Source organism: Galeopterus variegatus, unplaced genomic scaffold (genome assembly GCF_000696425.1).
Source record: "Galeopterus variegatus unplaced genomic scaffold, G_variegatus-3.0.2 Scaffold3522, whole genome shotgun sequence".
Taxonomy (NCBI): domain Eukaryota; kingdom Metazoa; phylum Chordata; class Mammalia; order Dermoptera; family Cynocephalidae; genus Galeopterus; species Galeopterus variegatus.
Genome location: NW_007729633.1, coordinates 2,319 through 65,539, shown reverse-complemented (window position 1 = coordinate 65,539; position 63,221 = coordinate 2,319). Strand labels below are relative to the sequence as shown.

At 37.7% G+C, this 63,221-nt stretch overlaps 2 protein-coding genes across 4 annotated transcripts; both read right to left on the bottom strand.

Annotated features, from left to right (window-relative positions):
* Window positions 1–1,688: 1,688 nt before the first annotated feature.
* CLDN12 (claudin 12) lies at window positions 1,689–12,041 on the bottom strand. Of its 3 annotated transcripts, XM_008585334.1 has the most exons (5): window positions 11,962–12,041; window positions 10,474–10,562; window positions 5,876–5,982; window positions 5,704–5,786; window positions 1,689–5,002 (listed from the first exon to the last, which is right to left on the bottom strand). In XM_008585334.1, the coding sequence occupies exon 5, from the start codon at window positions 4,967–4,969 to the stop codon at window positions 4,235–4,237; it is 735 nt and encodes a 244-aa protein (XP_008583556.1). In that variant the 5' UTR covers window positions 4,970–5,002; window positions 5,704–5,786; window positions 5,876–5,982; window positions 10,474–10,562; window positions 11,962–12,041; the 3' UTR covers window positions 1,689–4,234. The 3 variants fall into 3 exon arrangements, with proteins under 3 accessions (XP_008583556.1, XP_008583555.1, XP_008583557.1); XM_008585333.1 differs by having other exon boundaries at window positions 5,704–5,982; XM_008585335.1 differs by lacking the exons at window positions 5,704–5,786; window positions 5,876–5,982.
* An 18,986-nt stretch (window positions 12,042–31,027) lies between these two features.
* Window positions 31,028–50,530, bottom strand: GTPBP10 (GTP-binding protein 10 (putative)). Its single transcript, XM_008585332.1, has 10 exons — window positions 50,486–50,530; window positions 48,235–48,428; window positions 46,964–47,055; window positions 45,995–46,139; window positions 40,806–40,879; window positions 39,519–39,571; window positions 36,974–37,081; window positions 36,316–36,393; window positions 33,205–33,328; window positions 31,028–31,350 (listed from the first exon to the last, which is right to left on the bottom strand). Exons 1-10 carry the CDS (start codon window positions 50,516–50,518, stop codon window positions 31,139–31,141), a joined length of 1,113 nt encoding a protein of 370 aa, XP_008583554.1. The 5' UTR covers window positions 50,519–50,530; the 3' UTR covers window positions 31,028–31,138.
* Window positions 50,531–63,221: the final 12,691 nt, after the last annotated feature.

The window sequence follows — 63,221 nt, the reverse complement described above, 5'->3', positions numbered from 1 at the left end:
GGGGGGGGGGGGGGGGCTCGTATTTGTCCTTGGTGTGATTCATGTCTCTGCCACTGTGAAAGCATTGCTAATCTCTCTTGGCAGTCAGAATGCATTTGCTTCTGACAAAGATTTCAGAGGCATGTGTGGAAACAAAAACAAATACATAAACATAGGAAGACCAGCTGCCAGTTTCTTGATATGTGACTAACAATGGCAGGATTTTAAGTACAAAATAAGAGTAAGACAACTTTCTTCTTTGCCATTTTTCTTTTTCAAACATCTTTAAAATGTTGTTTGCTTCATTTCCTTAACACTCTTACTTTCCTTCTCTGAAAAAATTGAGCTTTTGTTCATCATTCTTTCATTGCATCCCTTCTAAGGGCACAGTATTTCACTTCAGTGGAACCATAGATCATTCTCATTTGCCACAAGGTGTTAGGACTTCCTTAATTCCTGCTGTTCCCTGTCAGAGCTCTAGCTCCTTACTTCACTTCAGCATTTATGGCTTTCCCAGCCCTAGTGCCTGAAAGCTGTACAGGCTGAGGGGGAAGAGAAGCAACCTAAAGTGTGAAAGGGAGGGAGCCGTCCCTCCACCCAGGTCACATTTTCTTCTGTGAATCTCTTTTATTCCCCAACCAAGGAGCTCCTTGTCCTTAGGCGGCTCTCCTCTGGGAGTCTAAAGCCATCTAATTTGGCCAGATACTAGAAAAACAATCAGATTAAATTTACTGAAATGTCAGTACAACTCCACTTCCATCTCTCAACCCTTACCTCACAACCGCTGCCACAGGCTTTCATCTGGCTATTGGTTCTACTGCAGGCAGACGTGCTTGTCAACTCACTGCCCGACGAGCTTTAGAATCAGCGGCTTCCTCTCCCACCTGAGAAACTATCAGTTGTATTTTCTTCCTAAAGGGCTGACCCCAGATACAAATGATTATGTATTTGCTGTATAATCAAAAATGATTATATATTTGTTATATAAAAACAAACAAATGATACATTTTTTTATAGAAATAGTTTATTTGTCCCTGGTAACCATAACATAATTGCTATGTGTATCAGATCAATTTGACTGCAAATGTACCTAATGTCTATTTCAAACTCCATGTACAAGTATGATCAGTGTTCAATTTATTGCTTTGGTAACAAGAACAGCCACTCACACCTAGGGGCCCCCACCACCTACAGCAGCCTCCTGATGCTAAAACCCCCACATGGACCTTCCATACCACAAGATTATCTTCTGAGAGTGAGTGCAAGAAAAGGAGCATGAGAAGAGAGGCAAAAATTATTTTAAAATTTAAGTTGGTTATCTTGATTCATCTACTAGAGGTATCTCTTTGAACTGCTGAGAGTGAATCTTGGAGCAAGGCCACTAGACGTAATACAGTTAAAGTATCAATAATGCCTTCTCTTACTGAGAAGATGCAACCTTTTTCTATAAAGCAAAATCCTGGAGACATGAATATATATTCCATCTTTATAAAGAGGATTTTGGTGTACAAGGACCACCCCAGAATCATGACTACTAGACTAACAATCTTGACACTTCTGGAATAATAATTCCATGTTTTCCAACTCCTTTCTGGTTCCTATTCTATAGGACTTTAAATGGGACTGTGTGTTTTTCAATGTATATACACTTGAGAAACATTTCTCAAAAATATTTCACTTTAAAGCACTGAGGAAAGAAAAGCAGCAGCAACTTGTAAAAATACATCTTTTAATAAACATCAAGAAGTACAGTATACTTTTACTGAGGTTTTACATTGCAGTTTACAGCAAACATACTATCTATTATAGTGTATATGTACAAGTAAAGTAAACTCAGGTTTATTTTTTGCTCCCCTGGCTAGATAAATCTGGTGCATCATACCACATTTGTTCTTTTTTCCAAATTGGCTCTGTAAAAGGCCTTTAACATTAGCAGGCTCTTAACAACAACAACGAAGATGTACCCCACATCGCAATGATAACCTGATGAGTGCTGAAAAGTGACTAAAAAGAATTGTAAATACTTGCTTTCCTTTAATGGCTTTAAAAAATAGTTACTGATAGCAAATCTAAAACACTAAAGAAAAAGACAATAAGGAAACATCTGTTTCTTTTGCCTAGTGAATCCACAATAAATACTAATTTGAGGCTACAGATTATGAAGCCAAAAGACTCTTGTAGGAAAGCTTAATGTTTATACTTACAATCCCATGGACTAAAATCTGTCTAATATCTTTAATGACTGAGTCTACTTTTCTTTAACATTGTTTATACAATGACCAAAGGGATGGTGGAATTTCTGACCCTTCTGGACTAAAGTTTGTTGAAAGAGGAAACTGAAATTAATTAGCAAAGGGGAAAAATTAATATTAATCTCAAAATTTCACCTGCCACTGTCTTGGAATGATTGAGACTCAGCTACATCTGAGAAGAATGAAAAGGATCAGAACGGAAAGAAATCAGAAGCTATAATTAAAAAACCACAGCTCTGCATGCATTCTACTGATGGCATTTAAAAATTATACAACTCGATTTATCTGCTATATACATAAACTAGTGTTGGAATTAGAAAAAAAAAAGTACCACGTACATCTACAAAAATACCAGAATCATACTCAGATTTGCAAAAGAGGCATAATAATCTGTTCGCCATACAACTGTTTGTAAACCCTGTAATGGTTAATAAGACAAAATCCTTATGAACATAGTTCTAATATGTGGCAAATCACACAATTAAATAAGCAGCCCAAGTTCATAAGGGTAAAGACCCAATATACCTGAATTTCTAAGTGTTCATTTCAGTTAAACATGGTTTCATCTAATTGTTATCCCATCACAAGACAGATTTTTAAAAACTCCTCCCTCCTCAATATATTATCCTTTCAGAGCTGGAAAGGGAATGACTTAATTTCTCTACCACTTCTGCCCATTCTCATGAATTTGATATAGTGTTATTGGAACATCTAGGCTAAGGAAAGTGCCCTAAGGACCCAATGAATTGAAGTAAACTGAATTTCTAGGTCCAGGGTACTGCTGGCATTGTAAAATTAGTCTGTCTGCCAGAAAGTCATGTCTCTGGCTGAAATATATTCCTGCATCAATGATTCAGAAGTCAAGGCCAGCTGTCAATGATGACAGACTGCTCCCTAATTGTCAGTAAGTTTGATTCTCTCTGTCAGATTAAAATTTCTTAGTGGATGGGACCAGACCTCATACTTTTCATGCATCCTCTACAGCATCTACTAAAATGTTGGGCAGAGATACATGCTCAAGAAAATAATCAGTGATGGGGCCAGGAAATGAATCAAGGGTGAACGTGATCACGGTAAAGCCATATATCAATCAAAAGGCAGTCACCAGAGTGAATCTTTGATGTCACTGAAGGACACTCTTGTCCCCTAGCACTTACGTCTAAAAGACAACAAAACTTTATGGCCTTTTTATTTATTTCTCTTAGCTACTAAGAGATTGTTATGGGCATGAGTACCACTTGATGGATAACTGGAAAAAAGGTTTTTCTGCCTCAGAGAAAGCACCAACTTGTCACATGGCACATTTTAACTCTAATAATACAATTTATGAAACCATTAACTTTAAAAATTCTGTTAAATGTTATCCATAACTAATAGATATTTTAAACGTTATTCTTCTGACATTATTTAAAATGCATTTTATTTTTAAACACTGGCATGAGGTAGAAGATAAACTCAGAAAGGAAAGTAATCTTCACTATACTGAAGCCTATTCAATACAAGTAGCCCCAAGAGAGAAATAAGTTACAGCCTTAAGCTGGTAGATTATTGACTACTGTTAAAATATCACCCTTACCTGAAAGAAATTCCTTATATTTGAAATTGTTGATTTTCCAGTTCATGGTATTATAGAAAAAGAACAATATACACTCTGAAATATTCATAAAGATTATATAACAGCTTCTGTTAGTCAATCATTCTTTACCATAGTGCTCTAAATTGCCTTGATCACAACACAGGTCCTTTCTACTTAAATAATTGATCAGATATCAATATGAAAGTTAAAAATCCTTCCAGTATAAGAAGATAAAAGGAATAATTCACATGGAAAACAATGTACTTCTCATAAAAACTAGCAGCACTTCCTTCTACCAGGACATACAAATTTGGCTTCATCAACTGGTCAGGAACAGAGGACAATGTATATAGGTCCAAAAAAGCTCCTTGCACAAGGGGAATGTGAGGTTACAAGAACTTTTCCTTAACAAATAACTGTTTCCCCATTAGGTGGTATGTGAAACCACTGGAATGTCAATTTCAATGGCAGAGAGGCGGGAGCGCGCTGAATAGGGCTGTGAGTAAGTATGCATACCGGGAGGATGGGAGTACAGTGGTTGCCAGAAAGGAGAAGGCAAAGATTTGCACGCACAATACCAAATAAACAGTAGAAGGGAAGTCATAAACAGGCCCCCGGCACTAGCAATAGTGACATACACTGCATAGTCAAACGTAAAGACTGGCTCAAACTTCTTGTTCAGATGGATGTTATAAAAGATGACCCAGATGGATGGGGAGAGGCTCACAGTGCCTGCCAGGAAAAAGAGAAGGCCAGCCACCAGGTGGCAGCCGGCACTATTGACCAGACACTTGGCCAGTTTGATGTTGGGCACCGAGGACCTGAAGGCCGTGTTACACATTCCAATTAGGCAGAGCAGCAGGGCACCCATGGCGATCAGGATGCTGAGGGGCAGAGCAAACTGGAGGACACGCAGGTCCAGCTGGTCGACTGACGAGTACCAAGTAGTGTCGTACATCAGGCAGTCACTGCTCCCATCGTACCGGACACATTTCACCCACAGGCCTGTGTAGACGGTCAGGTTCTTCTCATTTCTGTTGAATGAGATCAGCCGTAATTTTCTCCAGTTAGGAAGAAGAGTCCCCGCAAAGAGGCCTGCTACGGAGGCGATTCCACACAAGAAGGAGAGGACTGTGGCTGCGTGGACATCCCGACAGCCCATGGCAGACAGGCTTGTGCAGTACAGTCAGTCAGACTAGGGGGTGACACACAAGAGGACATGTCATGAGGAATGATAGGAGGGCAGAGCAGGAAGGGTGGTGCCAATAGGCAAAACATTTAATGATGGAATGTCAATACAAAGAAACTCTCCTTGTTTCCTCTCTGTACAATATAACTTATATAAACACATGTGCCAGTGACCTCAGAGCACAGGAGCATGCACATATGCTCTATTATCACTGACTGGGTCATAAAGCAACTAAAATCTTTAGCCATTAGTATTTTTCTTCACGGCTATTCAGAGGAACAATCAAAATAATGCAAATTCTCCTAACATCACACCTAAAATTCTCTTGACTGTCAATAATCATTCGTTCAACACACGTGTATTGAACACTTTTGTGTGACAGGCACTTGTCAACCATCTGTGACCTATAAACACTATAAATTCTGCCTCAAAGCTTGCACAAATGTAAAATGAGACAAGCACGCAGCACAGATGAAGGCTGTTCATAAAAGACAAAGGTGCAGGGAAAGCAGCACTACAGGACAGCAGGTGGTTGAGAGGTGACTCTGAGACAGACTGCCTGGGTGCTAACCCCCACTTCCTCACCAGCAAGCTACAGAACCTCCCTGTGCCTCATTTTCCTCATCTGTGAAATGGAAAAAGTAACAGCGCCTTCCTCACAAAGTTGTTATAAGGACTCAGTAATATAATAAGTGCTTAAGACATACCTGGTGCACTGTTAAGTGCCACACAAGCGTCAGCTTAGCACTCCATGACCAGCTCAGTGCTGGAGCAGTTCAAAGACCATTTGCTGAAAGAATGTTAAATAACAAAAAGCAAAGTGATCTCGTGCCTAGGTACCAGGCACACTGGAAAATGATAAAACATAAATGGACTCACCTCCGATGAGTTAGTCAAGTGAAAGGATGAGAACAAAGGTCCCTGAAATTACTCTGCTCAACTACTTCCTGCTGATTCAAGATGATTCAAATGCTTTTCAGGGAAATCTATATAACAGGAGTTAGTTATTATACTATTACTGCTCATATAAGATGAATGCAAATATTTTTGAAGTAATGACAAGCTACCTCTATTAATGCTATTATAGGAAAAGAAAACAGTAGCCAGGCCTTTCTCTCGCCAAAAATTAAAAAGCTGTGTTCCTTTTCTGTATATGCCAAACTAAGAACAAACAAACAAAAAATAATAATTAAAAAAAAAAAAACCCATTATCTTATCCAGCTTTAATATCTTCAAGAGCTTGAGACTCACTCTCAAAGCACCATTTTCTCTGCCTTCTGTCACACCCCCTATGAGGCAACAGAACGGTCCACTTTAATAAGGTAGCACATTTACTTTTTTTGGTCAGAGCACAAAAAAGCACAAGATTGAGAATATTTTTATTTCCGGAGACGGTATGGAGGTAACTAGAGACTCCATCATCCTTTACAGAATCAAATATTATCTGTTAAGACAGTGGAGTAGCATTCCCAGGAGTTCAGGATCAGAAAGACCAAAACCAAAACAATAGGAAATGGGGTAGGATGTGATTCTCATATGTGTTCCAGTGGGAGGGTACAACGTTCTTTAGAAAAGAATATGTTATTTGTACATTTAATCCAATCATATGGACCAGTAAGAATTTTATTAGCAAAAAATATATGCCTATGTGTACAGGCATATATATTCACATGTGTGTGTCTATGCAATATAAATCAGAGTTTAAGCACAAATGAACATTTTTTAAAAGTCCTCAAGTTAAATATGGTTATTTCTAAATTTTTCCATTAATATTAGTTTACTACTTGTTTATTATGTTGTCTTCTGTCAGTATTATCATAAATAACAATTAAGAAAATTTTATGAGTGAAAAGACAAAACAAAGAAATTATAGTTCTAATTAATTTTTTTCATGTAAATTGGGAAAAAACTGTCATGCTTAATTTTAGCAACCAAATACCTTGGTCCAGCAATGGAAACTCTAGTGTGGATTTGAGAATGTTTACATTGGAAAAGGCTACTAACGATGCCAAGCTCCAGAATTCAGCCCCTTGTTGGTTTTTGCTCATTTGCCTGTCTCTCTCCCCTATATAGTGTGAGCAAACTGCACGGTGCCTGGCATGCAAGTCATTCTTAGATTATCTGAATAAATGAGTAGTGGGCTGTGTACCAAGATCACAGTAACTCACAAAGGTAGGCACCTGGTAATGTAAAATTGGACAAGAAAGCAGCTATTTGTAAGCAAGCATTCATTAGACAAGTATTTCTGTGATGCTGAGTATCCAGCATATGCAAAACACTCAGTTAGGCCCTGGAAGGACACGGAGACCACTGAGATCTGGACCTTGCTCCCAATGTGTTAACAGTCAGACTGAGGGAAAGAATATGCTGTTTTATGCAAATTCAAAATGCCGATGGTGAGTCAATTGTATGATTATCACATATCAAGTAATTATTGTTAGGTATTAAACAAAGTGAACTAATAAGGTACTTGTTCACAAAAATGCATCATCCAGAGTTAAAGAAAGATTGGACAATGGAGAAGGACTTGATCAACATTGTGAAGACACAAGAAAAAGTTCCCTCTGTTTCTTTCAAAACTTCAGAACTCCCTCAGGTAACCCACTCAAAGTCCTAACCCAATCACAATTCCTTCTTGCTTTCAGAGACAGGGAACTCTGGGGTAATTGGAATTTCAATGTAATTGATTTTTCTCTAATCAAGGGCCTTGATTCCTCCAATGCAAATGGAATGAGGAAAAACCAGAATGAATGACTTTATTATTAATAAATAAATTCCTATAATTCTTAGCCTACAGACTGTCAAACAACATTAATGAACAGAGGTGGGACAAAATTTACTTCATTATTGTGTTTAACTATATCTTGCATCAAATCATTACAAGGGTTATGTCATTCCTCTGAAATTGCTTTTGATAAAGCATTCTTAGCTCAGATCTCAGGGACTGACTGAAAGTCCTATTTATACAGAGTCAACAAAGACACCGTGACATTTTTTCGGAAGGGAAATACTATTAAACTCAATTCTTAAGTTTCAACCTTGGTGCTGGAATTAATGTCTTGTTCCTTACAGCTTAGTTTGGCAGCTTTACTTTTTATGCCGTTCTTAATTCCACATACCTATGATTTGGTAAGAAGTCATATATTCCACTAGAGGGATAAAGTAACTTTTTATAGGATAATTGGGGGAAGAAATATGTTTAGTGTTTTAAAAGTGAAAGGATGCTGGCCAGTTACCTCAGTGGGTTAGAGCACAGCCTTATAACACCAAGGTCACAGGTTTGGATCCCAGAACTGGCCAACTGCCATAAAAAAAAAAAAAAAAGTGAAAGATAATGCTGACTTCCAAATTAGGATTTGTTCATACTTGAGAGGGTAAAAAGACCTCTACTCTTATGCCATATCAATAATTTTGAATCCAGAATAATTTTTTTTCAAATGCAAATTTGATCGTGTCACTCCATTTCTTACCATTCAATACCTTCTTGTTTCCTGCATAACAAAGTTTCTAGTTTCAAATCCTCCCGACCGCTTGCCAACTGGTTCCTACTGAATTCTCAGCCTTCTCATGTGCCACTCTCCCACCTCACAAAATATAGTCTATGTAGCCATACTGCTTTTAACTTTCCAAATTTTCCACTTTCTAATTTGGTTAAGGGCTTTCCCTCATGCTATCCTTCCTCTTAGAACTTTCTTAATCCCATCCTATTCTTTGCTTTGCTAACATCTATTCATCTTTCTACTTCCAGGGAGGCCTGCCCTAAGCCTCCCCCTTCTTCCCCCATCATTAACCTTCCCCCTGCCCCAGGTTATATTTTTCTTTGGTAACACTGAACATGCTTATAGTTCCTTGTTCAGTATTCTTCCCCACTAGACTCTGAAATCCAGACCAGAGTCCCCTCTGTTTTGTTCACTGTGTCCAACACTGGCACATAGAAGTCACTCAATTCCTTGTTGAATGAATGAACAAACAAACAAAGAAATGGTCCATATGAGTCTGGTCAGGATACAGAGAGAAAGTTATAAATTTGCTCTAGTATAAGTTCCATTCATTTCCTTTGGAACAATTCATTCCTTCCTGTGTTCAGGCTACTTCTATACTGTGCCCTTGCTTTCCACGCCTTATTGGCCAAAAGTCTCTCCCATTTTTTTTTTTTAAACAAAGTTCATTTTCTTCCCCCAGAAACATGCAATAAGGAAAAATGAGACCATTCCTAGATACTTATATACAGACTGTGCTTCTAGAAACACATATCTAAGTTTGGCAACACTGGTTAACTTCAACACTGGTTAAGCAGACAATCAATTATGCTTGTGTTCATTCTTCTGTTTTCAACTTAATAGGTAGTTATACATTGGATATACCCATCTTTGTTAAGAGTGATTAATATATCAAACTGATGTTTGCTTGTCAAAACTAAATAATTTATTATGTTTGCATTTATATATTTCCTAATGCAATAGGGGGAAAAACCCATCTTTTTGCCATATGAAACCCCCTAATTAGTGACTGTGGAAAATATGAAAGGCTAAGAACACACTTGAACAAATGTGATGAGCATTCATGAATACTAGTTGGGTGACAGCTTTGAGCTGGGTCATATACTTTTATATAGATGTGTGGGCTTGTTGTTTTGATCTGTGACACAGCTTGGTATTGTTGTCTAGGAGACCAAAGACTTAAATACCAGTCATAACCTATCATTTACAAACTGGGCAAGTCACCTATGTCCTCTGAGCCTCAAATTTCTAATCTATAAAATGTTCTCCAAAATAGTTGCTAGATGATGAATAACAAAGCCCCTTGTAAAACAGAATATGGTAAAAATTCAAATTTGTAATGATTATTAGTAGGCTTATTTACTTTCTTCAACTAGGAAAATGCTTTTCTTCTGGACTCTCAGCAAACAACCACAGATAATTATAGTCATATACAATAATGAAAGAGCATTTTCTTTGGAGTAGTTTCTGACCAAATCAAACAAAGACTCTCTTTCAAAACAACCTCTTCACATTTGTCATTTGAGTATCTGTTCCATATTGACTTTCAGAGAAGCTGATGGATAAAATTTGATACACAATTAAATGTTATCCAAGTTATCATTTTGAATAAAAATATCTTCAAAAGGATATATTTACTGTTGTTTCAAAAAGAGTTCAAAGAAGGTTGGAGCAAAAATATGGCTAAGAGCTTTAGGAATTCTCAGACCCACTACTGTTTTTTTTTTCAGGGACAATTACAAGGAATAAGTGATCACATGTCTAATAGCAGCTAAATTAATTCTTGATGGTAACACCGGCAGTCCCTTCTACCTATAATTTGAGTTTTCTTAAAAACTGTAAGTCATCAATCATTGCACTCACAAAAGAGATCAATCCTATATTTTTATTTTGTTAAACAAGAGAAAAAAGTGTCATTATTGACTGATATATGGTAGCAGGAAGAAGGGAAATAAGATAATCAAAGGACGTACTTACCCCTTGAGGTACCTTATAGTTCTAAAACAGCTGTAATCAACTTAGAATAAACACATGAACATCTGAACACACAGTTGTGTGATCTGGGCCTAAAGAAATAGGAAAAATGCCCCAAATTAATATAGTACTTCTCAAAAACTGACTTTGAATTCACGTGGAATTAGAAACAATAGTAATAATCTAAAACCAATGAAATGTTATACCAAAAAAAGTGGGCAGTAAGTTTTTCAAAAAGGCAGTTTATTCTTAAATTTGCACATTATTTACATGTAAGATACAGACAAAAAAAAATTAACCCTCGTTTTGTTATTTGAGAAGATAGAATTAAGGATAAAAAAATCACTTTACTGTCTTGGAAATATACGCTCACTATTCAGTGAAGTTTTTACATCCTTTTCATGACTACAGTGAAAGAATAAAGACGGTGAGGAAACACTGTGCAGTTGTCTTGAAATACATTGTTTCTTTTATACATTTTAAAAGGATACTGACAAAACCTGGCAAAGTTGATCTGCACTGTGCATGCTAAAATTTGCAACTAGAATGCTTTTTTTGAGTTTATAGTTCCACCAGTGGCTCAACCCACCATATATCTACTCTACACATCTGCAACTTCCTCTTCAAATGCTATTTATCTCAAACAGGTAGGATGAGAATGAAAGCTTGTAAACGCCTGAGAGCATCCTGGATTGAGGCGTTTATCGCTAGCCCAATTATGATCATCACGTAGAATGTTGTCTGCAACAGTCTTGCAGGCAGATGTCAATAAAGTTTTTCTTTTTTCCAAATCTACTTTTCTTGGCTTTGTATCAAGCATAATTGCTCACTCCACAGTCAGAAGAAATGGTTTTATAACAACACACAGTAGGATACCTGGGCAATGACTTTAAGTGGGGTCACCAAGTCTGGCCTTTCTCTAACATGGGGACGGACCCCTTCCAGTTCTGCCTGGAACGCAGGACTTGGGCTTCGGAGGAAAGCAAACCAAGCTTCCAGGGCAACCTGCATCCCCCAGCTCCTCTCCCCCTCCCTCACTAAGAGCTGTGTGCTCAGGAGCATCGGAGCGGGCAGAAGAAAACCCTCCTGGTTGGAGCCATTGCCAAGAGACCGCAACGGCGGCTGCTGACGCTCTCGGAGCAAGCCCATCCCTGCGACACTGAGGGCGTCTGAACCGCGAGCAGGTCATCATTACACAACCAGCATCAGCTGCTTATTCAAAAATAGCTCTAGCGGCTCCACAGCGCACCCGTGCCAGCCACTCTCCAGCCCTTCGCTGCTCCGGCAACACACCTCCACACTTCCATACTCGTGGGTGCAAAACAATCTTTTAAAGCTTTACCAAATGCCTCCTCCCTCAATTTTCACGTCCACAAATGTGGTTCAGCGTTTTTCAATGCCCCGGACTCCCCTCCATTTAGCTATTTTACTTGAAATGCTCAACTACTATGCAAAGGACCCCGAAATCGGAACGTTCGCCACCAAACCTACCCGTTTCTTACAGGCAGGGAATCTCGCTCGCCCACACTGAGGTGCCTCCGGAGCGCGTCCCTCTCAGCGTCCCAGGAAGTGCCTTCCCTGCGAGCCGCACCGGAGGCTTCTGGGAGCGCAGGCAGGTTCCCTGGCCCCGGCAGGATGCCCCGGATGGCTGGAACTACAATTCCCAGAATGCACCTCCTCCCTTTCTCTTCCCTTCCCAGAGTTCCCTTGCAAGTATGTTCCTCTAGATTTGGGTTATCGGTTAAAGAAAAAAGACGAAACTGAAAATAGTTTGACTTGGCTACCCAAGTAAATATTTCCTATTAAGTGTGTCTTGCCCTGTAAGAAGGTTCGTTAGAAGAAAACTGTTAAATCCGGACTGCTTCCTCTCAAAGTATTTACCTAGGCACAAACTGAAAAAGAGCTCAAACTCTAGAACCAAACAGTTTATATTTGTGTACATATTAGTTGGGTAGCCCGGGACAAATTGCCTTTCTGTATCTGAGGTTTTCTGTAAAAACGGGACAGTAAGATTACCTACACTAAAAAAATAAATAAATAAATACATTATATATACATTATATAGTTGTCTTGGAAATTGAGGGACTTAATATAGGTAAAGTACAGAGCACATAGCTAAGTATTAGATATTTGAACTATCTTTACTGTCCCACACAATTTTAACTGTCCTTTTATTTTCTTTGTTGGCTTCTTCTTTTTTTTTTTTAAAGAGGACTGGTAAGGGGATCTCAACCCTTGGCTTGGTGTTGTCAGCACCACGCTCAGCCAGTGAGCAAACCAGCCATCCCTATATAGGATCCGAACCCAGGGCCTTGGTGTTATCAGCATCGCACTCTACCGAGTGAGCCACGGGCCGGCCCTTTGTTGGCTTCTTTTAAATGCGAAGTCCTGTGCTAGTGAATATCTGAATTAAACTAATCTGAATTTTTTTTTTTTTTTGGTGGCTGTCTGGTGCGGGGTTCCAAACCCCATGACCTTGGTGTTGTGAAGCTGCCCTCTAACCAACTGAGCTAACCTGCCAACTCTTTTTTTTTTAAGAAAGGATGCTGACAAGTCACCATGCCTACTACTTTGAAATGATCACACACAAAAACGGAAATAAGGAAAATGCAGCAAATGTGGATAATTGTTGGATATAGGGAAAGTAAGTATATGGGTGTTCATTGTACTATTCCTTCAAATTCTGTGTAGCTTGAAAAATTTCAAAATAAAAAGGAGAAAAAGCATAATGGTTCATACAAAAGTAAAGGATGGCACCAATCCCTATCTCACTCTGTCCCAGTATGACCTTGGGTAAGTTAAGTAACCTCTTTGTGCCTCAGGGTCTCATCTCTAATAACAGTATATCTACATCAGAAAATTATGATGATGGCTTGTAGAGCTAGAGCTAGGATCTGGAGCTCACAGACCCCTCAAGCCTGTTCACATTAAACCCTTCACACACAGGTCTATGAGCTAGGTAACCAGCAAAAAGGTCTTTGGAGCCTTGGTTGAAGAAGGAATAGTCTTTATTCAGCACACACAACACTATGAGCTAAGCAGTCCACAGAGAAACTCCAAAACTCAACTGCTACCAGCAAAGTCCAAAGAAAAACTGAGCAGCTGCCAGCAGAGTAAACATGCTCTATTTTTAGATGCGAGCTCTGCCTGCCAGCATCTGCTTCACAAACTGAAGCACACGCAATGGCAATTAACTAGAAAGATGTTGGTGCACATGGGCATTAACTCCACCCCCACACAACTTGTTTAAAAGAAATGTGCTGCCCAACCCCCAGGAAGCCTGACTAAATTATCCTATTTTCCCCACAGGGCTAAATGAGTCACTATAAATAGAGTGGTTTACAACAGTGTCTGACACATAATAAGGACTTTATGTTTGCTATTACCATATTTCATTTTGTGGTGTTCTACTAACAATGGGACTATTTGTCAGTGATGGAAAAAGGGGGAAAGGCTACTATTTTTCCACTGCTACTCCCTTCTTATTTGTTATACTGCTTCAGGGGATGGATAAGTTTGTCTAAGGCCAGGATCAATCTGATCCCAAAGCCAGACTAGGAAATGTAATAATGAGGAAGAAAGATAGCATCAGGTGATGAAATCACAGATAGGCCCTAGGCTCCAGGCCAGATCTGGTGATAGCAGATGGATGATAGCAATGTGATACAGGGTAATCACTTCTTTGCTCTGAACTTCAGTTCTCTCATCTATAAAACTAAATTGAATCAAGTAACTGTGTACGAAATCATTTTACTATTTATCTGCCAATCACTGATGAATACTGCCTGGTTAGCAGACTTTAGCTGGGATGTATATGCCATTCATTATAATAATAATAATAATAATTTTTTAAAAAGCACAAAAAGAAGGGAAAGACAACCCCATTCCTAGACTTACTGATTAAGTTGGGGTCTATGGTTAGCCTAACTTTGGTACAGCAAAGATGGAATGAAATGATTAAATGCCCTCGTGGGATTCAGTGATTAGATTATTGGAATACTCATATCATTCTCAAAAGTACTTTAGATAAGGCTTTAGATCAGCAATTAACAACCTTGGTTTTCCCATGTTTCTCAACAGATATTCTTTAACTTAAGGGGTAAGTCAAATTTTAAAACAAATTCACTGTAATATATGAAAGAATGACAGGACCCGAGCTGACAGTTCATCGGAGAAGTTCCGCTTTATTTGAGGGTGAAGCATACATTTATAGAGAGCTGATTTCTGGGAGAGGGTGGTTAGTACGCGGGGCGGTGGCTGATTGGTCGGAAGGGCGGGTGATGATTTTGATAGGCCATACTTTGGCGCCGGCGGGAATGTTAGGACCCGGAAGAGAAGCCGGAAAGGCACCATGTTTTAGGGAATGTCTCCTTTGGGGTTTTATGGGGCCCTACAATATATCATTCACCACCAAAATTCTACAAAGATTCTCATTTGGTCACTTTCTATTGCTGCTCTAACAAATCACCATAAACTCAGAGGCTTAAAACACCACAAATTTATTATCTTACAATTCTGTAGGTCAGAAGTCTGACATGGATTTCACTGTGCGAAAATCAAGATGTCAGCAGGACTTTTTTCTTTTCTTTTCTGTTCTTTTTTTTTTTTTTTTTTTTTTTTGGGCCCCTGGGGGGGGAGGAATCTGTTTTCTTGCCTTTTCCTGAGGACACCTGCATTCCCTGGCTCATGGCCACCTGCCATCTTCAAAACCAGCAGTGGCTGGTCAAGTCTTTCTCACATCACATCACTCTGACATTCTTCTGCCTCTCTCTTCAATCTTTTAAGAATCCTTGTTATTACTTGAACCCACCCAGATAACCCAGGATAATTTCTCTATTTTATGGTCATTGGATTAGCAACTTTAATTCCATCTGCAACCTTACTTGTGAAGGTTAATTCTAGGTGTCAACTTGGTTAGATGAAGGAATGCTGAGAAACCTCCTAAAGCAATCTTTTTAGGTGTGTCTGTGAGGGTGTTTCCAACAGAGATTAGTATGAGAGTCTGATTGGATTGACTGGGAAAGACCCACCCTCAATGTGGGTGGGAACCATCCAATCCGCTAGAGGTTCAGAGAGAACAAAAGAGAAGAAAGAGGTGAAGTTCTCTCGATCCGCTGGAGCTGGGATACACTCTTCTCTCCTGTCAGTGGAAATCAGAGCTCGAGACTCTTCAGCTTTTGGGTTCCAGAACTTACACCAAGGACACTATCAGCTTCCCTGTTCTTTGAGGCCTTTAGACTTGGACTGAGCCACGCTACTGGTATCCAATTTATAGACGGCCTGTCATGGAACTTTTCTTCAGTCACGTGAGCTAATTTCCCTACTAAAACCCTCTCATATAATTATAACATATCCTATTGATTCTGTCTCTCTAGAGAACCCTGACTAATACACTTCCCCCTTTCCATGTAACATAGCATATTCATAGATTTCAGAGATGAGGATGTGGACATCTTTAGGGAACCATTATTCTGCCTTCCACAGTCCCTAATAACCTCTTTCTTCCTAAATCCAAAGGCTGCTTTTCAGTCCTAATTCTTATCCACTTTCAGATCTGCATTGCACAATTCTGACCACCTTTTTTTCCTGAATTCTTCTTTCTTGGATTTGAAAACACCGATATTTCTATTTATCTTCTAATTTGTCTGATTAGTTCCTTGACCACCTGTTGCTTTCACTTTCTTCTCCCCACTCCCCAGTGTAGTTATCAAAAGACTCTGTCTTGGGCCCCCCTCTGTCTATAAATCTTTTTTAGGGGACAACCTCTTTTGTTTGTCCTCAAATCCATATTTCTGGCTAAGACTTTCCAAACTTTAGTATTATTTCTAATTACCAGCTCATATGGTTGACTGCTATTACTTCAATTTCCACATTTTCCAAATATAAATTAATAAATATCGTTATGTCATTCATCATTCCTTATTTTGTCAGTGGTTTCACTTTATTTTCTTCTTTGATATTTTCTTCATACCTTTCATTCAAATTAGAAACCACATCCTTTGATTCTTCCTTTGAGATATCCACTTGCCCGTTATTCACTACAAAGAATTGTTACATTTCTATTCAAGCCCTCTGCTCTTCACATCAAGATTGGTGCAACAATTCCCTTACATACATTAATGTCAATTAAATATGACACTTAATTGAATATTTATTACATGCCAAGAACTGGGCTCTTTTCATGGATTATTTAATTTAATTACAATAACCCCATTCTACTGGCAGAGATACAGATGCAAAGGTGCTAATTTGCCCAAAGTCAAGAAGCATGAAGCAGTGGACCTTCCATCTTTAGTGTTCTGTAGAGTTGCTGTCACTGCTCAGAACTCTTTAGACTAGGGCTAGTCTCCTTATTTTGTATTTCTGCCTCTAATACTTACTCTAAATGCTCATTCCAGGTATTCCTGAACTTGCAATGGCCTCATCCTATCTTTTTTGCTCAGCCAAATCCTACCTTTATTTCCTTTCTCTGAATATTTGTATCTCCTCTAAGCTGTGTACAATTCATCAGCTCCAAACTGCATATATTGTTCCCTTTTTATGTGTTAGCCTTATCTCACCAGAGTATTTCCAAGTCCATGACTGAAACTCAACAAATACAGAATGGGAAAAAAAAAACCCATGTACTATTATTTAAGGAGCCTGTCAAATAAAAGATAATTGATAACATTATCTATTAATTGAGAAGTTGAAAAGTGTGGTTGCAAAGTGTATTATTACTATTAGTTGAGAAGTGTAAAGAGAAAAATAGGAGAGTCTAAGTTTTATGTATCCCCTAAAATTTATATGTTGAAATCCTAACTCCCATTACCTCAGAAAGTGATCTTATTTGGAAACAGGGTTTTTACAGAGATAATCAATTTAAAATGAGGTCCTTCGTGTAGGCCCTAATTTAATATGACTGGTGTCCCTATAGGAAGGAGAAATTTGGAGACAACCACAAACACACAGAGAATGGCATGAGAAGTTGAAGGCCGAGATTGGGGTGATAATTCTACAAGACGAGGAATGCCAGAAATTGCCAGGAAGTCACCAGCAACTAGGCTAGAGGCATGAAACCAATTTTCACAAGGTCCCTGCTAACACCTTGATCTTGGATTTCCAGCCTTCAAAACTATGAGACAGTAAATTTCTGTTGTTCTAGCTAAGTAATTGTGGGGGAAAGAGGATAATTTAGTCAGGCTCGCTTGGCTCAGGTCTGGCTGGGGGCGTTGAGCAGCACATTTCTTGTAAACAAGTTGTGTGGCTGGAGTTGGTCTGCATGCACACCCATGTATCTTTCTGGTTATTGCTTTTGTGTGTTCTGCAGTTTGTGAAGCAGGCTGGCAGCAGAGAGCTCGAGTCTAACAATAGAGCATGTTTACTCTGCTGGCAGCTGCTCAGTTTCAGTTTTTCTTTGGACTTTGCCAGTAGCAGGTGAGTTTCTGAGTTTCTCTGTGTGGACTGCTTAGCTCCCAGATGAGTGTGTGCTGAATAAAGTCTATTCCTACTTCAGCCAAGGCTCCAAAGACTTTTTTGCTGGTTACCTAGCTCATAGACCTGTGTGTGAAGGGTTTGTGACCCAGTTTGTGAATGGGTTTGAAGGGTATGTGAGCACCAGACCCCAGCTCTAGCTCTACAGTAATAAAGTAAGGGCAGAAAGTTCTGAGTAGACAGTGAGATGTCACATTAAAAATTGTTAGAAATTTGTAGTGTACCACTGAATTAAATAGCACATTATTTCTAATCTTAATAAAATTACTAATGAATGGGGGCAGGGTGGGAGAGAGGGAAGGGGATTGTACAAAAGAATAGGCCTGGAAGTAGTATAATTAAGGGCTTTTCCCTGTAATTGCATTCAGGTGTTTTAAATCCTTGTCTTTCACCACGCCCAACACAACCTCCTACCACCACCACCATTTTTTCTGTTTTGTAAAGAGAAGCCTGTACAAGGGTACTTCAAAAAGTTCACAGAAAAATAGAATCAAAGATAATACAAATTTTTTCCATGAACTTTTTGAAGTACCCTCGTATTTTAACTTCTGATGTTATGAACTTGGCATCATAATATTAATGGTTCTTTGAGGCAGGTGAGTTCTTCTGTTCACATTTTTATAGGAAAGAAAGGCCACATGTGGTCATTACATTGTTCTTACAGTTTCTCTTGACCTCAAAGTGGCACCAGTTTCTGGAAAGATTTGTTTTTGAACCTGAAGCTTAATTATATAATACTCTTATTTCTCCAATTAGGATGCAGTTGACCAAAGGCTTTTATTTACCCTGTCATTTAATCATGTTTCAAATCCATCCAAAGTCATAAGCTTTTTTTACTCAGTGTCTGCCCTTGATTTAAAATATTCTCCATCTCCCTCAATTTGTAGCAAACCACACACAAATAAAACTGGAGGTATATTTTAGCTTTAAAATCATGTCCTTTTTCTTAATATAAGAAAATTATACCACATTCTTCTTAAAGCCTTTTATGTAAAAATAATACCAATAATAATGTTTTATAACCAATAAAAAATGAAGGCATTGGTCAGAAGATAATGGCAATTTCAAAAAACTATATCAGAACATGAGCCATGAACAAAGGAAGCTTTTGTCCATTGCTTTTAACTTTCAATGCACTCAGAGTCTGCAAAACAAATAGAAAAAACTACCTTGCCATATATTGCTCCAAAATTAGTTGTCATATAAACTGCATGTCCTGTTCTTCAAATTCCAAGTATTTCAAAGGACATGATTTCAGATAATAGCTGTGCCTCACATAGCTTGATATCTGAGCATCCCAAAGATTTTCTCTTTTAAACACATTAATGATGTGTATGAAGGTGATTACTTCCTCTGAAGTCTTCCAAGTACTCAACAACTTTTTTTATTTTAAAGATGACTAGTAAGAGGATCTTAACCCTTGACTCGGTGTTGTCAGCACCATGCTCTCCCAAGTGAGCTAACCAGCCATCCCTATATAGGGATCTGAACCCATGGCCTTGGGGTTATCAGCACCACACTCTCCCAAGTGAGCCACAGGCCAGCCTGTCTGGCTATGACAAAGGCTACTGTGAGGCTTGGAATCCTCACAGCGCCAATTGTCTAGCTCTTAATCCTGTTTCTGACACCAATTGTAAAGCCAGGCGACCATGCTAGTTGTCGGGCTCTTGTTACCTGCCAGTAATCCTGCACTGACTGGTCCGATTGTTGAGCTAGGGCTGGGTCTGGAGCTCCCAAACCCTTCAAGCCCATTCACAGACTGGGTCACAAACCCTTCACATGCCAGGCTGGGTCGCCAGACACCTTCACACAGGTCTATAAGCTGGGTAACTGGCCACATGGTCCTTGGAAGCTGCAGGTCTGGAAAAACATGGCCATGCAGGGCGGGCACCTGAGGCAGTAAAACACCAGCCAAAGCAACGCTGTGTGGGCGCACTCACTCCACCCACAGAATGTTTACCGAGCCACCCCGAACTGGCTCTGAGGCAAGGGGAGCCTGATCAAATTGTTCCATTCCCCCAACAATACACCCCTTCAGGGTCCCTCCCCACACAACTAGCATCCAGAACCTTCCGCAATGTTTCCTTAGCCAGGATAAATGACCCTTACATTTACATAACCTATTGTCCATTCAATATGCCTTAAGGGGCCAGCCCCGTGGCTCACTCGGGAGAGTGCAGTGCTGAGGCCACGGACAACACTGTGCCAAGGGTTGTGATCCCCTTACTGGTCAAAAAAAATATATATATGCCTTAAGGCTTGCAGTTCTGTCCTCTTAACTGTTAGCTGCATATGTCCAGTTAGTAGTAATGATTGGTGTGATCCTCCATGCAAATCCTGCAGTCCATACCCGATGGGCAGTTCAATGCATATTCAGCAGGCCGACAGGTTAATCACGCAACTCTGGTGCAGTGCCTGCAGCCAGAACGCTATGTGCAAAAAGACAGAAGAGTTATTGGTACCAATAGGGGAAGTTCTTGCCCTTCTGGTAAGATACGTGTCAGTTTGCCATCCTGAGAAAAGATGGTTGCAGGAATAGGTATCTTACCTGGCTTATGATACCATACTTTATCTGCTAACACTGTTGGATCTGTAGGTTCTACATATAACATTATAGGGGAACTCATAATTGGCCATAATGATAATACAAATGTGCCCTTTGGAATAGAGCACTTATCTGTTCCAGGCCATGTTACCTTTATGCGAGGAAGCCCATTCCAGACCACCTGACCTTTAGTGGAGGAAGCCAGGTACTTGTCACCCAAGATGAAACTTGCAAGCCTTCCTCTAATCCTTTTCCCCAAGGCCCTATTAAACCTACCCATGTATAAGGGGGGGCTTTTATTCTCCAAGGCCATTCCCATTGTACTGTCTGTCCCTGTTGCAAACAGGTTGGGGCTGGTAAGAGAATATTTCCACTCTTGCCATATCCTGGCTTCAAAAGCTTATCTTTAGTAGTGATTTGCAGCCGTATAGCTGCTGCAGCCCTATGCAACAGAGCTTCCACTGGAGAGGGTCTGCCCTTATAGAGTCTCTCATTTAGAATTCTGTAGGCCATAATCGCCATGCCCACCCCTTCAGGGATGGGGGTTGGGTAGACAGCCTTAGTCCCTTTTTTAAAAGGCCATTGTACTGTTCAACCATTCCCGCTGCCTGGGGATGATATGGCACATGTAACTTCCACTGAATGGACAACTGGGAGGCCCACCTCTGAACCCCATGTCCAGTAAAGTGGGTTCTATTATCACCGTCTATGACTATAGGCTGGCCATACATAGCAGTAAGGCTATTCAGTGCCTTCACAGTGTTTACCTGGTCTGGGGCCTTATAAGGCCATATGAACAGAAGACCAGTAGCTGTATCAATAGCTGTGAAGATATATCTGAAATTCTCTGACCTTGGCAGTGGTCTAAGTCCACCTGCCATCGAGTCAGGGGCACCCTTCCTTGAGTTACTTGCCCATCTGTATGGGGCATCCACCAGGGGTGTGGGGCTGTCTTGAGCACACACTGGACAAGCATGACAGGCATTCACTACATCTTCCTATCTTATAGGCAAGGCCCATCTTTGAGCCACCATCCACATGGTTTTACTGCCAGCATGCTGCATTTGTCGATGTAACCATTGGGCTACATCAGTAGCTGGGGCTCTCTCCAGCCATCTTACTTTAGCCAAGGCATCAGCTTCATCATTTCCTGGACTGGCTAAGGGGAAGTGTCCTGTGACATGGAAAAGAGTTACTTCTTTCTCATGTCCCAGTTCCCATAACTCTTGTCACAGGGCTTGTCCCCACAGGGGTTGATGGCCTACCATCCACTGTTGATATATCCAAGTAGAGATCCAAAGGGTTAAACCTTTGAACACAGCCCAGCTGTCAGTACAGATGGTTAATGGCCCAGGCTCATTTTTTATCACCATCCATATTGCTCTCAGTTCAGCCCATTGGCTGCTTTGCCCTGTACTATTCATACCACATGGTATCTGTTGAGGGCTGGACAACAACAGAGGGTCCCATGCTAGAGCCATCTGTATACCAAGCTTGTTCTGTGATAGGTCCCTGACCCTCATGGAAAGTTGTAGCCTTCACCTCCAGGGGTAATTGTTGTGTCAAAGTTTCCTCCACAACCGTTACTGGGCCTAGCACAGTTTGCAACTCTTTGGACAGAGGACTCGTTGACACAGTGCTCCTTTGTTCTATATATGCTCCCTATTTAGACAGAGAGGGAGTCTGAGCAACACTCATTTTAGGGTTGGTGGCCCACATGCACAGCCAACCTGTTATGGGGTATGTTGTCCTTACTAGGACTTTGGTAGTTCCTGTGATAGCTTCAGTGGCTATCAAGGCAGAATACACAGCGGCTAACTGCTTTTCTATTAGGGTGTAATGCACTTCAGCACCCTTCCAGAGCTGAGACCAGAATCCCACAGGTGTGCAGAATCGGTCTTTTCTCTGCCACAAACCCCATCCTAACCCCTCCTGGGTTACATGTACATCTGACTCAAAAGGCTTAGTGGGATCAGCCACTTGTAAAGCCTGTACTTGCTGCATTGCCCTTTTTGTAGCCCCGTAAGCTTGTTCTACTTCCTTATTCCAATCCCAGAGGGCTCCTTTCTTTGTTAATGCATACAATGGGCATGCCATTTGGGCCATAATGGGGGTACAAAAGCTCTCCAATACCCCAGAAGTCCCAGATATGTCTGTAGCTGAGCTACAGCTGTGGGTTGAGGGTATGCCTGTATCTTATCTATAATAGCTTTTGGGATGACCCTCATCTTACCCAACCACACCACTCCCAGGAATTTGACTGACAGCCCAGGTCCTTGAACTTTGGCTGTGTTCATGGCCCACCCACATTGTTCCAAATAACTTAGCAGCACTGGAGCTGCCTGGATTAAATCTGCAAGAGAATCAGAGGTTAGTAACACATCATCAATGTAGTGAAACATTGTAACCATGCTGGGCCTAGTCCACTGGGCTAGGTCCCAAGCCACCAAATCATGACAGATGGTTGGGCTATGCAGATAACCTTGGGGCAATACTTGAAAGGTCCACTGTCTCCCTTCTCACGTGAAGGTGAACTGACCTTGGCCAAGACTGGAATGGAGAAAAAAGCATTTGCAAGGTCCAATACATAATGATAAGTCCCCAACTGAGTTGTCAGCTGATCCATCAAGTCATGAACTGAAGGCACAGCTGCATGCAAAGGAGGCACTACTTTGTTCAGTTCTTGATAATCTAGTCATTCTCTAGGTACCATCAGGCTTTTTCACTGGCCATACCAGAGCATTAAATGGGCTCTGAGCCAGACGAATAATGCCAACTTTCTCTAATTCCAATATAGTGGCACTTACTTCTGCATGTCCTCCTGGTAGGCAATACTGCTTTACATTAACTACGTGTCTTGGCTTGGGTAACACCTGTGGGTCATGTTTAGCATATTCTCGTAACACAGGCTTTGCTATCTGTATTCGTAGCCAAAACTCTCCAACTGTTGTTTGCAGGTGCAAACCATAAAGTACATCCACACCCAAGAGGTATTCAGCTACAGGAGATATATATACAGTATATACATGAGGCGGTAATCTTCCTATGCCCAATGGCAATGACACAGCTTTGACCTCAATCATATTTCCTTCATAGCCATCTATACAAACTGTGACCCCTGGAAATTTATCTGGATTGCCATATATCAGGCTACATTCTGTACCCGTATCCACCAATGCCAAAACATCCTGCACATTTGTCCTCGACCAATATATTGCCAATTCAACATGAGGCCTCCAGTCGCTTGTCCCCAAAAGACAAGTACCTTGGCCTGCTCCCTAGTCAGAATGGAATAGTTCATCTGCCTCCTTGGGAGCAACCAAAAAGTCCTTTAAATCCAGAGTGTACCTTGCTATCTGTTTCCTGACGTTTGGTGAAATGCTGTTCAGGGCGCAATTGCTGCCACAAGGCAAAGAGAACTGCATTTGGCTGCCAATTTTCTTTTTATCAACCCCTGCTGCAAGAAAGTCAAGCCACATCTGCTTACGGCTAGTCTTGCTTGGTCCCTGTGGGATAAAATCCCAAGCATTTCTGGGGGGTTTGGTCTTAGCCACCTTTCGGACCCCTTTTGCTTGTCTCCTATCCTCTACTTCACCCAAGCTGGCTATCATGATCGTTATCTCATGTATAGGATGACCAGTTTGGCCATCAGTGACCCAAATTGATGGGGCATTTCACAGCTCTACGTCTCTCACGCTGCCTGTAAAGTTTTCATCATCCAGGCCACGAGTGTTCACATTAAACATGGACTACTGCATCCCCAGCTCTCAAATGATTTGGACCAGCTCAGCATACGTTTGCCATTTACTAACAATCTCGGGCAGTTCTCCAGCATTTGCCCACACAGTTTGGGCAGCTGCATTCACCCAGTCCATCAAGGAGTGATTACCTTGTCCGAGTCCATATCTGCAGCTATTTTGCAGCCTTTGTCTCAGGAACAGGTGCATGGTGATGGAGGCCAATTTCTCCACCTCCTCATCAGAGCACATCACACTATCCACGCCTAGCTCCCATAACCACAACAGCCAAGCAGCCAGGGTCTCCCCATGTTTCTGCCTGAACTGTCTCCTCAAATCAACCAGTTCAACTTGGGTATATGGGACATAGGTAGTGAACTGGGACATCTGTGGATTGCCCACCAGTTGTCCATCCAGTCCCACAGGCTGCTCGTGCCTCAATTTCTCATGCACAACAGGTCGTGCCTGGAGATGCACGGTTTCCCCCACTCACCATTGGGTTGGTCATCTTCCCTGGTGTGAGGGGCAGAAGTGGCCAGTCACCACACATCATCCTCCAGGACATTTATCCATGCTTCCAACGACTCTGCTTTCTGCCTTGAATCTGCCAGTAGCTGCATATCATCCGCGAACAACTCTGCTTTCGGCCACAAATCTTGATCAGTTTGCAGCGTAGTGAGCAACAGCCAGGCTCCGGTCAGCAGAAAAGTGGCCGGGCAACACACACTCAATGACAGCCACATTTCCTCCCCCTCTGAAGGGGTTTTCTGCCATAGTACCTGGTCTATGCTGCCTTCCAGTACAGTGTGCAGCAACCAGATCCTGGTCAACAGAAAGGTGGCCATAGGGCACAGCATATTCAAAAATAGCCACATTTCCTCCTTCTTCCAAGGACTTTCAGCTCCTTTATCTGCTCAGAGTCCTGTCACAGGCTACGCCAAATGTGGCATAATCCCGCCCGACTACGCCAATTTGTCTGGCTACTGTGAGGCTAAGGCTAAGGCCGATGTCATGTATCCTCACAGCACCAATTGTCTAGCTCTTAATCCTGTTCATGACACCAGTTGTAAAGCTAGGCAACCACGCTAGTTGTCAGGCTCTTTTACCTGCCAGCAATCCTGCACTGACTGGGCCAATTGTTGAGCTAGGGCTGGGTCTGGAGCTCCCAGACCCCTCAAGTCCTTCACAGACTGGGTCACGAACCCTTCACACACCAGGCTGGGTCACCAGACACCTTCACACAGGTTTATAAGCTAGATAACTGGCCAAACAGTCCTTGGAAGCTGCATGTCTGGAAAAACATGGCCGCACAGCGTGGGCGCCCGAGGCAGTAAAACACCAGCCAAAGCGGCGCCATGTGGGTGCACTCACTCCACCCACAGAATGTTTACTGAACCACCCTGAACTGGCTCCGAGGTGAGGGGAGCCTGACCAAATTGTTCCACTTTCCCAACACAGCCCCTCTCAACAACTATTAATTAAGCAACTGTCATATGGTGAGGAACAGAAAAATTTAAAAAAAACTTTAATTGCCTAAAATTAGTAGTTAGTTATGGTCAGAAATAGTTGAAACTGCCCCTAGGTTTTCATGCTTACAATAATCAACTGAGGGACACTACAACTTTCAAACATTCATATTTCTCTGCCTTTCCTCTTTCCTTTCTCATTTCTACTGCCTATCTGATTTTGCTTTTACTTCAGCAGGCTGGTGACACCTAGGCAAAGCTAACAAGATTTCCCTAATAGATACTTTCCCTCTATTAGCCAAGGTAGGAGCAGAAAACAGAAACAAACATGAAAAATACAAAATACTTTAAGAAAAAATGCTTATTTTTCATTATTGTTTAACTGCAGTAAAAATTATGGCATGTTGTCTGCCAATATTGTATGTCAACTATGTTTATCTCATTGGCTTAATTCCCAAGTTATTAAACTTTTGTAGGGCAAAGAATACATTTTTCTGAATGTCTTTTTGTTTGTTTGTTTGTTTTCCTTTTTGTCTTTTTTCGTGTCTGGCAACAGATCGCAACCCTCAGTGTCGCGCCCGTACCGGACCGGGACCGGCAACGGGATTGCAACCCTCGGTGTCGTGCCCACACCTCGCCCAGCCAGTGAGCAGGAACTGGTCTGTATGTGGGATCCGAACCCTCGGCGGGAGCGCCTGCTGCGCTCTCAAGCGGCGCACTGTAGCAGTGCGCCACCGGGCCAGCCCTGAATGTCTTTTTTTTTAACTATAAAATATTTTAGACTCTCTAGAAAGTTAAAAAAAATTCACGGGAGCTCAAATGTTTGTCATCACAAAGAAACAAATTTTGTGATGATGAATTTGCTAACCACGCTGATTTGATCATCACACTTTGTATACAAGTATTAAAATCTAACTCTGTATCCCGTAATATGTACAACTAACATATTTCAATTAAAAAATAAATTCTAAAACAAAAACAAAAAACTTGTGTACAAACCACCCAACTAAAAAAAAAAAAAAATGATCAGGAGACAACATAGTGTGATGTTTGGATGAGTTAGTATATGTGATGTGGTCAGCACAGTACCCGGCATATATTAACATTACCATGTTAGATATTATGATTACCAGCATAGACCATGTACTCAAACGAACTTTCTGGATTTGTTTCACTTGTCTATTCTGTAAGGAGAGACAAATTTAAACCAAATTTGAGATACTCTGAAGGACTTAAAAATATACATTATATTTACTATTTGGTCTTTAAACAAAACGTTGCCATCTTTTTGCAATAAGGGGATTTTTTTGTGTGGGTTTATAATTTGTATTATTGATAATTTTCATTTTTTAAGATATAGTCTACAAGTATGCTTATGTTTTTGCTTTGAAACATATTTTTAATGTACCTTAATGATACTACAAATTTCTGAATGGAATTTACCTTTGTTAACTGGGTTTTTAATCTGAATTTTGCAAATCCTGTTCAACTGCTTGGAAAATACGTTGGGTTTACGTACATTTTTTTGGCAAGAAAAATATCTGTAGCTTTCATTAACTATCTCAAAGGAACCTCTAACCTCTACCCTTGCAAAGCAAATAAGCACTGAGCTAAAAACAAACACATAACTTTATAAGAAAGTTAATTGGGTAAAACTTGAAATAAAATACGCTTGACCTAACTATTCCCATTATAAAAGCAGACTTTCCCGATTATGTAACTAACATATGTTTACCATTTAGAAGAAAACACAAAGCTCATCCAGCTATGACAAATAATATGGACATACATAATAAAAAGCACAACATAATAGGCATTCTGGAATTTTGCTAATTCATAAATGAAATCTTTGGCGCACAGATCCAACTTCACAGTACGATACAATTAATATATGACAGTCCCTGTTCATATAAATTTGTATTTCATGATGGTAAATAAATCTGATATAGCAAACTGCAAGAACTAGTGGGACTTGGTAAAAATTTGCTATACATAGCATATCAATTCTCTGGCTATTTAGTATTATAATTAAGTATTCCAAAAAACACATATTTTGAAAAATGCATCTTGAAATGTACAAATGAAAATCTTGCTTAAGGACAAAATAAAATGCATGAGATAATATTAAAAGATACATTTCAAAATAAATCTTTAAGTCTTTTAATTTTATTTTTTTATAAAGAAATCTGGATTTCCTCATTTTGTTTAGAATAAAAATTTAAAGGCCAGAAAAATGTACATACAGTACACTTTCTGTAATCAGAAAATACTAATAATGGAACATTTTACTGAGTCACAATAAAATGCTTCAGTTTGTCTTGGAGTGGTTCCCCACGCATTATTGACAGAGCAAATAGAATACTCTTCCTCTTAATCCTCAGCACACAATCTGCTATCCTTTGCCACAGCACAAAATAAGATCATGGTGTCAGAACTTTTCAAATTCACATGATGAAACTGTCCTCACATTGCTACTTGTTTTTATTCAGGAAATAATAGAGATAAAAAGGAAAAAAGAAATCACACTGAAGTTACAAATGTGAAGCATACGCAATATGAAACACGTTCACTATGATCAGTACAAATTCCACAATTTTCCCTACACATCCTTAATGTTGTAAAGTGGAACCAGGCTACTCCAATCCCCTGTAGTTTCTGCTGTTGAATGTGAGATCCATGAGGGTACCAGGTCCTGTCTGTTCAACACTGTACATACAGCACCCTGCAGTGCCTGGCACATGAGAGACACTCAATAAACACCTGTGCAATGAAGAAAAAGGAAATACATGAAAAGCCAGTCTGGGGACTGGAATGGTAGGTAGGTGTGGGGAACAGAAAATAGAAAAATAAAAGTGAAATAATACTTGTAAAAAGTCACTCACATTGTCAAATCAGAAGAAATTTAAGTCCAGAAAAATACATCATTTTTATTTAATACTTTTCAAAGGATGATAGCCATATATGAGTATAAAAGCTTTTACAAAGCATTAAATTCCAAAACTTTTTTCTTTTTCTTTTTGGTGGCTGGCTGATGCAGGACAAAATTTCTAATAATTTAAAAGTAGCATCAGAGTAATTTTCATTTTTAACTTTTAAAAATTACATATAAGTCTACAGCACTCAATATTCCCTGATGGTCTCCCATCCAAATACCACCCAAACACCCTGCTTAGTTTTCTAGACAATAATGAGATTGCGGTTGTTCAGGGTGGTATAGCTGTAGACTGATGAATAATTTTTAAAGCTCATTAAGTTGCTACTGTTTTATAAAAAAATAAAGTTGGAAAATTTTTATATAGTGAACTCATTTGGGTAAAAAATATATGCATAAAAATTTTTTGCAAGAACATAAACTATTAACAGTGGCTTTCTTTGGGAATGATTGGGGAGTCCATTTCTGTTGCTTATAACAAAATACCTGGGACTGGGTAATTTGTACGGAAACAAAATTTATTGCATATAGTTTCAGAGGCTGAGAAGTCCAAAATGCAGGCAACACATCTTATGACACTCTCCGTTGGTGGTGGCTTTACAGCAATGTAGAGGTCTCATGACACTCTCCGTTGGTGGTGGCTTTACAGCAATGTAGAGGTCTCACATGGTAAAAACTGGTGGAGCAGATAGAGCTCCTCACGCACTCGCCTTTTAAAGACCTCAGAATCACGCTGTTCACCATCATTCTTAATCCATTCACTACAGCATGGTCCTGTGATCTAATCACTTCTTCAAGGTGCCACATTTCAACTACCAAAATAGGATTTTCCACCCTCTTAATAGTCAACAGCGGGGATCGAGCTTCTAATACATAAAAGTTGGCAGACACAATACAATCCATATCAGGACCTAATGCAGAAAGAAGGACACTTTTATTTTTTACTTCATATGCTTTTGCACTGTTGGATTTTTTTCCAACATTTATATTTTATAATAAAACTCATATAAAGGGAAAATGTCCAATTTGTAAGTATTTTTGGAACCTCAGGAACTTAGAAATTGCAACATCTTACAAATATATTGAGGATTGATAATACTGTTCGAAGTCTGCACTTCACTCTTTACTAAAATATGAAAGTAGATGATGAAACAGACTAGGACATAAAAAATGAGACATATAGATCAGTCTCCTCCAAAGCAGGGAAAAACATTAATATACTTAAGAAAAATTTTCCAAAAGTTCATGTCATAAACATCTGCTGGTTTGTTAGATATTATCAGTGATCTTTATTATCACTGAACATATGTTCAAATTTAGGGTTTAGAGGTTTTCCACAAAAGTGAATTATTGTATATTTAGTGCAACCCGGTACATAGCAGATCCAAAACCAAACAAAACCTAGCTGCTCATTCTAACCTAGGAAATCCTTCCATATAATTTTTTTAAATGATCTCAATAGAGACAGAAGTAAAGGAATATTATAATGTTATAGGTCAATTAGCCATAAACATGTAAAATGTAATTTTTAGCTCTCAGTTACTTTTTTACTATTGATATGCTTTACTACAAAACAACTTAAAAAGGTATGGTTCTTGAATGATGGTGCATATATCAGAAGGTTAGTAACAATATTTTAAAAAAAAGTGAAAGAGCTTTCAAATTAACAATTTCATTACCATTTGTAATTGACACATAAAAACTGTATGTACTTATCATGGACAACATAATGTTTTGAAATATGTTATCCCTTGGTATCTGTGGTGGATTAATTACAGGATGCTCAAGTCTCTGATATAAAATGGCATAGTATTCGCATATAACCAATGAACATTCTCCCACGTAGATTACGTATACTACCTAACATAATGCTACACAGTTGTTATACTATATTGTTTAGGGAATGATGATGAGAAAAGTCTGTACATGTTCAGTACAGACGTAATCTTTTCTGATATTTTTCAAGCCACATTTGGTTGAATGCACGGATGTGGAACTCATGGATAAGGAGGGCGGGCTGCACATTGTGGAATGGCTCAACTGAGCTAATTAACATATGCATTACTTCATATACCTATTTTTGGTGGCAAGAACACTTAAAATCTACTCTGTTAGCAATTTCCAAAATACAACACATTGTTATAACTATAGTCCCCATGCCGTACAATAGATCTCTTGAACTTATTCCTCCTATCTAACTGAAGTTTTGATTCCTTTGATCAGCATCTCCCCAATCTCCCATCTCCCAACCCCTCATAACCATCTCATAACCACCATTCTTCTCTCTGCTCCTATGAGTTCAAATTTTTTAGGCTCCAAATATAAGTGAGATCATGCGGAATTTGTCGTCTTCTGCGTGGCTTATTTCACTTAACGTAATGTCCTCCAAGTTCATCCACGTTGTCAAATGATACAATTTCCTTCTTTTTAAAAGCTGAATAGTACTCTATTTTTAATAGATATAAATTATATCCATTCTGGAACTAGTAATGTGGCATGCTTTGATGGTGCCACACTATAAAGATACTGTATTGGAAATCTGTAAATTAAGCAACTGTTTCCTATGATGTGCATCATTTTCCTGGTCGGCATGATCATCCAGTGATTTTCTTATACAGTTCTTTAATTCTTCGATTCCTTCTCCAGTAACTGCTGAGATGGGGATGATATGTTGGAATGCCATAGTCCTCTCTGGAATTATGTTTTTTTCAATTAAATGCAGAAAATCTAAAACAAAGAACACAAAGCTAAGCTAACTTCCATTGTCTTTGAAAGTAAGTCAAAGCTACATTAGAGGTTTGATTTGTGAAGCAGGGAATCAAAATTTTGGCATTTTTAATTCCTTTTTTTTGCTTCTCTCCAATAAGCTCTCAGAACCTTTGGATTTTACTGACAATGGCAAAGTTCTTGGCACATGATAAGTACTGAGTAAATACCTGTTGGATGAATTGAGTATATTTTAAATGAAACTAAGTATAGAGGATGAATCATAAAGTAATAAATTTGGGGGGGTTTTTTGGGGGGGAGCGGTTTCCAATAAGGTGAGGCAACATTAATTCTTTGAAAGAAACTTTCTGTAAAAATAATACCATCATTTATAATTTGGGATATTCTAGCTGGCCTCAGTACACAGGCAACCTCTAACTTCCCTGAAGTACAGGCTTATCATCACTGATACTATGATCCATACTAAAATTGAAGAGGGAGTAGGAAGAGTTCAAGAGGAGATCATTTCAGATGAATCCTATCTATCACCTCACCCCACAGGAGGCTAAATCTGCTATCTTACTTTTTCTTCTTCCCTGCCACTATGGCAATGGGAGGGAGGCAACATACTGATTGGATGGGTTAACAGTGATAAGAACTAGAAAGGCTGGACCAAACTTGAACAAGCTAACATGGAGCTTTGTTTTTGAGATTCATAGGTCCCCAAGGAAGTCAAGAGAGGCTAACTCAAGAATTATCATTGAAGGGCCTACATTTTATTTTATGATGGTCCAGATTAGCTACAAACTCGAGTTACCCTAACCCCTACTACCTCTTCTGAAAAATACCTTCTCTGCCAGACCAACTAGCAAACAGAACAATTTTATAAAGCAAATGACATTAAGGACAAAAGGCGAACTATTTATAAGGAAATATTTATATCCCAAGAGTAAATTATTAACTCAGTGACAGCTCCAACACATAAATTACACGGGGATTTTTGAGTGGAGAGAAAGGACCTTCTTATGTTGTCTGCTAGCTCTAGTACACTATAATCTATTTTCTCCAGTTGTTATCTCAAGATTGAAAACATACAGTAATTAATACTATTTAAAAACACGTAAGCCACTTACCATGCGCCCTACTTTTCCTTATGTGTGCATGAGGTCCTCTACTACACTCAGGAAAATGAAAGCATCATCACCGTAAGACAGAGGATGTTCTTGTAAGGTAAATACTTAAAACTGTGGAGAGTCCCTCTAAGTTCTGTTACACAAAGTGGTCCATAAAGGAAATTTCAGACAAATAAATCCTTTTGGGGTAACAGCATCTATTCTTCTGTGTCTCACACACATAGGAGAACTCAAGTTCTTTTTAGAAGACTAATATGCTTGAGATCTATAGAGTTGGTGTTGCAAAGAAACAAACCTCTTTAGAACTATTAGCTTTTCAAAAAAATGTATGGTGTACTAGGGGAATAAAGTTCTAGAGCTTGTGAAGTATGTTAATTAAAGTGAAAGACTTCACACTTCACAGGTAGATGCTGACTTTTTCTTCTTTTTATCCAAATCCCACATACTAATTAAGAGCCCATTTTTAATTTTACTTCTTCATGACACCTGACCATTTTGTTTTAAATTAATCTTTCTTTTCTTTTGTCTCCTCTAACTTACTGTCCATATCACACATTCTGGAAGTTGATAATTATCATACCATGTTATTTAAATGTTTCATATGATATGTATTCTTTTGTCAAACATACAGTTTCCAAGAGTAGGAACTATCAGTTTTCATTTCCACTGATTACAACACTCAGCATTCTCTGCACATAGTAAGTATTCATTAAGTTGGAATTAAATAAATGAATGGGTTTACCTTTAGGATTCTGGAGTTGGTTCATCAATTCACGGAATTTATCTGGGGCATGTGGCAAATCCATTTTATTAACTGCCAGCAATGCAGGTTTTGTCTGAAGTTCCTCTTTGTACAACTCCAACTCCTTTAAATCAAAAGGAAAAAACTGAATAATTTTATAAATTACCAATATAAATTACCAATTTGGTAATGTCTTTCTTTACTTTAACGGCCTGGGTAATCTAGAACACACTCACAGAACTGAAATGCAATAAATCCCAACATTCACAAAACTAACCATGGAAATTCAGAAAATGCTTCTGGTTAGGGCATGTGTTAGTATATTTTAGCTCACATAACATCCTCCAGACAGTTGTAATTTTGTGTTTAGAGCCAAATACATGTATCTACACTTCACACAGATAAAATTCAGAAGTCAATAATGACAACTTCACGTTATATCTGCAGTATTCTTGGAAAAAAATACACTTAGAAGTAAATCTTCATAATCTTGGATTAAGCAATGGTTTCTCAGACATGATACCAAAAGCACAAGCAAAAGGAAATATAGATGAGTGGGACTTCACCAAAATTAAAAACTTGGGTTTTTTTTCTTGCTATTGAGTTGAGTTCTTTATACATTTTAGATATTAACCCCTTAGCAGATGTATGGTTCACAAATATTTTCTCCCATTCCAGAGGTTGTCTTTTTACTCTGTTGATTGTTTCCCTTTGTTGTGCAGAAGCTTTTTAGTTTGATGCAGTCCCATTTGTCTATTTTTGCTTTTGCTGCCTATGCTTCTGGGGTCACACCCAAAAAATCATCGCCCAGACCAACGTCAAGAAACTTTTTCCCTATGTTTTTCTCCAGTGGTTTTACAGTTTCAAATCTTACATTTCAGTCCTTAATCCATTTTGAGTTGACTTTTGTATATGAGATGGTATAAGGGTTGAATTTAATTCTTTTCCATGTAGATATCCAGTTTTCCCAACACCATTTACTGAAGAGACTGTCCTTTCCCCATTGTGTGTTCTTGACATCTTTGTCAAAGATGAGTTGACCTAAATGCATGGATTTATTTCTGGGCTCTCTATTCTACTCAATTGGTCTATATGTCTGTTTTTCTGATAGCACCATGCTATTTTGATTACTATAGTTTTGTAGTAGGTCTTAAAATCAGGTAGTATAACACATCTCCGGCTTTGTTCTTTTTGCCTAAGACTGCTTTGGTTCTTGTGTGGTTCTGTATGAATTTTAGGACTGCTTTTTCTTTTTCTGTTAAAAATGCCATTGGAATTTTGATAGGAACATGTTGAATCTGAAGGTTGCTTTGGGTAGTATGGACCCGATTAAAATATGGGCAAAGGACCTGAACAGACAATTCTCAAAAGATACACAAATGGCCAACAGGTATATGAAAAAAAAATGCTCACCGTTAATAATCAGAAAAATGCAAATTAAAACCACAGTGATATGTTACCTCACACCTATTAGGCTGGCTATTATCAAAAAGACAAAAGATAGCCAAGTGTTGGTGAGGCTATGGAGAAAAAAGAATAGTTTAACGCTGTTCATGGGAATGTAAATTAGGACACACATGGAAAACAGTATGGAGGTTCCTCAAAAAATTAAAAATAGAACTACCATAAAATCCAGCAATCCCACTTCCATCCAAAGGAAATGAAACCAGTATGTCAAAGAGATATCTGCACTCCCAGGTTCACTGAAGCATTATTCATAATAGCCAAATATGAAATCAATCTAAGTGTCCATCAACAAATGAACGGATAAAGAAAATGTGGTGCACACGTGTGCGCACACACACACACACAATGAATTACTATTCATACTTAAAAAGAAGGAAATCCTGTCATGTGTGACAACATGGATGAACCTGGAGAACATTATGCTTAAATAAAATAAGCCAGACACAGAAAAACAAATACTGCATAATCTCACTTATATGTGGAATCTAGAAAAGTTTAACTCATAGAAGCAGAGAGCAGAATGGTGGTCGCCAGGGGCTTGGCGGAGGGGGAGTTACAGGGTATTGGGTAGGGGGAACAAAGTTTCAGTCAGGATAAATCAGTTCTGCAGATCTGTTGTACAGCATGGTGATTATAGTTAATAATGATGTATTACATAATTAAAAATTGCTAAGAGAGTAGATCTTAAAATGTTTTTATCACCAAAAAAAAAAAATGTGAGCTGATGAATAAGTTAATTATTTTGATTAAATCATTTCACAATGTATACATATATCAGAATATATATATTTGTGTACTGCAAATATATACAATTTTTATTTGTCAATTATACCTTAATAAAGCTGGGAAAATAAATATATAAGTAAAAGTTGTATGCCTCAAAGGATACCATAAAGAAAGTGAAAAGACAATTCACAGAAGGAGAGAAAATATTTTCAAGTCATGTATATGACAAAGAACTTATATACAAAAGTATAAAAAACGAATACAACAATTAAAAGAAAAAATAATACAATTAAAAAATGGGCAAAGAATATGAATAGACATTTCTCCAAAGATATAAAATTGGCTAATAAACAAATGAAAAGATGCTCAAGTATCATTAATCATAAGAGATATATAAATAAAAATATAATGAAATACCACTGCATTCCCACTAGGATGGCTTAAATAAAAATCACAGGCAATAACAAGGGTTGACATTTATTTGGAAAATTTGGAACCCTCATACATTGCTGGTGGGATTGTAAAATGGTGCAGTGGTGCAGCCAATTTGGAAAACAGTTTGGCAGTTCCTCAAAATGTTAAACAAAGAGTTACCATATGATCCAACACTTGTACTCCTAAGTATATATCCAAGAGAAATGAAAACATACGTCTGCAGAAAAAACTTGTACATAAATGTGCACAACAGTACTATTTAGAAGTTCGAGAGGGTTTTATCCATTGCAACAGTTTGAGGAGCAGGTAAATATTGAAGAACTGGAGACAGCAAGTCTAAATAATTCTTAAACTGATATCAAAGCTTTACAAAAAAAGGTGGAGTATATATTTTTTTTAATCCTAATTACTATGTTATTTCATATAGACCTACATGCCTATATAGTAGACCAGATACAGAACACAGTAAAACAGACAACTTACTTTTGTAAGCAGTATTATGGTTTCAAAAGCAGTTCTGTATGGAGTTTTTGAAGAAAGCTGAAATCCAAAAATATCAACCTAAGAAAAGAGAGGGAAAGAGACAACCTTTAAACAAGAATAGCTATACATTTTCGTGTTTTGAAATGTTTTACTTTCTCAAGCTAAAAATATTTACTTAATCTACACTCTACTGGTAATTTAGCAATTCAAAATAAGTAACAGAAATTGAGAAGTCAAGATAAATATAATCATTCTGTTAAAATGAGTCATTACTGAGAAACTAGTATAGATAGGACAATTTATACCAATACAATCGCATATGTAACTCCAGCATCATCAATAATGTATGAAAGAGATAATTATATAATACAGTAGTATGCTGGAAATCTTAAGGAATTAAATTTTGACAAGTATGGCCAAACTGATATCTGATATAGAAAACAATGTCATTTCCATCCCCATATTATGAACAAAGATTACTTACTATATTTGGCCGCCATGTGAACAGACTTAGCAGGTTAACATATGCTACTACCTTATCTTTAAATTTTATAAGCATTTTCTTAAAGAGGGACAGAAAAAAAAAAATTTCTTAAAAACCTAAATACAATGATTTTCACATTCATTTGAACATTACATTGGTAAGCATTTGACTTACAACAAAAAGTAGTTGTCTAGTTCTTTCTATATGCTTGAGGAATTTGTGGCCCATGCCTTTGTTCATATGTGCTCCTTCTATTAAGCCTGGAAGATCAGCTACTGATATCTAACATAAAGTTAAAGGGTTTGATGAAAAAGAAAAATTTATGAAAACCACAAGTTCAATTACATCCAAAAATTTTCATATTTCAAATATAAACAGTTCCTAATTTATGATTACCACAATATCTTTAAAAAGCCAACATATCTTTATAGCAAAATAAGTGTATTAAGAATCAAAATCCTTTGTTATCAGATATTAAAGCCCCCCCCCCCAACACCCTTTTTTTTTTTTTTTTTTTTGGTGGCTGGCTGATATGGGGATCCGAACCCTTGACCTCAGTGTTATATAACACCATGCTTAAACCAACTGGGGTAGCTGGCCAGCCTAGAGTCCCATTTTTATTTATTAATCTAACAATCTAGAAATTTTAGAGATTAGTTTAACATTTTAACATTTAACATAATCACATGAATTTGTAATTCCATAAATTGTATTGTTCAATATGAACTTGTGATAGAATTTCAACTTTTACAATCTGAATTTGTAAAAGTTTACAAGGATATTAATTCAGCAAACATTTACTAATACAGTTCTGTAGTTTTAATATTTAAATTCAATTTGTAATTGTTTATTTGGTACTGTTGTTCCTTTTCTGTTCATATTATACCAGTAGGATTACTGATCATTCTCATAAAGTGCAAGATCATAGTATTCCTATAGTCCTTTTAGAGGTGATAAGAATTATTAACCATCATTCTGCATTTGTGCTTTTCAAACCTCACTATGCATCATAATCACCTAGAGAACTCTTAGAAACTAAAGATGCCCAGGTCCAAACCTCAAGAGATTTGGTTTCAAATCTCTGGAGCCCAGAAATCATTTATTCATTGTTGTTCTTAAGTCACCCAGACAATTCTGAAGTGCAGTAAAGGATGAGAATCAATGCTCTATATCCACTGCCCAGTGTGGATAAGGAATTCAGTCTTAAAGGAAATTGTGATTTTATGACAAAGCAGTGTGCACAACAGAGGTCTCATGTCCTTAAATTTCCTTTCAAGGTTCTCTACTGATTTCCTTTTAAAAATCAGTTACAAACAATGTTCTCTTTTTTTTTACTGGTTTATTTATTTTATTTTTTGTGGCTGGCTGGTACAGGGATCAAACCCTGGACTTTGGTATAACTTTACTCACTATTTAATGTTCTATATTAAAATTGTTGAAGTTTTTTTTTTTACTGTTTTATCACTATTATAAATGAATACTTGTATAAGTCTTTTGTCTTTTGAATTATGTCAGAGGATTATATGAACCTTCGTTGACACATCATTATCACCCAAAGTCCATACTTAACAATAGGGTTTCGATATTAGCATTTTAATTCTATGGGTTTTGACAAATGCATTATGTATCCACCATTATAGTATGACACAGAATAGTTTCACTGCCCTGAAAACTCTCATGTTCTGCCTATTCATCTTTTCTTCTTCCCTAACCCAGGCAACCACTGACCTTTTTGCTATCTCCATAGTTTTGCCTTTTCCATAATGTCATTTTGTTGTAATTATATAGTATATTGCCTTTTCAGATCGGCTTCTTTCACTTAATATTCATTTAAGGTCCCTCCATGCCTTTTGATAACTTGATAGCCTGTTTCTTTTTAGAGTTGAAAAATATTCCATTGTCTATATGTACCACAGTTTATTTATCCATTCACCTACTGAAGGATATCTTGATTATTTCCAAATTTTGGTAATTATGAATAAAGCTGCTATAAATATCTATGTGCAGGCTTTTGTGTAGACATAAATTGTCGACTCATTTGGGTAAATACTAAGGAGTACAACTGCTAGATTGATTATACATTATACATTTAAAAAATGTTGTTACTTTCCTTTTTTCAGTTTTTATTCTAATTATATGAAAGATCTATAGTTCTTCCTTATGAAGGAAAAATAAATTTCAATGGCTAGATGAGACCAAAACCCCATTAAAACTTTTTGCGGGGGCTGGCTAGTTAGCTCGGTTGGTTAGAGTGCTGTGTTATAACACCAAGGTCAAGGGTTCTTATCTGCTTACTGGCCAGCCACCCAGAAAACCCCCACAAAAAACAAAGTATTTTTTCCTCCAAATAAATAAAGTTCAAATAAAATAATTTCCATGAAGTTTGGAAAGTATTTTTAGGAAATGAAGATCAATAATCCAATATGGCAGTAAAATAAGGACTTGCAATGAGAAGAAACAGATGAAAGAGATAAGAGGACCCAATGTTATAGTAATAAACTGTAACTCATCTTTGGAAAAACAAGAAATTAAATTCTTATACAATATTTTGTTATGATAGTGCTCAGCAGAATTAATTTGACCATTGTTTCACTTATCATAAAATAAAATCCTGTCACTTTTTTTCCTGTAACACCACAGAAAGAGGCAAATATTATAAAGTCCAAGTACCAAAACCAAATACTTTCACTTCTGATTGTTTTATCTTAAAAGTACCCACCTGTTTGAAATCACTATACATAATCTTTCCAAGTTCAGGCTTTAATGTTGTAACTAAAAGGAAAAATAGCAATAAATTAAGACTAAAATAAGGCTGTTACTCTTAAATTAAATCATCTTAACATTATGCATAGAATAGATAATATTTTCTGTGAGCAGTTTAATTCATATTTTGTTCAAATTTGTTGAAATGGAAACTACAATTACCTTTGCTGTTTAGAATGTACTTGGAAAAGGACAAATACAGATTTTTATAATCTGCACAGACCTTACCTAATTATTGGGCCTCAAAGTTCCTCTACTGCACTTTAAGGTATATGGTAAGGATGTCCAGCAGGCTCAGAATTTAAATTTCTATTACTGGGTCTCTGGATGAAAATTTTCTAGTCCTTTCTCACTGTTATCCTTAAGCCTCACTAATCCTACACTAGCCTAGCTTCTTTCCTACGACTTTTTGCTTTTCCTCCTCTTTCCTTCTAATTTGAGAATGACATAATTTTATTTTCTAGGTTAACATATTCAATGTCTTTTGGTTTAACGATGGCAGAGATCCTATCATATTCACTTACTACTCTTAGCCTAAGATTCCATTATATCTCATCTAGCTATTTCAATAGCCTACTAACTGCTCTTCGCAGATTCATTTATGTCCCATACCAATCCATTTTTCATATTATAGGCAGAGAGATCTTTTTGAAGAGCAAATCTAATCATTTTATCCCTTGCTTAAGGGCTTCCAATTGTTAAGATACGAAGATCAAATACAGCCTACGTCACCTATGTGATATGGTCTCCACCTACATCTCCAGCCTCATCTCAATTCCCTCTTTACTTCATGTTCTCTAGACACACAAATCTACTCCCTGCCCCCACTAAGCCTTTGTATACATGCTATTTCCTCTGATTTAAAGATTCCTCATCTCCATTCCCTTTCACTATTTAACTCATAATTATTCTTCATATCTCAGTACAAGCATCACACCACTGCAAGGAAGTCTAAAGCAGTCACCTGCACTCTTTCATAGAGCCCTTTTATATTCCCTTAAAATCCTAACTAAACCAAATAAATAATTTTGGAGAAATAAATTAAATGCAACAAAGTAAGTGTTTAACAAGTACAAGAAAGGGCTACAGAAGTCTCAAAGATTAATGGGAAATGCACATATGCTATTGGCCAAAAGTTTTCAAATTAAGACTACCCTCAAAGTTGTCATTCTATTCACACTCAGAGAAAAATTAATCTTTAAAAGTTTACCCTCACACATTAAAATACGCAAACTATACTTACATGCATAATCTGCAATTGCAGGTTTTGCGTGAGAAACCTGACTTAGCAAAGAGGATTTTCCAGCATTTGGGAATCTGTAATGAGAAAATAAAATTATATGTTACAACAAATATCAGTATTATTAATACTTGCTTACCTCTGAATTCCTAATAATTCAAGAATAAGACTTCTTAAATATTTCTGGGATTATAAATAGAATATCAATGTAATATAAATAATCATGAAAAACTTAAAAACAAAATATACTTATGAAAGTATATTTTGATATATGAAAAAGGTAAAGATAAACTCATACTCGACACTGAAAATGTTTCAGTATTGAGAGAATAATTGTTGTTCTAATTATGAAAAAAAAAAAAAAAAACCTTGGAAATAACAGAGAAAAAATCTAGTAAAAAAAAAAAAACACAGATATACCTGCAATCCACTATCTCTAGCCAAACACTGACAAAATATTACTTATATTGTTTTGTGAATTGCTTTTTTAAAAAAATATTTTATGGATATTTTCAAACATATACAAAAGTAAAGAGAAGTAATGAATCCCATTTGCCATCACCTAGCTTCAACACATTCATATACTGCCAATATATTTTTTGAAATTTGGTTGTTTGAATAGGGACCCAAATAAGGCCCATGGAGAGCACGCCCAGGGGCCTAGGCAGGAGCTGAGGGCAGCTGCCCCCTCCACCTGGAAGCAGGCAAGCAGCAGAGCATACCCGGGGGCCTAGACAGGAGCCAAGGGCAGCATCCCCTGCCTGGAAGCTGGAGAAGAGCATGACAAAAACACCACTTCTGCATGGGTGGCCAACCACAGCCATTGCGACAGCCACGGCTGCCACAAAAGTGGCTTGACACCACAGCAGTAGCCACAGCCACCATGCAGGCAGCCTCATGGACATTTGACCGCACTGACACAAGGAGTGTCACCAGTAGAGACGAGAAAAAGAAGAGGATGTATCTCTCCTCAAATCCCTCTCCAGAGTAAAAGAAGCAGCTGCTCTACCAGATGACCAGACATCAATGTAGAGTTATTAGAAATACAAAAATTCAAGAAAATATGACACCCCTAAAAGAATACAATAATTCTCAAATAGCAGACCTGATAGAGCAGGAAACCCCTGAAATGCCTGAAAAGGAATTCTGAGCAACTATCTTAAGGAAACCCACTGAGATACAAGAAGACTCTTAGACAATATAATGAAATAAGAAAAAAAAAAAATCCAGGATATGAAAGAGGAAATTTACAAAGAGATTAATAACTTAAAGAATGTAGCAGAACTCACGAACTGAAAATTCACTCAATGAAATAAAAAAACACAACTGAGAGCTTAAGCAGCAGGCTAGATAGAACAAGCAGAGGAAAGAATTTCTGATCTTGAAGACAGACTCCTTGAAATAACCCAGTGGGCCAAAAAAAAAAAAGGAAAAAAGGATTTTTTTTTTTTAAAAGATGACCAGTAAGGGGATCTCAACCCTTGGCTTGGTGTTGTCAGCACCACGCTCAGCCAGTGAGCAAACCGGCCATCCCTATATAGGATCCGAACCCGCGGCCTTGGTGTTATCAGCACCACACTCTACCGAGTGAGCCACGGGCCGGCCTGGAAAAAAGGATTTTTAAAAAATCAAGAAAATCTAAGAGAGCTAGCAGACAACCTTCGGCACACAAACATTCAAATCATGGGTGTTCCAGAAGGGGAGGAGAAAGGAGAAGGCATGGAAAATGTATTCAATGAAGTAATAATGGAAAACTTCCCAAGTAAAGGGAGAAACATGGACCTTCAGATCCAGGAAGCTCAAAGATCCCCAAACAGATTTAATCCAAAAAGATCCTCTCCAAGACACATTATAGTCAAACTGGCAAAGCTCAAAGACAGAGAGAAGCTTAAAAGAAGCAAGAAAAAAGCATCAACTCCCCTATAAGGGAGCCCCTAGCAGACTAACAGCAGACTTCTCAACAGAAACTCCACAGGCCAGAAGAAAATGGGATGATATACTCAAGATACTAAAAGAAAAAAACTGACAGCCAAGAATACTATACCCAGCAAGGCTATCCTTCAGAAATGACGGAGAAATAGTGTATTTTCCAGACAAAAACTGCAGGAGTTCACCACCACATGACCAGCCCTACAAGAAACCCTCAAGGGAGTCTTGTATCAGGAAACAGAAAAATTATACCATTCATCTTACCAGCTATAGTTCTGTTCAAACTTTGATTTTTCATAATTCAGTCTTGTAGGTGGCGTACGGGTTTTTCTACTGGCACCTACATGGTATCGTTTATGTTCTTTTGCCCTGGATTTTCTATAAATTGGCAGTTATAAAGTCTTGATCACGGTCACATTTGATTTTTTTTTTTTTTTAGACTTCATAGTTGGTTGGTTAGTCTGTTTTCTAAAATGAATAACATAAGGTGGACATATTTCGAGGGTAAAGTGTAATTTACTTAACTAATTTCCTATTGATAGACATTTAGACTATTGAAAATAACACTGCAAAAAATATGTATATAGCTAGAAAAATATGTACACTGTTAACAGTTATCTGAGTGGTAGAATTAATAGACAACTATTTTTTTCCTGCAAATAAGTATATTATTTGTCTGTTTTTCTAAAAACTTTAAACAATGCAATGACTATCCTTGAACTTCTGCATACATCTTTAATCTTTTTCTTGGGATAAATTCCTAGACAAGGAAAGCTGGATTAAAATATATGATCATTTTAAAGGCTTTTGATTTTACTGCTAAATTTCTCTCAAGAAAGGCCCACCATGTATGAAATAAAGTACTAGGAATGAGGGTCACTTAAAAGATTCTTTCCTAAATCTCATTCATGTATTTTCATTAAATTTTTCCAACAAATATTTATTGAGCATTGACTTTGTATCAGGCATCATACTAAGCATCACAAACAGAGCAATGAAACAATCATGATCCCTGACTTTGCAGAGTTTTTGTTCAAATTTGGGGATGCTCTTCTTTCAAAAACTCTGCCAAACTCTTCATCTGGAATAATCGTATAAAATTTAGCAAATATTAATTTGGAATTCTGTAAAAATCTATAAGTTCTATAATGGAGCTCTTTTAACAGTTTTCCTCATAAAAAATATTTCTATAGCAAATTTAGAATAAAATTATGAGACTTCTTAGTGACTGGTTTCTCCTGGAACATATGTTGTTTTCTCATATCCTGTTTCACCAGGCTATTGTAACTTTTTGAAAAGCAAATTGCAACCATTTTTGCCCATGATTATCAACAGCTGTACTTGTTTCTTTCTTTCCAATATCCTCATCTTTTCATAATAATGATTAAGCACAGAAAAATGCAAGCAACTACTTAAAGGAGATCAAAGTATGAGTAGAAAGAGGATGTGAATGGTTGAAGAACAGATATTTGAGATTTTTCTTGAAAAGCACCTAATGAAAATTTTAGAGGTTGAAATCCAATCTGTGCAAAGATCAGATTTGATCATAGCAGTACAACAGTATTAGTTATATGATTACTTTCTTGCAAGGTTCAGTCCATTCCTGAAATCAGCTAGAAGCATATCTACTTATGTCAGTATTCATAGTAGTAACTTTTCAGGAAATGTTGCCTAATTTAGAAGCACTAGAAATACATATGTTAAACATTCTGCTTAAGAATCTTGATGCTTTAAATATTGACTGTAATTTCAAACCAAATTCTGAAAAGCCTAGTATTTCATTATATGTAGTCTCTAATAATTTGGCAACATGATGATGATGATGATAGCAGCTACAATCCACTGAGCATTCATAAATGCAAAACATGTGCTCTGGTATAAATGCATTATCTTGCCCACCAACATTTTACGGTAAGAAGTATCTCCAGCTACTATTAAAGATGAGAAAACAAAGACTTAGAGAGGCTACATAACTTACCCAAGGCCAGCCAACCAGCCTCCAGAAGATTTGCGATTCTAACCAAATAGGCTAACCTAAGTTCCCCACCTCTACTACTCAGCCTTACTAGGCTCTTCTTAGTCTGTAAAGGTATCTCTTTCAAAATTAAAACACATTTTTCTACAAAATGAGATTATGAAGGCCTGGATTCCTAGTCTTGTCCACAAAACCCTCTTCAACCCATAATGTTCCTGAAGAATACAGGAGATTAAAGAACCTATGCCTCATAACTCTCATAACAGTGTTTCCTTAAAAAAAAATTAAATGTGAATGGCAACACAGGATCGCATTTTTCCCTGTTATAATTTTGGCAATATTGCATCCTCTATGAACTCTAAGCTAGTGGTGGTAAGACCCAGTGGCTGGTCAGGCAGGGAAAGAGGTGAGTGATTCAGACTTAAGAATATGGGAAAGAAGCAGTGAAATGACTGTAGAGAATGATGAAAAGAGCTTAGAAAGGACCTCTGGGAAAGCAAGAAACACCACCAGGAATATGGAGCAGAGTAGCAATAGCAGTATTCCCAAAGTCTTCTGAACAACTGTGCAATGCTGTAGCAAGGCTAGGGAGAGGGAGGGAGAGAGGAGAAATGCAAATTGAAGTTTTCCATTCCTCCGTTTACTCTCTACCTTGTCTATCTATCCCCATCCAGTGGACACCAGCCCTGCAAACGCCCACCTAAATAATACTATTTAATCAAAGAATCGAGGCTGGTAGAAGAGGACAATATTGTGAGGTCTTCAGCACTGAGAATAGACAGATCCTAAGCAGGGGCATGAAGGATACAGGAACAATCATAGCAAGATCCAATTTGGTGCCTAATAGTGTTTAAGACTGATTAGTAACACCTCAATGCCTCTATTAAGACTTGTAATAATATCCGAACCATTTTTTCCCTTCTTTTCATTTCCTTCCATATACTTTTTTAAATGTGGTTTGTTTGGATTTTATTCCTTAATATCTGGTAACATTCTTTAAACTTCTTATAATATTACATTTGATTTTTCTTTCTTCTTTTTTCTCTAATATTCCCACTGACCTATTCAATTACTCTGATCTTCCTTTTATAAATGAATAGTAACTATATAACCCCATGGTGACAATTTGAAAATAACTATATTTAGTAGCATATGACCAAAGTACACACATATGCACAAATTCCATAAACTAGAAATAACTCAGTCCCCAAATTACCATTCACGTTTATTTACTATTCATAAACTGTCTCTCTGAAAGTATAATAATAAAAATATGAATTATACTTACCCTATTAGGCCTACATCAGCTACAAGTTTTAGATCAAGATGAATTATTCGTTTCTGGCCTTTCAAAGGTAAGAAATTTGTAAGTAATTTACCACCAAGACCTCCTTCAGCGACCAAAACTCTGTCTTCCTCTTTATTGAGTTCTCCTTCAAAAGAGAGAAATACTTATAGCAAAGATTAGTAAATAGAATCACTAATATATTTTTCTTTCAGAAATATATGGCAGGAAATTCTGATTTATAAATTTATAGGGCTAAACAATAGGACTGTTTCTATTAAAAGTGTGACCCTAGGGGGAAAAAACACTTTTGTTAAGCAGTTGACAAGAGACCAGTTATACAAGGGGGTCTTCAAAAGAGTTCATTGAAAGATTCACATTATCCTTCAATTCTATTTTCCCATGAACTTTTGAAGTACCCTCATGTTTTAAAACCAAGTTAGTACTCATATTTTTAAAATAATCTTGAACAGTCAATTTTGAACTTTTATATAAATTTTAAAAAGCTATTTTATAAATTAGCAGCTGGAATTGTTACTGTTAAAAAAAAAAAAAAAAAAAAAAAAAATTGGTTGCGATCCCATTACCGGTCAGTAAAAAAGACAAAAAGGAAAAAAAAAAAAAAAGACATGATGGAGGTTGGCCCAAGGTGGAAGCACTAAAGGTGGGGAGAAGTGGTCAGATTCTGGATCTATTTTGGGCCGGCCTGTGGCTCACTCGGGAGAGTGCGGTGCTGATAACACCAAGGCCACGGGTTCGGATCCCATATAGGGATGGCCGGTTGGCTCACTGGCTGAGCGTGGTGCTGACAACACCAAGTCAAGGGTTAAGATCCCCTTACCGGTCATCTTTTTAAAAAAAAAAAAAAAAAAAAATTCTTCTGAAACTCAAGAGAAGCTATTCCTCCCCAGTTCCAAAACAATTACAGAAAATGTGCAGTTTTCACAAACTTGGAAGCTACAGTACACTCACCTATAATTTTACCATTTTCGTCAGTTACTGAAATACCCAGAGGTACAGGGATTTCACAGTCTTTTCCTTTGGAGCCTTTCAGTGCACTAACCCTACAAAAAAAAAAAGCTAAATTATAATAAGGAAAACCCCACTAAATTAAGCAGTTTACACTTCAAGTATATAAAATGGTTTACAAAGAACAGCAATCAACTCTTCTGGCTAATGCAGACGGTCAAATATTAAAGGAAAACTAAAATTACCCCTGATTATTTATTTGAATTTTAGACTACTGTATCCTATAAAAATGGAATTAAGTTACCAAGCTAACCACCAAAAGTCATTTTAACTCATAATGAACTAAGATGTCACACAGCTGGAATGAAGAGATGATTGCTACAACACAAATAAGGTAGAAATAAAAATAGAAAATTCATTGAATAATGAAGCTTTTAAAAAACTGACCTTAAATGGCAGTACTTAAATGACACATGGTTAATTTGGCAACTCATCAACTGCTCATGAGAGAATAGATTGGTACAAACTTCTAAATTAGTAATTCCACTTCTGGGAATTAATTTTTTTTTTTTAATTGAACAACCATGTAAAATACTACACAAGGATGTTGCACTATGGGTATACCAGGAAAAAAAAAAAAATCAACAATAACCTAAACAGGCAAATGACAAAACAAACTGTTATTTCTGATACTATAACATTATGCAGCCATTCAGAATACTTTTCTGACATGGAAAAAAAATGTTAAGTAAAAAGAAGAGATTGTAAAATGTGAGTACTGTGCTCTCACTCTTGTACCCCAACATTTTATACACATACACATAATTACATTTGTGTAAACACACAGAAAAGTCTCAGAAAAGTCAAGAAAAGGTTAATAGTGGTTATCTCTTGGTGGAAGAAATATAGGTGATTGACTTTTGATAGTGGTGGGGTGAAGTAGCATGGTTGAGATTTGGGAAAGTTTTCCTAAAAGTTGTCAAAGATCTTTTTAGAAGAAAACAGTGGGGATTCAGATCATTTTCTGTTTCTACTGAGGAAGTGCAAAAAGAATACAGATAGACATTGGGAGAAGAAGTGAATAAAAATTTTAAAAACTCCAAAATATTGTTTAGTACCAGCCTTGTATAGTTAAAATATTTTAGACCTTTGCTCAGTTACAAATAGAGGAAATAATTTACTTTAAATTACCAATTAAGTTTTTATCTTGTAACTTTTTTTTCCTTCCAGGAAGGTTTGATTTTATAAAATAAAGTCATTCAGTAAGTACTTACCGACTGTTTGCTCCTCCTCCAGCAACAAACCGTTTCTGAGGATATTTGTCTTTAAGTTGCTTTAAAGTCATTTTTTTTTGGGCTACAACCCAGACATCACCACCTTTTCCACCTTCTCCACCTAAACGAGGATAACCCATTCCACCACTTCCTCCTTTGGTGAAGAGTCTTAGGTTATCAATGAAATTTCCATACTTGAATAAAAGAGAGAACATTTGTACACCAAATTTGTTTATCAACTTATAACTCCTATCTAGTTCTTTATTTCACTAAAACTTCCTTAAAAAAATCAATAATGGCTTTCATATGCAGATTCTACAGCCTTTTACTTCAGCTCACCTCCAGTCTGACCTCCCTTTCCTATCTGATTATCTCTTAAGTCCCCCTTTTCCAACTGTCAATTACTGTCCCATCTATCCTCAAGGTCTCTGACCTTCGCCCTCTTTTCATTTTAGACTTTCTCCCCTGTGTGATGTCAGCCTGTACCAATAACTATCACCTAGGTGAGATATTTTCTATGTCCAATCTGTTGGACATTTCCACCAGGATGTAAGCTTTTAGTAGTTTAAAGCAACTGAGAGCAGGATCTGCATTTAATTTATATTCGAAACCTCTCAAAATATGTAATTTGTTCATAGGCATCAGTTGAATGGATAACAGTCACCTCAAAAACAAAATACTAACATAGTAAAACCAAATTTTTCCCCAGGCAAAATCTGTTCCTCCAACGTTCTCTCAAATAACGGAATCACAGTTTACCTATTCATTGAGACTACACAAACGTAAATCTTTCAGACTATAACTGCTTCTTTTCCTGAAGCCCTAACTCTGTCTCTTCCTTCCAGTTCCACAGCCCTTGTACTTTGACAAATATATTAGCTCCTAAATGATCTTTCAGAATCTAGTCATTCCTTCCTTAATGCATCCTCCATAGTGTTGCCTGAGCTATTTTTCTGAAATGGATCTGATCTCTAATCATGTTTCTCCCATACTCAAAAGTCATCTGTGGTTTTGAATTTTAGTGTTTATGATATTAAGTCTACAATTCTTAGTACTATCTTCAAAGCCCTTAACATACCCTTCCAGTATTATTTTCATTTATTCGACCCTTCCTATCTCTTCTTCCTCTTTGCTTTGTACTACATGATGTACTGCCATGTCTACATGCCACTCTACTCATGCTTTTCCTCTACTTATAATGTAATTTATTCTTTACTATCATAACCCCAACAGAATGTCGTATTTTCTGATGCCTTTCTTAATTCCTTTAATCAACTCTTACCCTGACCTTGCTGGCTCTCTCTGCAATTAGATTATATCTCTATTAGTACTCCATCTGAAATCTTATAGTACATTTAGCATTTATCTGTTTCCTTCACTAAATTAATAAGTTCTTGTAAGTAAAGATCTTGTATATTAACCTCCCAAGCTATTAATACCTTACTGAGTAGTTTCTTAAATTCACAATTTTCACATCTTTAGTCATTTAGGCCGGTTGTAAAAATCAAAAATATCTGGGATTTTTTTTTTTTTTAATAAAATTGAAACACTGCCTTCTGATATGCTCTTGAAGAGTGTTCTTAAAGTTCCGTTCAATATGTAACACATTTTTTATTGCTCAATATTCATCAGATTCAGAGGGTTAGGAGCCTCACTTAAAAGGAGTTATTTCACTCTGGTCGTTAGTAACAAGGTAATGCCCCCAAATATAATGCTAGCAGGTTTTTAAAAAAACATTACTAGTAAGGGCCATATAAAAATTTGTGAAGCAGTTGTAAATTTTTAAGGAAACGATTCTAAAAGCGACACTGCACAAAAATGACCTAATTTTTCTGAAAGAGGGCACGTCAACTACAAATTTTCGTTTTCTGATAACAATTTCCTTTATAAAGATCTTAAAAACAGTGTACTCCAGGAAAAATACATAAGAACGGGCAACGGATATTACTTAAGAGAAGAAATAAACCACTGCATACTTGAGTCACGGCAGGCAGGTATTCCAATTCCTCATCCCACGTGCACACAATTCCACTAAAGAACCTAAAGCCCTGCCTCCAAACAACCCACCCAACCACGCCAGGCAGACACTTCCGTTCCACCCCGGACTGGCAAAGCCCGATACTTGGAGGGGCGGAGAGGACCAGGGTAAAACCAAACAGGAAAAAAACCTCTAGAAAGACAACAGTGAGGAGGAAGGAAAGCGAGGGAGAACCAGAACCCTCACTCGGGGCTAAGGCTACCAGGCACGGACCTTTCTGAACAACACGCAACTGCAATGCACCATGACTGCAAGGAGCCCGTGTCTTCTCTCGCGTAAGCGGCACAGACTGAAGTATGGCGCGGACTTTTTACGTCATCCTAGCCGCTGGCGCGATTTTGCTCCGCACGCTCCTGGCGCATGCGTTATGGCGCGCCCCACGATGAGGAGGAAGAAGGTGGCCTGTACTTGGGCGTAAAACTGAACTGAACATTGAGATAACGTGGAGAAGCAGTGCGGCATCCTGTGGGGTGCACAGTAGGTGCCTCAGGAAGTAACATTTTGAATGGGATGGAACTGGAGACTCAGCTCCCTTGAAGAAATTTTTATGCTAATCGAGGAAACCACAGGATACCAGCCTTCTGTCTCAGAGTGAAAAAACCTCCAAAAACTATACAATTGAACGTGTAAAAGACACGGAAACTCAACTTAGAAAAAAGAACTCTGAAAAAGCTGGTAGTTTAACGACTAGCTGAGTTTTCTCCATCCAAAGTGTCCAGGAGACAATGAATTTATAACATGTGACACAAAAGTATTGAAAATAATATCAGACCTGAGATATGTAGGAAGACTCTTGTGTGCAGTAGGGGAAAGAAACTTGTCTACAACTGTATGTCAGGCTTCTTGGGGTGCATAAACAAGAATTTATATCCAGCTGACATTTGAAGTGTGCCTTGTGAGAATTTTTAAAAAAGAAATTACCTTTCTTCAAACTGGGCAGGACGAGCAGAGTGGCTCTCCTCACACCCTCATGCAATGAAAAATATACACACCCATACTAAACGGCCCTGCACTGCGCTGTCAGTCTTATAAGTCTTTCTTAGCCACCGAGACTATTAATTTCTGGCATCCTTTTCATACCTCAATATAACAGTCTCTTCCTTCCCTCACTTAGGACAGTGATGATGTGGAAATATACCATGTCAAAACTATCCCTCTCTGTCTTTGCTGTTACTGGACCTCCCTCTTTACCACAAATCAGTGAAGCCATAATTATCATTTAACCTGTGATGACTCTATATTTTCCCCTCTGTGGATTCCTTTAATGTTGAATTTTAGCCCAAACATTATCAGAAATTTTATCTCCATCAGTGTACCTATGCATTAGGTTGTTGCTTTGTTGAGGTTTTTAGTCTAATCTTGATAAGATTTGGATTACGGTCTTTACTAGATCTTCCTATTATGTCAGAATAGTGTTGAGCCCAATGTAAACAAAGAAGAAAGCATAATATTTACCTTGAACAAAACCTGATTAGAGCCTGAAGTATTTATTACAGCTTTGGTTGCCAGATAGTGAAAGAAACATTATGAAACTGGTAATTGTCCCCTTATAAATATACAACTAAATTTAACATGAGGTGAAATGAACCAGGGCATTATCCAGACCTGATACAGAAGTCATTCCTGGAAGAAAATACTACTACTTCTGCCATTGAGAGGAGAGAATGCCTTCCCCATGGTTGCTCAGAAGATGGCAATGGGCAAATTATTAAAATCAGTGGCACTAGATAGTCTTGCATATGCATTAGGCATGATAGTCCCAAATGAGCCATTGGCATAACTCACAATTTGATTTTTTAAATGTTTCAATATAAACTACAGTTTTTCTAATTGAAATTTTGAATAAACATTTTATTTTGAAATAATTTTTAATTTACAGAAAAGTTGCAAAAATAGCCCAAAGAATTCCCATATACCCTTGTAGGGAAAATATAGGAAAATGGTCAGGGCCCCTCAGATGTTCAGAATCTTTCCAAGCATTTGATGTAAATATGCACATGTGCCCTGGGTTATGGACTTAAGTATAAAGGGTGAGTGGCTCTGATCCACAGGCCCTCTGCCCCTGGGATGCCCCTGGGGGGGCCATGGAGAGGCTGCTACTGCTGCTGGAGGCTGTTGCTGCAAGCTGTTTCTTCCAGTGCCCCCGGGACCCTCCGGGAGGCCACTGCCACTGCTGCGGTTGTTTCTGCTACTGCTGCTGTAATGCTGTTTCTACTGCTGAGGACTGATCTCGTGTCATCTGCCGATGGCTCCCAGTATCTTTCCCAATTACCTAGTGTGGACCTGTGTGTGAGGGGTCTGTGACCCAGTCTGTACAATGGTATGAAGTGTCTGAGCTATAGCCCTGACAATATAAATGGAAACTTAGTATAACTAAAATAATGAAATGTTCTGGCTTTAGTTATGAATTGCCTAGCCATACAATTGGCATAGCTATTGCTTCAACCCAGCAATTGGCATGGTCTGTAGCAAGACAACCCTATACCCAGCTTACCCTAATGTTAACATCTTTTATAACCACTTGTCAAAACTAGGACACTGTTGGTAGGAATGTAAAATAGTACACCATTATGGAAAACTGTATGGAGGTTCCTCAAAGAACTAAAAATAGAACTGCCATATGATCCAGCAATCATACTGCTGAGCATTTATCCAAAGGAAAGGAAATTAGGATACCAAAGAGATATCTGCACCCCATGTTTATTGCAGCCCTATTCATAACAGCCAAGATGTGGAACCAATGGATAAAGAAAATGTGGTATATATCTACATTAAAATACTACTCAGCCATGAAAAAGAATGAAATCCTGTTATTTGTGGCAACATGGATGAGCCCAGAAGACGTTATGTTAAGTGAAATATGTCAGGCACAGAAAGATAAATACCACACATTCTCCCTCACATGTGGGAACTATTTTTAAAAAGCCAAACTTTTAGAAGTAGAGAGTACAATTGTGGTTGCTAGAGGTTGGGAAGGGGATAGAGGAGGGGAGATAGTGAGAGGTTGGTTAATGAACACAAAATTATATCTAGATAGGAAAAATAGTGGTGTACAGTAGTGCTAGGCATCTACAGTTAACGGTAATTTATTTTATGTTTTCTAATGACTAAAAGAGAGGAATTCACATGTTCTCATTACAAAGAAATGATAAGTGCGGTGATATGATATGCCCTTTAGCGTGATTTGATCATCACACAGTGTATTCATGTATGGAAATGTTACTCTGTACCCCATAAATATGTACAGTCAATGTTTCAATTAAAAAATAAATTTTGTTAAGTTAAAAAAAAAACCTAGGAGGTTAATGTTGGTACAATATTATTAAGTAAACTATAGACTTTATGTGATTTTACTGGTTTTACAACTATAATCTTTTTCTGTTCCAGTATCTAATACTAGACACCACATTGCATTTAACCTAAAATTTTGGAGTAGATACTCTTAAGCATGAAATGGACAAATATGTAGTTAACAAATCATATTTTTATGATGTATTCCTTAATTTTGTCAGCAGACTGAAATGAAAATTGTATAACTAGATTATCTCACTTGATCTTGTGTTGTCTTCTCACCTGCCCTTAATTAGATTCCCACCTTTTGTCTATACACTTTTGGTTCTGCTTGTCCAAGAGGACCCAACAGGGTTCAACTGATTCAGGCCTTGGACTCAGTAGATACTCTCTGAATATTTGTTTGTTAATTAATTTATTCAAAAGAAAGATAATAGCTAGATTACTAACTCCTATAGCATATGAATCACCTGAAGTGTGGCCTAGAGTTATTCTTACTCATTAGCCTTATATTCACCAAAAAGTATCATATCAAATATTCTTTTAGTTTCATGCTATCCAAAATATTGTTACTCTGTAAACTCTTATAAATTAGGGTCTTGGGCCGGCCCGTGGCTCACTCAGGAGAGTGCGGTGCTGATAACACCAAGGCCCCGGGTTCGGATCCCATATAGGGATGGCCGGTTCGCTCACTGGCTGAGCGTGGTGCTGACAACACCAAGTCAAGGGTTAAGATCCCCTTACCGGTCATCTTTAAAAAAAAATAAAATAAATTAGGGTCTTACACTGTGTAGTGGATTGAATTGTCTCCCCCAAATTTAATGTGTTGGAGGCTTGGTCCCCACTGTGACAGTGTTAAGAGGGTGGGAAATACTATTATAGTAATTGAAAGGTGGGGCCTCGCAGAGGTGTTTGGATTGTGAGGACTATACCCTTGAGAATGAATTAATCCATTCTTGGAATAATGGGAGTGGTTCTGGTGGCTTTAAATGGAGAGTGAATGAGGAGGTTACTCTTTCTGCCCTGCCACTCTTGCCATTTGACACCCTAAACTGCTGTAGAGTCACCTCACCAGATGTGCTCCCTGGACTGTGGACCTCCCAGCCTCTGAAACTGTAAGCAATAAATATTGTTTTCTTACAAATTACCCAGTTCCAGGTATTTTGTTATAAGCAACAGAAATGGACTAATATGCACTGCTAGACTAAATCATTTTAGTTCTCCCAAATGGTAAAGGTAAATGGATCAAATAAACAATCCCAACCTTGTGAATGAGGCTCCTTGATCTCTTTCAGTAGCTTTATTGGACTGCATCTAAGGTGAGCTCTCTCTCATACACAAACCACCTCCAGGCTATGGGAAAACTTCATGTAGACTTTACCTAGGCAAATTTGAGAGTGCAGAACAATCATGAGGGAAACTCTCCTACTTTACCACCAAAGTAGTTGGTGAGCCAATCTCTCCACCTCTTGATTCCTCTGGACAGCAGTCGGACTGCAGTCATCATGACTCACCACTGCTGGGGTAAAATAATAAGCTGTCTCAGTAGACTTGTTGGAGACCCCTGCCAGTACAAATGAGCATCAGGAAAGAGATTACATACCCCCACTCCCTCCCTATTGGAGGACCTGAGGGGTCCAAATATTTTGTGATTATTTCTTTTACAAATCTGAGTTGAGTCTGGCACCTTATTTTGGTATAAAGCATCTACTTCATCATGATGTGTCAGCTAGAACTTGTCATTCAATATCTTGAGATATTTCCTTTTGAGGGAAGATAAAATCAAGGGCTGGAATTGAATTTGGCACATTATTTTATATTCTTTCTTGCTTCTCTGAATGATCTGAAACTCTTGCCATTTCTCTTTGCTTAATGATTTGGGGGGTGTGTAGGGAAAGGTGTTAATATGAATTTTTTTCTCTTTACAACTTTTCTATTATAATAACTGGTATTTATTTGGGGATGATATCTCCCAACTCTTCTATATTTTTTTGCTTCTGAAATGTAAAGGAAACAATAATCATTCAAGTAAACATCTAAGGGCTGATCTTGAACTGTGAGAACTGCTCTCTTGTGTGCCATTAATTTCAAATTTGGATTTCTCTTTACCTACTGTGTAATTGTTTCTCTGACAAGAATGATTACATCCCTTCATCAAGGAATTCATCTCTCACATGAAATGCCATCTTAGAAAAATGTTAATATCATCAATCTTTCCATGTAAGACTTCTGAGAGAAAATTTATTCATAGATGAAAGGATTTTTTTTGTTTTTATCAAAGAAAAAAGTGTCTAATTAGCAGATAAACACTTTGTTAAAAGAAGATGTGCTATAATGTATGGAAATTACTTACAGTTCAGAGAGGAGAAAAACCAATAAGTACATCAATTTTGTATTACTTCCCTCTACGATGTGGAAGTGTTAACAGCAAGAGAGCAAGCAAAGATTATTTATAAAACATTGCTATGAAGATAGATATAAAAGGCTGTAGCAGAGTTAGGTAGGACATAAAATTGAGTACTCTTGACCCATTTTATTTACACAGTCACATAAGAATTACCACTGAGTCAAAGCTACGATCCATCCAGCCCAGCATTTTATTAAAAATAGTAGCCCAAGTTCATAAAAACTGCTATGCTAGTGCTAGTCATAAAGTCTGAGAAGTTCAGGTATTATTATTGTGTAGTCCAACCCAGAAAATTGAGTTTATTGAGTGTCGAGTCAGATTCTGTAGGTCTTAAATTCATCCAACCTCACTTCATGTCTTTTTTTAATAGGGCCATGGTTGGGGTTGGGGTGAATCACTGTTTTTGTTTCTCATGGTATGTTTGGTAAAGATAAGGACTGTCATAATTTTGTATTATGCCAATTCAGCTGAAACTATGCTTCCCAGAATTCCCTTCCCTATGGTGGTTTCAGTTTAGAGTTGGCCATTAGGTAAATTTGCATGAAATTTGTAAGGGAGAAGCCACAGCCATTATGCTCTGAAGTTTGGTGCAGGGCCTCTGGCATTGCTACAACACGTGTTTGCCTATGTGCACGTGTGTGAGTGTGTGTGTAGGTGCACATGCATGTGTGTATGTTGGTACTGACATTCTGGCTCACCTTCACATAGGGCAGAATCCAGGTCCACAACTTCTCTAGTTCCCACGAGATCTCTTCCTTCAGCTTCTTCAGTTATTGGGCCAGTTACGTGCCACAACATGGCAAAAGTCACCAATTTTTTCTGCAGGTGGCCTGCATCACTGGGATTTGATGAGGTAAGTGACCGGTATAGGTTTCAGTTTGTCCTTGTGGTTTTTGTTTATCCTTGCTTTACCCTATTCCATGTCCATCTGTTCTCCCTCACTCTCTGACCTGCTGACTATAGTGACTTTAGGTTCACCATCACATGCAGAGGCAATAGTCTTTCACAGACTACCTCCCCAGCTCCATTTTTTTGTCCCTTATCAGGGATTTTTCTTTAATCCCTCAATAATTCATTCTCAGACCTTTATTTCCTCAGCTTCTCCCACAATTGTGTAAGTTCTGATACCCATAATAAATCCATTATTCTATGCCATTCATAGTGCTCTGCTTGCCTGATTGAACAGTAGTTGACATAATGCCTATTTATAGAAAGGACAATACCTTAGATATACTTCAGTGGGAAAACTCAAAACAAATAAAACAACGCCATGGTAAAAAATGTCCTTTGGATGTGGCAAAGAAGACAGAAAAGATGTGTGTTTAGCCTGGCAGCAGAGCTCAGGATGGCTTACAGGATAGCCTACACCAAGGAGTGCCAGAGAGCCTTGAGTATAGTAAGGAATTAAAAGGAATCTGGATGTCTCTTCTAGTCTACTCTGTGTATATCTGTATTCCCAGTGAAGTAAAATTAAAAAGAGAGCTAGGTCTCAAAATGGGTCTTTTTTCTTTACATATATTTTAAGTTCTTTAATAACAATTTCTACTCTCTACTCTCTTCACCAGATAGACTTAACAGCAGAATGCAAATGACAAACGAGTCAGCCAACTTGAAGATATATAAGTAGAAATTTTCTAACCTGAGGAACGTGGATAAAGAATATTGAAATAAAGGGAAAAGAGCCTCAGAGACCATATCAAAAGGTCTAAAATACATGTGATTAGAATCCCAGAAAAAAAAAAGACAATATTTTCCAAATTGGTGAAAGACATGAATTTACACATTCAAGAAGCTCAACAAACCCCAAGTGGGAAAAATACAAAGAAAACCAAACTGCTGTATAGTAAGAAACTTAGCTGGCCTTTGTTCTGGTTTTTTAAAAATGACCTCTAAATCCTGGGAATTTCTCAGAGTGATAACAATGTTTTTGTTATTCGTGATGGGCCCATGGGACCATACCTAAGTTTATGTTAATGAGATGGCTCAGGATGGGGGCTGGCCATACCATAAAGACCAACAATGTGATTTGAGGTGATATCAGCTCTACTTCTTGGCAGGGAGGAGGGGAGGCTAAAGATTGAGTTCAATCATGTGGTCAATGATTCAATCAATCATGCCCATGTAATGAAATGCCAGTAAAAACTCTGGGCACCAAGGCTCAGGTGAGCCTCCTCATTGGTACTTACACATCAATGTGTTTCAAAGATGATATGTTCTGAGGACACAGAAGCTTTGTTTGGGACTCTCCCAGACCTCACCCTGTGGGTCTCTTAATTGGCTGTTTCTGATCTATATTCTTTATAATAAAACTATAATGATAAGTATAGTGTTTTCCTGACTTCTGAGAGTCATTCCAGAAAATTATAGAACTTGAGGAGGTAGTGGGAACCCCTGAATTCGTAGCCAGTGGGTCAGAAGCACAGGTGACCTAGGAACCCTGGGGCTTGCAGCAGGTTTCTGAAGTAAGGGGAATCTTGGGAAGGGCTGTGCCCTTAACTTGCAAAATTAACCTAATCCCAGATAGTTGGCAGCAGAATTGCATTGCACACACCTAAGCACATTACCACATTGCAGAAGTATATTTTGAAAGCTGTCTGTCAGAGAAAAATGACACATAACATACAAGGGAACTATGATGTGAATGATTGATGACTTACCATCAGAAAAATAATGGAGAACAGAGGACAATGGAACAACATCTTTAAAGTTCTGGGGGAAACAAACAAACAAGCAGTAAACAAACAAACAAAAACCACCCACATTAACTCAGAATTCTGTATCCAGTGAAGATGATCCTCCCAGAATGAAGGTGAAAAATAAAACACATTTTTAGATTAAAAAAAAACTAAAAGATTATGTCACCAGTGGACCTGTACTATAAGAAATACAAGAGAAATTCTTCAGGCTACAGAGAAATAAAACCAGATGGAAATTCTTGTCTTTAGAGTGGAAAATAAAGAGTATTGGAAATTATAACATTGTATCATAGGGTTTATAACTATGTAGATACAATGCTTTTGACAACTACAGCAAAAAGAATGGGAGGGTGAGTAAATGAATGGACTCATATTTTGCAAGATTTCTACATTTTACATGAATTGATTTAATATTAATACAAGGTAGTGTATGAAAAGTTAAGATCATATATTGTAATTAAGGATTAATTAAGCAACGACTATAAAATAACACAAAGAGAAAAAATGAGAATGCACAATGTTTAGTTGCCTTCTATGTTTCGGTTCTTATGTCCTAGATAAACTTTTCTTTTTTGTTCTTAAGCAATAACAAAGTATTTTTTACTAATGATCCTTTTTGGAAGGGGTAAGGACTGATATTTTTTTAGCTTCTCTGCAAACTTTTTCTGCTGTCTCAGAGACAGTATTTTGTTCATCTTTCTCCTTTGTTCCTGAAAAAGAAGCACATTCTTTGCCTTCAGTTAGTCAGCAGTGACTGCTTATTTTCTCTGCAGGGTACTTATTTGTTTCAACTTCATTTCCTGTTTTCTTTCTCCCCAAGGTAATTGAATCACACTTTGATAAATACATTGTTGTTAAGGTTTACGAGAGGCAGTTACAATTATAGATGCTTTAAATTAATGCCTTTCATTATAATGAGTCAGAAAGTCAATGAATTGAAAAATTATTCTTTTCATAGATATTGAGCAGCATTAGTCAGTCAACATGTCCCTGCTGTGTGTGAAGTGCTCTCTGGATTCTGTGGGGAGTGATGATGGCTGTGTTTCCTGGAGAAGCATGCTGTATAAAGGAGAAATGGGATAAACACAAGCACGACAAATTTGCAACTGATTGGAAGGTAGGAAGCATGGGGGCAAATGAATAGGCTACTGGTCTGATTAAAGTAGGAAATCTTCACAGGCACCATTAGAGTTCTGAAAGGCTGGAGGGGTGTGGCTGGTGGAAAGCTGACAAAACTGCCTGAGTGGATGGAATAATATGGATATAAAATATAAATCAGCTAATAATATTTATTGAGTGCCTTTCATACTATATTCCAGCACTAGAAAATGAAAAATAAAGATATTTTTATAAACTAGCAGGGAGAGATTACATGTTTCATGGAAAAAAGATAACATATTGTAGTAATTCACAAATAGAAGCCAAGTAATGCAGTGAAAATGGACACCTAATTACAAAGGTAAAGCTGAATTAAGTGAAAGGAATTTAGGAGTGGGGTCAGGGCTGAAGCAACAGAGAAATGGAGAGATGGTCTATGATATGACTTGGAGATGAAGTCTGGGGCAAGGGGAATATGCTAGGAACAGGATGATCATGATAGGATGACAAAGAATATATTGCTGGTAGTAAAGATGATTTAAATAAAAATAATGCATAGCTTAGAAAACATTCTTGCTTAGTTAGATGGCTTGTTTGGGATATAATGATAAATTAGATCAATTACTTAGTAGACTTGGCTTTATAAATCATCAACTGTGAAATCTATACATCTACATGAATTTATCATGGCTATTTTTAATTGTATTGTGTGCTCTTGAGTTTTGCCACTGCACCTCCTTTTTGCCAAATGAAAAATACATTTCAAATCCAGTTCTTCTAGCCCTCTCTAAAGTGTTTGATCCTGTAGCAGTCTTCTTTTATCAATGTATACTGTCATGGCAGCAACTAATTTTTATCAATGTATACTGTCAGGGGAGCAACTAATTTTCTATGAAAAGAGAGAAAGCTCAAACTATCTATATTTCTAGATACATTTTACATATTCCAGAAGATCCATAATCAACTCTAATGCAACACATCCTGAATCAAATTCATCCTCCCAGTAATCATCTTCCTTTCCATCTTTCTTTTTTTTAAAATTTTTGGTGTCTGGCCAGTACAGGGATCTAACCCTGGACCTTGGTGTTATCTTTCCATCTTTCATATTTGTCAATGTCACCTCAATAAGCAGGTACGCTGAAAATACTAGTTCTTTTTTATTTTCTCTTTATCTCATATCAGCGTAGCCAGTCACCACATTTTGTCTTCCTACCTTTGAAATATGTCACTTCTGTCATTGTCCTAAATGCTTTATGCATTATATGATAGTGGAAAATAATACGAGGGTACTTCAAAATGTTTTTGGGAAAATGGAATTGAAAGATAATACAAATCTTTCCATGAACTTCTTGAAGACCCCTCATACTTAACATACGTGTAAGTTAGAAACCATAATCATCAAAAGATTGGTGAAATCACTATGCATAGAAGCTCTCTATGCATTATTTCCAGATATCCTTCCCTTGCACACTCAAATCAGACCACTTTCCTGAAATTTGTTACTTCCTTACTATTAAATTATTTTGGTTTTTATATATATATATATTTATAAAGAACATATGGTTTAATTTTTCTTGTCTTTAAACTTTATAAAAATGGTATTTTCTGCAGTTTCCTTTTTTCCTTAATGCTGTATACAGTTGTAGTCTAGTCATTTTCACTACTGAATAACATTTTGTTATGTTTGATATACCACAGTTAATTAATCTATTCTCCTGTTAATGGTCATTTTGATTGTTTTCGTGTTTTTGATTTTACGAACAGTGCTACTACGAACATTCCATTTTAGTGTATGTCTCTTAGTACCCATTTGTAAGAGTTTCTTCAAGATATATTCCTGGAAGTGAAAACACTTATTGCAAGTTATGTACTTGTTCAGACAAGATAGTGCCAGTGTTTCGGACTGATTTTACCAATATACACGCTTCCTAGCACTGTGTAAAAGTCCTGCTGTTTCATGTGATGGTTAGTTATATGTGTCAACTTGACTGGGCCATGGGGTGCCCAGATATTTGGTTACATTATTTCTGGGTGTGTCTGTAAGTATGTTTCTGGATGAGATTAGCATTTGTATCAGTAGACTGAATAAAACAAATTGCCCTGCTCATCATCCAATTCATTGGGTAGGCATTATCCAATCTATTGAGGGTCTGAATAAAACAAAATGGTGAAAGGAGAATTTGCTCTCCTTGATTGTTTGAGCTAAGACATCAGTCTTCTCCTGATCTTGGACTGGGACTTATACCATTGTCTCTCCTGGTTCTCAGGCTTTGGGCTCAGACTGGAACTTACACCATCAGTTCTCCTTGCTCTCAGGCCTGCAGACTCAGGCTGGAACTACACCACCAGCTTTCCTGGTCTCCAGCTTGCAGAGATATATTTCATATTTTTACATATTTTACATAGGTATTTATTACATTAATTCTGTTTCTCTGTAGAACCCTGATTAATGCACTTCATATGTTCACAAACACTTGATGTTGTCAGATTTCTTAATTTGAGCCTTATGAGTATGAGTTCATATCCCATTGTGGTCTTAATTTGCACTTCCCTGCTTGCAATAAAGTACTTAATATGTTCATATATTTATTTGTTATTTATGTTTTCTTATCTGTGAAGTACCTTTTCAAGCCTTTTGCCCAGATTTCTATTGTGGTGTTTATATTTTTCTTGTTGATTCCATGAAAGTTTCTTATATCTTGGATTCTAATCCCAATTTGTGGTTGTGTGTGCTGAAAATATCTTTTCCAGCATTGTAATTATCTTTTATCTTCCTTTATGGTGTCATGATTAACATAACAATATTAATGTAATCGAATGTATTAATTTGTGTTTTATGGTTAGCACTATTGGTGACTTGTATGTGAAATCCTTTTCAACCTCCAAATCAGAAACATATTCTTCTGATGTTCTTCATGTTTTTCTTCTTTTTTATTTATTTATTTTATTTATTTATTTTATCTTTTTTCGTGACCGGCAATGGATCGCAACCCTCAGTGTCGTGCCCGTACCGGACCGGGACCGGCAACGGGATCGCAACCCTCGGTGTTGCACCAGCAACTCGCTCAGCCAGTGAGCGGCCGGTCTGTATGTGGGATCCGAACGCTCGGCGGGAGTGCCGCCGCACTCCCAAGCAGCGCACTATAGCACTGCGCCGCCAGGCCGGCCCTTTCTTCTTTTTCAGTATCCAAATAAATTTATTCTAAATAGAACACTTATAATTTTGTTTGGCGGGATAAAAATGTTTAATTATGGTTTTGAACATTCTTATTTTTTTTATTTATTCTTTATGAGTGCTCCTTATTTATTTATTTTTTTTATTTTGTCAATATACAATGTAGTTAGTTATTGTGTCCCATCACCAAGACCTCCCTCCTTCCTCCCTCTCCCCCCTCCCACCCAGATGTGTCCCCTCCATTTTCTCGTTGTAAGAGCTTCAAAAAAAAAAAAAAAAAAG

Excerpts from the sequence above, each read along its gene's own strand:
- GTPBP10 (XM_008585332.1), bottom strand. The coding sequence starts at position 50,518 with ATGGTGCATTGCAGTTGCGTGTTGTTCAGAAAG. Across the intron at positions 46,140-46,963 it reads CGAAAATGGTAAAATTATAG|GAGAACTCAATAAAGAGGAA; the intron begins GTGAGTGTACTG and ends TCTCTTTTGAAG. Across the intron at positions 36,394-36,973 it reads CTAGACAACTACTTTTTGTT|GTTGATATTTTTGGATTTCA; the intron begins GTAAGTCAAATG and ends CTCTTTTCTTAG.
- CLDN12 (XM_008585333.1), bottom strand. The coding sequence starts at position 4,969 with ATGGGCTGTCGGGATGTCCACGCAGCCACAGTCCTCTCCTTCTTGTGT.